We start from the raw sequence: 71,767 nt of genomic DNA, 5'->3' as shown, positions 1-71,767 counted from the left end.
GTCATTTCAGAATAGGTCCTGCAGGAATCCTCTGGCATATGAGCGAGCTCTACAGTGTGCTGCTCAACTTTGTGTTGCACCATATTCTTATGTCCTTCCCCTGGTTAAGGATACCATTCTTTTGCCTTAGAGGCACAGTCATGCCAAGTAGTGGAATGCTGCTTCCCCAGTGGAATTACAGATCTTTCTGGAAAACCATTCTGCAGACTCACCCCTGGATATGACTCATTACCTTTATGAAGATATTGCTCCCTCCTCAGAAAGTTGACATGTTTATTTGCATTTATTTCATCACAGGTTTTATGTGTGTGTGTGTGTGTGTGTTTTCAGGTTGCTGCTGTGGAGGAGAGGATTCAGAGGCACCCTTTAAACATAACATTTCTATAGGCATGTCAAAGGCCAGGACTCCTAAGGCACTTTCGTTTTCCCAGAAGAATCACATCTGTGAGAAGTGTAGTCTGGTCTTGAGACGTATTTTTCACTTGGCAGAGCATGAAGAAACACAACACAGCCAGAAAGTGATTGGGTATAAAATACACATGAAACAATTTCATTTTGGTGCAGACCTCCAAAACACCAGAAGCAGTTCATGGAAAAGAAATCCTTTGGAAATGATGTAGACAGGGTTTTGTTTGTGAAGCACTGCAAACTCTGTATGTCAGAAAAGCCCTCTTCCTGTGAGAAAGTTAAGAGACTTTCTGGCCACTTCAGGACATCTCCAGCAACAGTCCACTCACACCAGGGAGAAGCCAGACAATGTTGTCTAGTGTGAACCAACTTTACAAAGCAGAGAAAGTCATTTCAACCTGGGAGAACACAAGAAAGCCCTGAACTCCAAACACACACTTGTTCAAGACAAGAGTGTCCACATTGGAAGACATTGTTTTGTGTGCAGTGAATGTAGGAAAACATTCAAATACAAATCCTTATTTGTGTGCACCAGAGAGTCCACACTAGAAAAAGACTCCATGTGTGTGGTGAATGTGGAAAATCATTCAGGCGACCCTCAACCCTCAATCTGCATCAAAGAATTCATACTGGGGCAAGGCAGTACAAGTGCAGCAAATGTGGAAATTTCTTTAGCCAAAACTTTGTCCTCATTTATCCCTGGAGAAGTCATACTGGAGAAATTACTTGTGTTGTGAATGTGCACAGTCTTTTAGCTGTAAATGCATCTTAGTTTGACAGTCAATAGTTCTCAATGGAAAAAGGCATTATGAGTGTACTCAGTGTTGGATATCTTTTAAATGAAAATGTTATCTCATTGTACACTGGAGAGTTCACATAAGAGAAAGGCCTTAATTTTGCAGTGAATGGGGGAAATCATTTACCAATAGCTCGGTTCTCATCCTACACCAGCGACTACATAAGGGGGAAAGAAGGCCTTTTGCATGTGGTGAACGTGGGAAATCTTTTACCAATAACTTGATACTCATTCTCCACCAGAGAATTCACACAGGAAAAGGGCCTTATGAGTGTAGTGAGTGTTGGAAATCATTTAGTATCAATCTTACCTAATTCAACACTGCAAGGTTCATAGTGGAAAAAGGCCTTAGGAATGTAGTGAATGTGGGAAATCTTGTTCTGGCCCCCATTATCATCAGAGAGTTCACAATGGATCAAGGCCTTATGAATGCAGTGAATGTGGGAAATCTTTTACCTCTGGTTTTACCCTCTGTTATCATCAGAGAGTTCACACAGGAAAAAGGCCTTATGAGTGCAGGGAGTGCAGAAAATGTTTTATGTTCAATTCTGCCGTGTGTTATCATCATAAGATTCATGCTTGAGCTAGGCCTTATATGTGTGCTATATGTGGGAAATGTTTTTCTTCTGGTTCCACCCTCTGCTGTCATCAGAGACTTCACACAGGAGAAAGGCCTTATGTGTGCAGTGAATGTGGGAAATTCTTTATCCAAAGATATTACCTTGTTATACACTAGAGAGTTCACACAGGAGAAAAGCCTTATCAGTGTACTGAATGCGAGAAATCTTTTACCACTAAGAGGAGCCTTATTTATAATCAGGGAAATCACACTGGAGAAAGGCCTTATGAGTGCCATGAATGCGGGGAATCCTTTAAGCAACAGTCTTCTCTCATTAAACACTGTAGACCTCACTCTGGGCAAAAGCCTTATAAATGTAGTGAATGTAGGAAATCTTTTGCATCTAGGTGGGGTTTCTGTTATCATCTGAGAGTTCATATGGGATTGAGGCTGTATAAGTGCAGTGAATGTGGGAATCTTTTACCTCTAGTTCTACTCTTCATGAGTATCAGAGAATTCACACAAACAAAAGACCTTACGAATGCACTGAATGTGAGAAATTGTTTAAGAAAGAGTCTCCTCTCATTGAACACTGTAGACTTCACACTGGAGAAAACCCTTATAAATGCAGTGAACGTGGGAAATCTTTTGCATCTAGGTGGGGTTTCTGTTATCATCCACAAGTTCACACTGGATAAAGGAAGTATGAGTGCAGTGAAATCTTTTCCCAAAAGCTTTGCAGTCCTTCAACATCAATGTTCACAGATGTGAAAGGTCTTTGTGTGTGTTGCGAATGTGGGAAAACCTTTACCTCTAGTTCCACCATTTGTTCTCAACAGAGAGTTCACAAGAGAAGTTTTATTCATGACAGGAGTTTGGGAAGTTTTTTCCTAAAGAATTTGCCTCATTATATGTGATAGAGTTGACAGTGGAGAAAGGTCTTGAATGTGCAAGAGAATGTGCAATTTCCTTTTCAGGATAATGACACTGGAAGAAAATGAGGAGCTGTCCATCTGAATTCAATCTCCTACTTCCAGTTGTCTGCAAGGGGATATACCCGTTAAGTTGCAGTTTTGCAGGAAGCATCTGTGCCTATATTGCACTTTCTGACCTGTCTGCGGCTCTTCCTAGATTTCTGTCGCTGCCACTTTTGCCATTTTACCTCTGTCACCTGGCAGGTCTACACAGTGCATCAGTCACCAGCCCAGTGTGCTCAGAGAAGCTGACCTCTGTTCTTCCACGTGTTAGAGCCCAGTCCTTATGAATTCAGCTGACAAAATGTACAGAGAAGGGCAACCTTCTCTATGGACATGTTCTCACACGATTTATTTTTCTAGCTAGCAAGTCACCAGCCCAGGCTGCGTGCCACACATTGTTTTGGTTTGTGCAATATGGATGCCTTATTGTTTAAGAACTGTTTTATTTTTGAGTATTCTCTGTACTGCAAGAGGTTTTCTACAAGGAGGTTTGGGCTCCGCAGGCATGAAGGGTGAATGGTTTTTAGGGGCCACAGGGAGGATAGTGTGGTGGCAAAATATTGGCTTGCCAGTTTTGGCCAAATTTGCATTGGTGCCAGTGAAGTCATAGGAAAGAGGGCAAGGCATCTGGTCCTTGTTTGAAGCCTCTATGTGTTTTAGGAAACTCAGACATCACTCCGGGGAGGGGTGAGATCTGATAATCTCAAGTTCTTGGAGCAGCATGAATTTCCCCCTGTTCATAAGGGATATCACAGGAGGTGGCAGCACTGTTGAGGGGAATCTCCTGTCGAGGTCTTGCAAAGAGCATGTGCCCTGATGGCCACAATTCTATGAGTGACAGTCACTGGTAAGACTACAGGGGCCAGGGGAAACCGAAACTGCTACAGAAACTGGATTATTAAAGAGTAGAAGAGACAGAAGCCAACTCAGTGGAATGTGGCTCTTCCAAAAGTGCATCCACAGGTGTGTTTGTGACAATGGCTGATGTGCAGGATAAGTGTGTACACAAATCTCAGGACCTCCAGCCGTGTTTTTCTTAATCACTGGACCACCAGGGAAGTCCTGAGGACCTCCAGGCATGTGTTTCTTGTGTAGCTGAGGTCATTGTGAGAGAAGATAACTGGAAAGTTTTGCAGATTTTTGTAACCTCTCTTTAATGTTCACCTCAAGGGCAGTGCTGCATAGGCAGGAAGTGGAAGGTAGAGAAAAGTAGTCCAGGGGTGTGTTTCTTGTGACCCAGTGAGCATTCCTGTTAACTGAAGTGGAAATATCCTTTATTACTCACTAGTATTTGCTGCCACTGAGGAGAGATGACCCCCAGAGGTCATGACTAGAAAGATGGTGGAGTCAGAATATGTAGGGTAAGGGAGTTAGAGAAGGCAAGGTTCAGAAAAAGAGCAAGACCAGTGCTTTACAGGAACAGATCACCTTTAATGAGGCCAGAAGGGGCAGCAGTCAGATTAGTGAGCTGCTGCACTAACCCAAGAAAAGAGTGAGTATATATAGGAATATATATGGAAATCTACTGTCTTAAGGGGGCCTGTTTTTCTCCAGGGTTGTTCGGAGTAGTTATCTCTTAAATGGCTGGGTCAAGGAATTCTGGAGATCAGCCTGAGGCTGGGACCCACTAGGAGCTGGGTGTAATTAACCTTAATGTCCATTTTTTCCTTCAGGTGAGAGAGTTCTTTGTTTTGCATAGAATGGTGGGGAGGAACAGGAGGGGAGTTTTAATTCCAGGCTATTTTGGGCAGTGTAACTTTCCTTCATTCCAGACGCTAAGGAATATATATACATAGAGAAAGAGAGGTGGGTGTCATTAATGTTCAGGGCTTCTTCGTAATGATAAATGAGGGTCAGGGGTTTGTGGTCTGGGACGAAGGAAGTCTCAGGCCCGTAGTATTAATTCTCTATTTTAGCCGTCAGGGTCTTGAGCAAAAGAACAGTCTTGACTTGGTCTTGGGAAATTGCTCAGATTTGGTCTTGGAGGAATCCATGGAAAAGATTAAACAAACAAGGTCCAAAGGTGAGTAAGAGGGTGATAAAAATGAATGGTCCGAGAAGGGGTAAAACCCAAGGCATCCAGTTACAATCTGTTAACCATGACTGCCAGGAGTTGCTTAGTCTCTGGAGGATTCGTGAGGCTCAATCTGGGTAAGGTTTTTTGCAGCTCCTTGGACAATACCCAACTGGTTGGCCTAGAAACAGCAGGATTCTTCTAGAAAAAGGCACAGCCCTCCCTTCTCTGCAGTGAGCAGATCTAATCCCCTTCTATTTTGTAATACTACGGCCGCCAAGGAATTGAGTTGATTTTGGATAGTTATTAGGCCTTGAGCTATTTCCTGGAGGCTGTCTGATAGGTCTTGAGATAATGTCTGGTAGTTTTGGATGGAGGTGGTTAAGCCCGCAGTTCCTGTTCCAATTCCAGCCACTATTTCTAGTCCTACTGAGAGGGGGATGAAATGAATGGCTTGTTTTATTCGCTTGTGGATGAGAGGAAGAGGCAAGGGTTGATCATTGGGGGCTATTAAAATGTTTGGACTGGAGTATACCAGGATGCAGGTCCTGGTGCAGTTAGAAGGTAGACAGAGGTATGTAGATGTCCCACACAGGAAAAATAGGCCAGGTGTCGTAATACAGCAGCTGAAGTCGAGGCAAAGAGGAGTTGAGGGGGGGTTTGATCATTCGTTCAAGGACACTCAGAGATCCCACTAAGGTGGCCCCAACGACAGGAGAGGTGGAGGAGTATGCAGAGAGAAACCGCCCTGTAAAGATGAAAGAGTGTCCTGTAGGACCAGAAACAATATAGCCTTCCCAGTGGCAAAGAGTAAGGTGGAGATATGGTTGCACATGGAGTTAGGGATTGTGCCCACAGGTTGGTCGTATGAACTGCGTCAGTAATTTCTGGATGTGCAAAAAGGAGCTGGTTGTAACAGTGTTACTCTCTGGGCGATAGGGCCTCCTATTGGAGGTTTTCCATTGAAGGAGGGGAGTTCGGTGAGTAAAGATTCTAAGAGTATGTCTGAATTTCGAATTTGGTCACTAGTGTGACGATATTTAAGATATGAGATGACTAAAGGCTCCCCATGGTATGAGTGGTGTAGGGATATGTTACCTGTGGTCCAGTCGAGGATGGATGTGGAGAGGGCTGAATCTCCCAGGGGAGTTACAGATAGACATATCCAGCAGTCAGCTGTGGGTTAGAAGCCTTGAGAAGGATATGGGTTAAATTAAGGGCCTGGAATAGATAGTTGAGGTTAGGATTTTGAAGGAGTTCGTGGGCCAGAGGAAGAAGGGAGGAAAAGAAGATGATGTTGAACAACATTTGGGGAAGTGAGTATAAGACAGATTACTATGGAAAAGAATTGGATTTCAAAGGGGTGGAAGTTGTAAAAGGTCCCCTGCAGCCACAGGGTGAAGATGTAATCTTCAACATGTTCGAACGCGGATCCTTGAGGACTCAAGACCCAGATATCTGCCAGAAGTTGTTCCAGGAATAATTGCAGCTGTGAAACCAACAGGCTCATCCATCACCAGTTGGGGCCGGTGGAAGCCGTGAGAACTTTAGAGTTGTAGGGCCTGTATGAGAAACTTGATAAGTATTAGTCTGGCAAGCATTTTCATCATTGGGCTGCATAACCTTTTTTAACTGAGTGATGTGTACCCAAGGGGTGATTTCTTTTAATTTTGCAGTGGTAGGGGTCAGCAGGATTACGTGTAGGGACCTTGCCATTTTGGGGTTAGATCTGAGTGGGACTAAGTTGTCATATAAACTTTGTCTCCAAATGAAGGTATGGGTATGGACGATTGGGGTGTGGTCAAGGGAGTAAGTCATTCATGTGTTGCCAAAGGGCATCTCGTATCTGGGCAAGTAAAGGAAAAGGAAGGTGGGATGGCAGTCTGGGACTGTCCTGGGAGTGGGAGAGACCCAAAGGTACTATGGGCCTCCCATACATGGCCTCAAATGGACTGATGTTTAAGGGTTTTGTTTTTCTTTTTTTTAGTAAGGCCCAGACCTTTAAGAGGGCCAAAGGGAGGAGTTTAGTCCAGTCTTGATGAAATTCAATTGTTAATTTGGTCAGAGTTTCTTTTAGGGCTCAGTTAGCTCTCTCAACCTTACCGGAAGACCAGGGATGATAAGGAATGTGAAACCTCTAAGAAACTTGAAGGGGGCTCATGCAATATTTTGGGTGATTTGGGATGTGAACTGGGGCCCGTTGTCAGACTGGAGGGAGGAAGGCATTCCAAACCTGGGGAGGATTTCAGGAAGAATAAGGCAAGCCACAGTAGGGACTCGTTTGTTAGTAGTCGGGAAAGCTTCGATACATCCAGAAAATGTATCTACGAAGACTAGGAGAAGTTTAACCCTTTTTATGGGTGGCATGTGGGTGAAATCTACCTGCCAGTCTTGTGCAGGAAGATGTTAGCAAATTTGGTGGGTGGGGAAAGGAGGGGGGTGAATGTTAGAATTAGGATTTGTCCACTGACAGATGGTACAAATTTGGGTCAGATTATTTAAATAAGTTGCATTGTCCTTAGCTCAATAAAGTTCTGAAGGAAAGCCTTAAGTACTTTTGCAGAGGGGTGGAAAAGGGAATGTAAATATGAAAGTAATGTGTGGATGTTAGGCTCATCAGTTTGGGCTGTAGTAAAGACAGGACTAACAGAGGGGGCCTGCCACTTTGCTTTGTGATCTGCTATATTGTTATAAAAGGAGATATGACCATGTCGCTGATGTCCCCAGCAATGTATTACAGCAGCTTGTTTTGGGAGCTGAGCCACATGGAGGAGTTCAGAAATAAAAGAAGCATTGAGAATAGGTATGCCCTTCTGAGTGAGGAATCCCCTGTCCCTCCAGATTATAATGTTAGAATGTAATACGTTATAGACATACTTGGAATCAGTGTAAATGTTTAGCTTTTGGTCTTTGGCTAGGGTCAAGGCTTGTGTAAGAGCTATCAGTTCAGCCTGTTGTGAGGATGTGTGAGCTGGGAGTGTGGCTGACTTGATGAGGCAAGGGGGAATACCTTTGTCGGGCCGCCTCTGGACTATAGTGTATCTAGCCCCAAATGGGGCTTATGTCTGGGCACTACCGTCTGTGAACCAGGATGGGACTTTGGGGTCAGTAAGGGGTTGATCAGTTATATGTTCAAAGGGATTAAGTGTCATATCTAAGGTCTGAACACAATCATGAGATAGGTGTCCTGCTTCTGGATCTGGTGTAGGGAGTAAGCTAGCAGGATTAAGAGGTTTACAAGGCATAAAAGAAAGGGATGGATCAAGGAGGTGTACGTGGAGGATCTGTAGTCGAGCAAGGGGCAGAGAAAGGAAAGCCTGATGAGAGAGCAAATCTTTGAAGGAGTGAGGTGAGCATACATTTAGAGGAGCATTTCGGGTTAGTTTTTGGGCTTCAGGTATTAAGAGGGTGGTTGCAGCTAAGGCCTGGAGACAGGGTGGCCATCCGAGTGTGACAGGATCGAGTTATTTAGATAAGTGAGCTAGAAGGCCCCATATGCCCCTGCTTTTTTGGCACAGAATCCCTGAGGCATGTCCTTGTCGAGAATGTACAAAAAGGAAAAAAGGCTTGGTGTAATCAGGGGAGTAAAGAAAAGGGGCTTGTAATAAATGTTTGATAAGAGTTTGTATGGGGGTGTGGAGAGAGGTGGGGGCCAGTAAGTGTTCATCTAAGTTTCCTCGAGTAGCTTGGTAGAGAGGTTTTGCATGGAGGGCAAAATTTGGGACCCATATTTGGAAGAAGTTTAATAGACCTAATAGAGAAAGAAGTTCCCTCTTAGTTTGAGGCCTGGAGGTCTGTGTCAAAACATGAAATCTCTAAGCTGGGATTATTTTGGACGTGGGAGTGAGAAGCAATCCCATGTAATTGACGGTGGTGGAAGCAGTTTGTGCTTTGGAGAGTGAGACTCTCTAGCCCCAGTTGCCTAGGGCATTTAATACTGTCGCAGTGTGGACTACACAGTTACGGAGAGAGGAACTACATAACGACAAATCATCTACATGTTGGAGTAAGCTAGTAGAGCCTAAGTCTAAAGTTTGTAGGTCTCTTTGGAGGGCTTGACCGAAAAAATGAGGGCTATCTCTAAACCCTTGTGGTAAAACAGTCCAAGTTAACTGTTGAAATTGATATTTGTCTGGGTTCGTCCAGGTGAAGGCAAATAGGGACTGTGAGGAGTGGTGTAGAGGTATAGTAAAGAAAGCATCTTTGAGGTCCAGTACCGTGAAGTAGAGTGTGTCAGGGGGAATATGGGAGAGAAGGGTGTAGGGATTAGTGACCACGGAGTGTACGGTATTATGGCCTCATTAATCTTGCAAAGATCTTGAACTAGACACCAGGAGTGGGGTCCCTCTTTGACTGCCAGTTTAGGAGTATTACGAGGAGAACAGATAGGTTGCAAAAGGCCGGCTTTGAGCAGTTGGGAGATTATTAGCTTAAGTCCTTGTCGGGATTCTGTGGGCAGGGTATACTGAGTTTGGGTTATGACCTGAGAGGGATTTTTAAGAAAAACCTGTACCGGGGAATGGTGTCGGGATACCGATGGGGCTTCAGTGTCCCAGATCTGAGGATCTATTGGGGAAAGGTCAGGGGCCAGGTTTTGGGAGTGAGGGCTGGCCACGAGTTCGGGTGCCATTTGGATGCAAAGAACTGATATGGGATCTAAGAATGGGAGGTTTATAGAAGTTTGTAGCTTAGCCAGAAGATCACGTCCCATCAATGCCATTGGGCATTGAGGAACTACTATAAAAGAATGTGTTAGTGTTGTTTTGCCAAGGGAACAAAGGAGAGGAAGGGTTATTTGGGGATAAAAAGGGATGCCTGAGACCCCTTTTATGGCCACTTCTGAAGGTTGGAGAGGGCCTTAAAGGAGGTTAAAAGTGAAAAGGCCGCTCCAGTGTCTGTTAGGAACAAGACTTTGTGTCTGGCCACCGTGCCAATTAACCGAAGCTCCAAGTCCGTCTGTACGGGGCGACTTGGGGTCTGGAACTTAGGCTTGTCACTGGAATAACTCAGGCACAATTGGATCATCTCTCACCTCATCCGAGGAACCATGGTCTGGGATGCCAGGGCCCCCCTGAGTCTGGTTCCCAGCCCATTGTTGTTGGGCCTGGGGTGGACCCCGAGATTTGGTGGGTATTGTCTGAGGACAATCCATTTTCCAGTGGCCCCGTTGTTTGCAGCTGAGGCAGGGTTTGGTGGGTGGCCGGGGTTGGGGCAGGACTTAGCCCAGTGTCCCGTTTGGTTGCATCTGAAGCAGGGGCCTGGAGGGTTAGGTCCCATACGGGTGGGCTGAGGTTGATAGGCCAAAGGGATTGAATTTTTTTCTTGGCTAGCTGCAGTGAATAAAGCATATTTGACCTTTCTTTCCTTTTCTTTTTCTTTTTTTGCTTCTTCCTCCCCATTGTTGAAAACTTAAAAGGCTGTTTCTAGGAGATTTCACTGAGGCGTTTCAGGGCCCTTCTCTAACTGGCATAGTTTTCGGTGAATATCGGGGGCTGACTAGCTTATGAACTGGACGTGTAGGTACAGAAGTCCAGCGGGGGAGGAAATATCTAGATTAGTGTATTTTTGGACTGCCTCACCTCAGTAAGCTGTGAAAGAAAAAGGGCAGGATTTTCATCTTTTTCTTGAGTCACTTCCCTAATCTTATTGTAGTTAACATGAATGTGAGAGCTTTTTAGCATTAACAGTGTGGGAGACCTGGGTTCAATCCCTGGGTCAGGAAGATCCCCTGGAGAAGGAAGTGGCAACCCACTCCAGTATTCTTGCCTGGAGAATCCCATGGACGGAGGAGCCTGGTGGGCTACAGTACACGGGGTCACAAAGAGTCGGACACGACTGAGTGACTTCACTTCACTTTCTAGTAAACAGGTGATCATGTGAGGCAGGTACGGGATGTCGGTATCGCCCGCTTGATATGTCCACCGTGGCTCAGTTAAAGGGACTGCATCATCAGCCACCGGGTTAGTCCTATCTTGGTTATGGAGCTGATCAGCATGAGTCCAGTCTGCCTGCCATATCCATTCCTTTTCATCGGAGTCAAGGTGGCATTTAGGATGTAATAAGATCCTTCCAGGTTAAATGATATGCTTGCCTAAGGCCAGGGAATTCCTTCCTATATCTAGTAGGATTTTCTGAAAAGGATCCCAATTTTTCTTCAACTTGGCTTATATCAGAAATTGAGAAAGGCACGTGAACCCGTGTAGGGCCCTCTGGTCCCACTACCTCTGAGAGGAAACCTGTTTGCTTTGGGTCCTGGCTGATTGGGGGCGGGGAAGAGGGGAGGGTAGAAATCTCTTTTGGGGTTTTGGAGTCATCGCTTCCTGTTTTGGAGGAGGAAGGGCTAGAGGGTGGGGTCTTGTGTCCGGAAGCCTCATCTCCAGGGTGGTAGGAAGGAGGCTCATCTGCTGGGTCAAAATCGGGGGTTGAGGGTTTAGTGGGCCTTTTAGGGGCTTTAGAGTTGGATTCTTTTTTAGTCATGTGGGATAGAGAGCAGAGGGGGATTTGATAGGTAGAACAGTCATTGCAGAGAGAAGGATGGCTTTTAAGGTCCCAGAAGGCTTGAATATAGGGGACCTCCAACCACTTGCCATTCCGTTTGAGAAAGTTTGTGAGATCTGATAAAATATTGAAATCAAAAGTCCCAAACTCAGGCCTGTGGTTTTGGTTATCCAGTTTGTGTTAAGGCCAAATTTGAGTGCAAAGTGACTCGCGTTTATGAACCTTGAAATCGGTCAAGAGTAGAGGTTTGAGGTTTCGTTTTACGCAGGCCAAGGGAGAGTTCTGCAGGACGGATTGGCTTGACCCCATAGCAAATGGCTAGCAACTGTCTGGTTGAGAGAAAAGGTCGTCACCTAATCTTTTGATCCGGCAAAGAGGGAGAAGGAGGGAGGGGCGTCCCCCAAGAACCTTCCCCAGAGGGCCTTTTGGCCGGAGGGTTCCCTGGGAACCCGGAAAGGACGATAGTCTATGGTGCCCTAGAGTACCGTCCGAGCTTCCCTGGGCTACTGGGTCAGGCAAGGATTTATGGTGGATGGAGGGAGGTTGAATGGCAAAAGGCCTCTGTCCTGGAGTTGGTCAGTCTCGCGGAAAAGAAAGTGTAGAGAAAAGAGGAAGAGAGAGAGAGGCCAATATTCCTTGGGGTATGTGGAAAACCAATAAATCCCTTAGACAGGACTTGTACCGCTCATGAAGGCACAGGGTGTCCTCTCGAGGAGGTCTTGAAAGCCCGGGCGGGAAAGTGAGCTCGGCAGGCTTCCATGCTCTGAAGAGGTGGAAAAAGAGAAGGAACCTCAACCTCCCAATGAAAAAGAACCAGACCAGCACTTTACAGGAACAGACCACGTTTAATGAGGCAAGAAGGGGCAGCAATCAGATTAGTGAGCTGCTGCACTAACCCAAGAAAAGAGTAAATATATATAGGTATATATGTGGCAATCTACTGTCTTAAGGGGGCCTGTTCTTCTCCAAGATTGTTCAGAGTAGTTATCTCTTAAATGGCTGGGTCAAGGTATTCTGGAGATCGGCCAGAGGCTGGGACCGGCTGGGCCTAATCAACCTTAATGTCCACTTTTTTTCTTCGAATGAGAGAGTTCTTTGTTTTGCATAGAATAGTGAGGAGGACCCAGAGGTGAGTTTTAACTCCAGGCTATTTTGAGCCATGTAACTTTGCTTCAGTATAGGGTTGCCAAATCTGTTTTCAAAGAAAGGAGGATGTACCTCTCAGTATTTTTTTTTTAAGCTTTATATAGGTATAATTTACATGTAGTAAAGTGTACATATTTAAAATGAAATATTGAGACTTTCCTGGTGGTACAGTGGCTAAGAACCCACCTGCCAATCAGGGGACACAGATTCAATCCCTGGTTCAGCAAGATTTCACACACATCGAGGCAACTGAGCCTGTACACCACAACTACTATTTGCTTTCCTTTATAATAGATACCTTTACATTTTCTATAATTTATATGATGGAATCCTTAAGTGTTGGTTTTTTTCCTGTAATTATTTTATGTGATGTTATATTTGTAATATAGATGTTATATGAATGGTTCATCCCCCTCCTTTTTCTTGGTTCAATCCTCTTTAGATATACTGCTATTTAACCATTCACTTGTTCATGACAAACCTAGGCAGCATATTAAAAAGCAGAGACATTACTTTGCCAACAAAGGTCCATTTAGTCAAAGCTATGGTTTTTCCAGTAGTCATGTACCGATGTGAGAGTTGGACCATAAAGAAAGCTGAGTGCTGAAGAATTGATGCTTTTGAACTGTGGTGTTGGAGAAGACTCTTGAGAGTCCCTTGGACTGCAAAGACATCAAACCAGTCAATCCTAAAGGAAATCAGTCCTGAATATTCATTGGAAGGACTGATACTGAAACTCCAATACTTCGGTTACCTGATGCGAAGAACTGACTGACTGGAAAAGACTCTGATGCTGGGAAAGATTGAAGGCAGGAGGAAAAGGGGACAATAGGGGATAAGATGGTTGGATGGCATCACCGACTCAATGGACATGAGTTTGAGCAAGCTCTGGGAGTTGGTGATGGACAAGGAAGCTTGGCATGCTGCAGTCCCTGGGGTCACAAAGAGTCAGACACGACTGAGTGACTGAAATGAACAGAAACATTCACTTGTTTATGTGCATTTTGGATATTTCCAGATTTTGACTGTAGAAAATAAGTTGGTGCAAACATTTGTATACAGTTTTTATAAGGATATTTATTTCTTTTATTTTTTGGTCAAAGAATATTGCTCTGTCTGAATCATGAGGCCTGTGACTATTTAGCTTTTGAAGAAACTAACAATTTGTGACCTAATAATTGTGTTTTTTTACATTCTTTCCAGCACTGTATGAGGGTTCCAGTTTCTCCACATCCTAGTGAATACTTTATTTGGTCAGTCGTTATTAATTTTAGCCCTTTTAGTAAGTTTATCATGCTGTCTCGCTGGTTTTTTTTTTTTTTTTTTTCCCCTCTAAGAATTCATGATTAGCATTTTTTTTTTCATACGTTTGGTCTCTTTTTTCATTTGCTCAATCTTATAAAATACCCACTTTTGTCTTCTGCCTACTTTATGAACTTTGGCTATTTTCGTTTTTTTTTTTTTTTTTTTTAAACAAGTAGAACAAAGATGTACATTGAAGAGTCATCCATCTTCACTTGTTGAATAATGTGATTGTTAAGATTTGCTTTCAGTGCTGGAAGAATGTGTCCTGAGCTTTTTCAGTTTTTGTTATCACAGTGTAATGGGACACATGTACCATACATTTTTAAGATTAATATACCCTGGGAATTTCCTAACAGTATAGCAGTTAGGGCTTTGCTCTTTCACTGTCTGAGGCCCAGGTTCAGTCCCTAGTTGGAGAACTAAGATCTCACAAGCCTCATGCCACACGGCCCAAGCGGGGGAAAATAAAGATTAATCCGCCCTAATATGTCGTTTGTCAATTTCTAAAGTCCAGACTGAATAATAAACCCTTGCTTTGTAGTGTTTGCCCATTTTCCTGCTCCAATATGGGTGATGGTGAGTTGGAGCAGGACTGTTAGATGGATTAAGTGCCATCAGGATGGATAGTACATCTCAAAAGCCCAGTGTGGAGGGAAATAGGAGGGCAGGGGTCAGTCTCTCCAAGCCTGGGTCAGGCAGCCTGGGTTTGCAGCCTGGTTGTTGGGTTCACATCCTGGATCCCATTGCCTTGACTCACAGAGAAATGACAGTCACCCACCCTCTACCCTCCCTGACCCCCTGTAAACAGGGATAAGGAGAGATCCTGTCCCCTGGTCTTCAGAGTAAGGGAGAGCCGAGTAGCCCGTTCCCATTAGGAGGGTGTGGCAGTAGTGACGCGCTGAGCCCAGCCACGCTGCGCTCCTCCTGGCGCTCACAGTCCAAGCTGACGCCATGAAGCCACGCTGCGCTCCTCCTGGCGCTCACAGTCCACGCTGATGCCATGAAGCCACGCTGCGCTCCTCCTGGCGCTCACAGTCCAAGCTGACGCCATGAAGCCACGCTGCGCTCCTCCTGGCGCTCACAGTCCAAGCTGACGCCATGAAGCCACGCTTCGGGTGGCCAGTGCCACAGGACACTAGGGTCTCAGAATGGGTTTTTCACCTGAGACTCTTCAGGTGACTTATTGGAGCTCCTTCAGGCTCAGTTCCTGACTGGGATTTGCAGGCAAATGATAGCATTTAACTTGTTCTTCGTGAGAATCAATAAAAAGAGACTGGGACTTGACCGTGCAGGAGCCACGGGTTCCATCCTGGTAGAGGATCTAAGATCTCATGTGCTTCTGGACAAGCCCACGCATTGCAACTGAAGAGCCAACATGCTGCAACCTTAGTTGACACAGTCAAATATTTTAAAAAGCACCTGTAACTCAAAGACCCCGCGGGAGTGGATTTGAGTCTTGTCCCCCACTCCCTTGCTGGGTGCCCTGCAATAAATTTTGTACTTTCTTTCATCGCCACCAGGTGGCACTAGATTGGCTTTGTGGAGCCAGTGGACTAAGTTCCGTTTAGTAACACAAACACTTCGGTGATCCACTGCAGACTGATCCCACAGATTTTAGTGTGGCTCCTTTATGAAGAAGAAAAGCCGCGTCTCTGTCCTTAGAACTGGAGTCATCGTTTCCCAGCGACGCTCACTGGGGAGCTTAGCCTTTTCTCTCTCTCCTGAAAGTCTCGTAGGGAGAGCTTTTGCCCGTGACTTGCTCGTGTATTCGAACTACATTACCCGGGATGTTCAGAGTAAAGGGCAGCATGGATAACGAATGAATTACCAGGAAACAGGCAATTTCCGTTCAAAGCACACCTCGTTGGGGCGGGACTTCCGGCCTCCTCCCTAAGGCGGCCGTTTTAACTGCTCTAGGTCCGTTCAGGTCCGGAGGCCTGTTAGGACTGGGCGATGGGACCGAGAACGTTCGATGGGAGGGCCTGTCGTCGCTGCACAGAGACGGGTCTGAGCTTCGGAGACGCCGCCTGGGGACCGCCTCGCCCGAGTCTCCCCGCCGTTCCTGGGCCCGCTACGCCCAAAGTCGCTGGAGGCGGCGGCGCTGAGGGACCAGCCTCAGGTAAACGTCGTCCTCCGGGCGCGCACTGCCCTCACCCCACCGGACACGAAAGCCCCGAGTGCGAGGCTCCTGTTCACGTGCCCGCAGCCCAGGCCCCGGGCTCCAGGACGGTGAGGCGGCCGTGGGTGGTCCCTGTGTGTGATGGACTGTGTGATGGCGCGTGGGACAGGGTGATGGGCGGAGGGACCCGCAGCTGCAGAGGCTTGGAGGTCGGACTGTGTGGCTGGAGGATTCAGGAAACCTGGGTGCATCTGATGTCTGCAGGACCCAGACAATGAGAAGAGGAGTCATGCCCGGACTGTCAGGCAGACAGTCTTTGTATCTTTATTGTCGGGACCTAAGAAGGTGTGGGGAGAAGGACAGGGCAACCCACTCCAGTATTCTTGCCTAGAGAATCCCATGGACGGAGGAGCCTGGTGGGCTGTTGTCTATGGGGTCACACACAGTCGGACACGACTAAAGCGACTTAGCATGCATGCATGCATTGGAGAAGGAAATGGCAACCCACTCCTGTATTCTTGCCTGGAGAATCCCAGGGACAGAGGAGCCTGGTGGGCTGCCTTCTGTGGGGTCGCACAGAGTCAGACACGACTGAAACGACTTAGCAGCAGCAGCAAGAAGGTGTGGAGAGTTTTGAAGAAAAAGGAACAGGATTTACATTTGCTTTTAAAATGTTTCCCAAGCCTATTCAAAGGAAAAACAGATTTGAGGGGAGTGATGAGAACGCTGAGGCACTAGGAGGTTGACTCTTGTTCAAGGTCACACTGCTGGTAAGGAGTGACAAAGTGCACCGAGGCACCGAGGTCAGACGACCAAATTGAGGTCACCTGGCTTGGGCTAGGCAAGGATGCATATGGGGTGGCATGAGCCTCAGCCTTTCTGTCCCCACTGTTACATTTTTCTAAGGTCTGTCTCTCTCCACAGAGTCCCAAGGCTGCAGAAGTACTTATAGAAACAAAACGGGTATGTAGAGGGTGTCCTAGTTCCTTTCTGGCTTTAACCCTCACTCAGATGTTTTCTGGTTTGTGGAATCCAGGAACTCTTAGGTGCCGTCTTCCTAATCCTTGGCTCTGGGCACCCTTGAGAAACCCCATGCCCAGAGTCTTAAGTCCATATTAGAGGTTATATGGTTATATTTCCATTTCTGGCAACCATCGTGAAGTAGTGTGGAAAGTTAACCCAGGCGCTGGTACCACCATGTGCAAATACTTAGTATTAAAATTAAGGTGGGAAAAAAAAAATAATAAAATTAAGGTGGGGGTGTTGAGGAAGCACAGGTATCCTTATCTGGTATGAACACGAAATATAGGATGAATACCTGAGAAATTGAGCATCTATTCTGGAGTTATTGGGTGGTTTCAATCAGGAGGGAGGTGATATTATCAAGGTCTTAAAAAGCTATCTCTGACTGTATGTAGAGTGGAAAACAGACCGTGGGAGTGAGAGGAGTGAGGCAAATCCTGGTAGAGGCTACTGACATAATCTAGCTGCGAGTTAATGGGCCAGAGTTGTGATTTAGTAGATGAGGTTGAAGTCTGGATGCATGTTCTAAAAAGGGGCAACTAGATTTTCTAGTTTGGACGGTGAGAAGTGAAACAGAGAAACCAGAGATTACCCCAGGGTGTTTGGTCTTAGCAGCTGTAGGGATGGAAGCTCCAACTGAGATGAGGAAGTTGATAGTGTGAGTAATAATCACTGGGTTTATCAGAAGCTTTGTTTTGACCATATTAAGAATCTGAGGTATTTCAGGGACCAGTAAGTGGAGGCATCAAATTGGCAGCTGGACTCACAAATTGGGAAATCGAAAGAGGGATTCAAGTGGAGATATCCAAAATGTGGTAGCTACTATGTGGACCCAAGTGAGTGACCTGTGGTCACATTTAGGAGGTATAATCTTCATGTTACAGTCCTAACGCTGTTCAGGGAATGGGAAGTGGAGGATTTTGGCTGAGCACTGGGGCTCTTGCTTGAGTACCTGAGTGATGGTATTGGGTTTCTTGGTGGCTCAGATGGTAAAGAATCTTCAGTGCAGGAGACCTGGGTTCGACCGCTGGGTCAGGGAGATCCCCTGGAGAAGGGAATGGCAACCCACTCCAGTATGCTTACCTGGAGAATTCCATGGACAGGAGCCTGGCAGGCTACAGTACATAGGGTTGCAGAGTCAGGCACAACTGAGTGACTATCGCTTTCACTTTTCAAATGCAGTTGAGGGAGGTATGTGGCCATAAAGATAGGGTGTATCAGACATGAGAGCCTGGTAAGTGGCCAAGGCTTCCAAGAGAAGAGTAGATATGAGTTGGATGCCAAGGCATAGCAGTGATTGAGGCAGGCTGACATGCAGACCGGAGCTATTGCTTATTAACTTCGCTAGGGACTCACCAATATTTTGTGAGGACTTTAATGGGGCCTAGAATGATCCGTTCAGCCTGGTGGATATGGACAGAGCAAATATGGTCATTTGTGATCATTAGTGGGATTGGGGTGACTTGAATGAGGGTTAGCTGGACAGAGAAGGCTGTCATTGCTGAAGGCCAGCGAGAGCTGCACAGAAACGGAAGAGGGCCATGGGCATCCAAGATTGACTGGTGGGCTCGTGTGGCTTAGTCTTAGGCAAGGAGCAGCCGTACAGGAAGAGAGGCCATAGAAAGCTTAGATGTTTCCACCCTCAATGGGTGCTGTGGGAGGTCTAAGCTAGTATTGAATCCTGTCTGAATTTGCTGAGCAAACCTGTGTGCTTTCTGCAAAGTTTTATGTTAAGACCTTAAATGAAGGACTTCCTGGTGGTCAAGTGGTTAAGAATCCACCTGCCAATGCAGGGGACACAGGTTCGATCCCTGGTCTGGGAGGATCCCACGTGCCACAAGGCAACTAAGCGGGTGTACCACAACTACTGAGCCCATGTTCTAGAGCCATGAGCTGCAACTACTGATCCCTTGTGCAGTTACAGTTCTTCTGAGAGGAGTGGGGTCAAATTGATGAGGTTCAGGGACAGTTGTACCTTGATGCTGGAGAACCTTGAACTTAAAACCTCCCTGGGTGAGGTCCTCACACCCACCTCTGTGCCAGATGTATTCCCTGCTCTCTCTTTTCACCCTAGAGCCTGGTCTGCCCTTCCTACATCAGAACCACAGACAGTGCGTCCTTTCCCAAGTCCCTAAGTAGGTGCTGGGGTTGCTTGGATAAGGTGTGTGCACTGCCCTCTTCTCTCCTTGAAAAGCCCCAACTTCTGCTTTCATGAAGCCTCACAAAGAATGATTCAGGGTCAGCCATCTACTGGTCACTGTAATGGATTCTATTTTGCTTGCCCTCTGCCTGACCTGGTGACTTTGTCCAGATCTAAAGCACTCTAGTACCATAGATCCTATTTCTCTCTTCTAGCTGACATTTCCTCATGCCTGCCTGTGCCAGGATTTGCCATCATTGACATGTTTACTAATTACGTGGACCATGGTCTTTTCTTGCAAGACTCTCTGAAGTTTTCTGTAATAGTTTTCTTTCCTGTGTACTACTGTGTGCTAAGTTATTCTGGCCTAGTACTGGCTACACTTTGTAATGTCTTTCTCTAAGTAATTGCATCACACGGTTGCCATGTGTATTTGCTCCTCTCGGGAGTAGGATGGAGTGCATTCAGTGGTTCACAAATGACTGTTAATCCAGTCACAGCAAAATGCATCAGGAGGCTTCTGGTCTTAAATGGCACCTGGGGGAAGGCATGACGTAAAGCCTGTGTTGATTATAGAAGAAGCTTACTGGGTTTGATTAGTATTTTGTGCCAGTTCTAGCAGCTACACCTCGTTTCTGGCGTTGCTTCCCGATTCTTGACATTTTGATGCCTTGTCTATTCTACTCGTCTGTTCTACTCTCACATACCATACAGGACTAATCCTCACCTCTTGACTCTCACCTGCTTTTCTTACTGCTCCTTCTGCAGTGCTCTCCAATGTTGACTTTTACATATTGTGTCGTGAGGTGTGCACCTCTCTTTGAATAGTCCTTGAACACAGACTATTCTATTGCAATTGGATATTCTTGGTCCTGGACTTACCCTTCTACTCTAGTGGTCATGTGTCACCAGCAAACAGGAGCCCTCTGGAAATGACTTACAGATAAACTGGTTGTAGGCCCTGTTCTTCTCCAAATACCCCATCCCATAGCTGTGTCCTTCACCTTGCAAGGCCTTCCCCATTCTGTGCTCTTTATTTCCTAGTACAGCAAAGCGGCCTGATCCTTAGCCTGCATCACCTCCCTGGTCATACGGACAATCCCATGGAAGGGAAATGAGAGAGATGAATTATGGTAGAAATGACACATAAATATCAGGAAGTAGCAAGTGGCACAATTCTGAAAATGAGGGACTGTTAAGAGTTATATAGTTTTTGAACATGGAAACACTAACGTATAATATTTTAGGTCAATTAATTCTTCAAGGTATAGAGAATGAGAAGCAGTTCATTAAAAAGAATAAGAAGCAAGCTATAAAGAGTCAAACTATGATCTAGACTCATGAAAATCCAGATTCTTAGACAGATGGGAAGGTATGATAAATCTTCAACAATAAAAATCAAAAATTGACATAACTGAAAGTAAGTAACTGAGGGAAAATACATTTTCTAACACATTTGAAGTGAGATAGTTTTCAAAGGAGAGTAATCAAAATAGAACTCTAATAAAGGTTTATTTTGCTAAGTCAACAAACTGCCTTGCTGTCAAGAGAATTGATAGAAGCAGTGTTTGCAAGCAGAGTGGATTCATAAAGAGAGGAAAGTTTCTTCAAAAACAGCAGCAACAGGAACAGCCTGACATTGCTGTGTTGCACGTTGGAATGTTACTCTATGACTCTATGAATCCCAGTCCATGTGGGCTATAAAACTGGCACTCCCCCTCCATCAGGATATCTGAGGTTCTGTTACTCTACAGAAGAGAAGGCAGGGCTATGCCCTGTGGATCTGAATGTGACTAGAACTCTCTCACACCTTCCTTCTAGAATTAAGAGCTTATATCCTAAAACTCTTCTTAGATTCAGTGTACACTTGGATGACAATATTGCACCTTCCTTTCCATGAATATGAGATGTCTCTTCCATTTATTTAGTTTTTCTTTGATATCTTTTATCAGAATTCGGTAGTTTTCTCCATATAGCTCTTGTATATGTTTTGTTAGATTTGTACCTGAGTATTTAATTTTGGGGGATGCTAATGTAAATGGTAATATATTTTAAATTTTAAATTCCATTCATTCACTGATGGCATATAGCAACAACCTTGCTATCATTTCTTACTGGATTGAGAATTTTTGTTGTTGTTGATTCTTTCAGGTATTATACATAGAGACTTTCTTATCACTTGTTTACAGAGACAGTTTTATTTCTCCCTTCCCAATCTATAGCTTTTCATTTTATTTTCTTGTCTTACTGAATTAGCTAGGACTTCCAGGACAATGCTGAAAAGCAGTGGGTAGCAAGACATACTTGCCTTGTTCCTGATTTTCGTGGAAAAGCTTTGAACTTCTCACAAGTAAGATTAAGCAGCAGTTTGCTTCTAAGTATATCTGATCATCTCTGAAAATGTTGGATTTTCTCAAATGTTTTTTCTGCATCTATGATATGATCATGTGGTTTTTCTTCTTTTAGCCTGTATCAACATTAGTGATTGTTGTTTTTCAGTTGCTCAGTTGTGTCCAACTCTTTGCAGCCCCATGGACCACAGCACGCCAGGCTTCCCTGTCCTTCACCATCTCCCAGAGCTTGCTCAAACTCATGTCCATCAAGTTGGTGATACCATCCAATCATCTTGTCCTCTGTCTTCCCCTTTGCCTACCTTCAGTCTTTCCCAGCATCAGGGTCTTTTCTAATGAGTCCGCTCTTTGTATCAGGTGGCCAAAGTTAATTTGTATTTAAATATTAAACTAGCCTTGCATACCTAGGATAATTCCATTTGGTTGTGGTGAATAATTCTTTTTACACATTGTTGGATTTGCTTCTGTGCTCATGAGAGATATTGGTCCATAGTTTCCTTGTAATGTCATTGTCTGGTTTTGGTATTAGAGTGATGTTGGCCTCATAGAATGAGTCAGGGAGTATTTCCTCTGCACTTTTCATCTGGAAGAGATTGTAGATAACTGGTATAATATCTTCCTTAAATATTTGGTAAAATTCACTAGTGAATCTCTTTGGGCCTGGTGCTTTCTTCTTTGGAAGGTTAGTAATTATTGATGCAGTTCTTCACTAGAAAGTAAGAATAGACAATCTGAATAGACCTGTATCATTTAAAGAAATTAATACATGCTGTAAAAACATTTGAGAAAATCGAACACCCATGCTCTCCTGTTTTCCATTTCATTGGTTTCTATTCTAATTTTTATTTCTTTTTCTGTTTTGGATTTAATTTGCATTTCTTTTTAGAGTTTTCTAGGATGGAAGTTCAGATTAATGATTTTGTATATTCTTTTTATGCTGTAAATTTTCCTCTAGGCACTGCTTTCTCTGCAACCCACAAGTTTTGGTAAATTGTTTTCACTTAGTTTCAAGCAGTTTGAAATTTCTCTTGAGATTTCTCCTGACTCATAAGTGTCCTTGAATTATTTAAAACTATGTTTTTTTCAGCTCCGTGTATTTTGGGATTTTCCAGCTATCTTTATCTTTTTGATTTCTACTCTAATTCCATTGTTGTCTGAGATCAGACATTGTGTGATTTCTATTCTTTTAAGTTTGTTAAGGTATATTTTATAGCCCAGAAAATGTGGTAGTGAATATTCCATGTGAGCTTGAGAAGAATATGCAATCTGCTCTTTTTTGATGAAGTAGTCTTGTAGATATCAACTATATTAAATTGATTGAAGGTGCTTTGAGTTTAAATATGTCCTTAACTGATTTTCTGCCTGCTGGAGCTGTCTATTTCTGGTAGAGGGATGTTGAAGTCTCCCAAATATAATAATGGATTCATTTATTTCTGTTCATCTGGAGCTCTAGGTCCACTTTCACTCTCACAAAGCACAGTTAATTCCTTCTCATAGTTTCCCTCTGAATTCCTCTATATTCTAGCCACAGCAGGAGATTGTCAAGTAGAGAATTTCTTCTCCCACTTCAGATCTGCCTGACTTCCAGTTCTGTTTTAGCCAGAACAAGTTCTCTACGTTAAGAACTCATGTGATTACATTAGGCCAACCTGAATAATCTCTGTTTTCAAGTCAAACAATTAGCTACTTTAATTACATCTGCAAAGTTCTTTTATCTTGTAACATAACATACTCAGGGGAGTAACTCCAGGGGTCAGAGCCACAGCCATCAAAACTCTGCTAGTCATAGTCTTTTTTCCTAATTCACTTCTAGTATTTTACAACACATTTCATATTTTTATCTTCTCAACCATAAGTCTGAAATTATTTTTATTTATATAAATCTACTTACAGTTTATCCACACATCTCAGTCATGGGATAAATGCCCATATATAACTGCAACTACCATTGTTTGGCACAAGTTGACTTAAATTCCAGGTTTTCCATGTTCAATACAGTGCTTAGATTAAGCAGTAGTTTGCTTCTAAGTACATCTGATTATCTCTACTTTTGTTTATTTGAGATTAAATGCATCATTTTGAGTAAAGTCTTTATTTCGCTTATTTACTTTGATTTTGTGGACTAATCTTTTGCTCTTCTCATGATATTAACTTGGGGGCTTACTCTCTGAGTCTGTGAAGAATTGATACTGATGCTGCCTTTGTGTATAGGTGTTACTTCTGCCTTCCTGACAGGGACCTCACTTGGACAGACCTATCATATAAGCCTAGACTCTACCCAGTATTCTACATGATGAATACCTAGGCAGTGATGCTTTAGATTTTCACACAAAGGCCTACACATATACACAAGCCAAGTTTATGACTGTACAGCATGATTGTTTTCTGTTCAGTGTTTTGGTGTTCTAAGATAGGAACTGTTGTGGAAACATAATTTTAAATAAAATGTCCTGCTAACCCAGAAGACTTCTTCACATAAAAAGAAGAGAGAGAAAACATTTTTTTTTTTTTTTTTCCTGTTGAAGAAGCATTGAGGCAGAATTGATATGCATTACAGGCAATCTAGTAAGGAGATCGTGAGGTCAGTATGCAGTACAATGTGTTACATACATGTTCTTGAGATAAATGAGAACTAGTTCTCCAGTAAGAGGATTTGACAGTACCATTTTTTGTATCATTCATGCTAAATTTACCTTGTAATTGGAGTGACCATTGGTGTTTGCCAAGTGTCTTTATCTAAAGAAAAATACATTTCTTATACCTTTATGACAGGAGGTAGTTTTATAAATTAGAGCCTGGCACCTGCTGAAGTTAGGCTCCTTCTCTCCTACAGAAACTGGAAGATAAGGGCACGCTTTTATGTAATGATTGAATTTAAAAGAGCAATCTCTCAGGTCCTAGAGCAAAAGGTTTCCAGAATGCAAATCTGGCAAAAGGCTTATATAGCTTTAAAATATATATCGTAATGGGCAAAGGAAGAAAAGACAAGTTTTCTTAAGTAAATGCCTTAGGAAAAAGTGGATGTGGTGATGAAACTCTCCTTTTGCCTCAGAGGATTTATTTTCCTTTTTTTTAAATTTTAACAGTAAATTACAAAATTCACTGTTAATTTGAACTTTAAGGAGATCTCCAAAAAATTTATTTGCATTTTCTAAGCATATTGGCTGGGTGAAGTTGCTTTCAAATGGAGAAGAAAAAGTCCTAAAAATTTACTGACTTCTGGGAGCTTTAGAAGACTGGAAGAACTGAAGGGATGTCAAGAATTCTGTGTGTGGGTGTGTGTAAGTAAGATAAAGCCAGGAAAGTATGTGATAACTTCTGACAGGTTTTGATGGAAACACCAAAGGAGAGAGATTTTCCAGAAGAGACATGATGTGTCACTGTGTATTCATGTAGGAGAAATGATAAGATTCCTTAAAAAGTTCAATTAAAACAAATTGATTTTATTAAAAATTATTTTTAACCCTTTTAGTTTTAAGTATTAAATAAGTATTTTTAATATAAGTAATGTTTAGCAAAATTTGACAGCCATTAGCACCTAAAAGGAGAAGGCAATGTCTTTAGAATAATTATTCTGGTCACATGCTCAGCTTAATTGTATCTCTTATCAGACATCACTGCTAAAACCTCTCTAAGATTTTCACATTTTTAACCATCTACTGATACTTCCGCTGAGACATTTCAGACACAATCTCTGAATCACTACATAGTCATTAATAGCTTTCTGTAATTTGAATTTTATAACTTTTTTCAGGTAATAGTTCCTCATGCAGAGCAGTCTCTGTAATCCAGGGGAAATGATAATGACTTCCCAGTGATGAGATCATAGTTTCAGTTACTCCGTGCAGTTTGGGGTTCAGAACACCTTTTTCATACATGCTCCATCTGTGAATACCACACCTGTTAATCTGTATGAAATCTGCATGTCTTTCATTGTTCTATTTTTGAGAAATAACTGTCAGACTATCCAAAAAGAAACTAAATGATAAAAATATTATATGCTTGCTAAATTGGACACAATAACTTACTATGCTGTTAGAAGTATTTTCTGGTTTTTATTATTATTTTTTTTAATTTTAAGTTTTATTTTATTTTTAAACTTTACAAAATTGTATTAGTTTTGCCAAATATCAAAATGAATCCACCACAGGTATACATGTGTTCCCCATCCTGAACCCTCCTCCCTCCTCCCTCCCCATACCATCCCTCTGGGTCGTCCCAGTGCACCAGCCCCAAGCATCCAGTATCGTGCATCGAACCTGGACTGGCAACTCGTTTCATACATGATATTATACATGTTTCAATGCCATTCTCCCAAATCTTCCCACCCTCTCCCTCTCCAACAGAGTCCATAAGACTGTTCTATACATCAGTGTCTCTTCTGCTGTCTCGTACACAGGGTTATTGTTACCATCTTTCTAAATTCCATATATATGTGTTAGTATACTGTATTGGTGTTTTTCTTTCTGGCTTACTTCACTCTGTATAATAGGCTCCAGTTTCATCCACCTCATTAGAACTGATTCACATGTATTCTTTTTAATGGCTGAGTAATACTCCATTGTGTATTCTGAAGTGACTACAGAGATCCACCTTTGTACTCCTGCTGACCCACCTGGAGTGTTTTTTCTCTTCTTCCTGACCAAACATACAGAGACTGATCAAACTGAGTCTAGCACTTCATAGTGTATAGATTTAATTGCAACATGGTAATGTTTATTTTTCATTATTAGTTTATTTTTATTGAAGTATAGTTGTTTTACACCTGGAACTAATCCAGGTATATAACATAGTTATTCAGTATTTTTATAGATTATACTCCATTTAAATTTATTAAAGACAAGGCTTCCCTGGTGGTCTAGTGATTAAGAATCCTAGAAGGCAATGGCAACCCACTCCAGTACTCTTGCCTGGAAAAATCTCATGGATGGCGGAGCCTGGTAGGCTGCAGTCCATGGGGTCACTGAGGGTCGGACACGACTGAGCGACTTCACTTTCACTTTTTACTTTCATGCATTGGAGAAGGAAATGGCAACCCACTCCAGTGTTCTTGCCTGGAGAATCCCAGGGATGGGGGAGCGTGGTGGGCTGCCGTCTCTGGGGTCGCAGAGAGTCGGACACAACTGAAGCGACTTAGCATCAGCCTGCCAACGCAGGGGACATGAGTTCGATCCCTGCTCTGGGAAGACCCCACGTGCCACAGGGCAGCTAAGCCCTGTGCCATAGAACCTGTGCTCCGCAACAAAAGAAGCCAGAGCAATGAGAAGCTTGAGCACCACAACGAAGAGCAGCCCCTTCTCGCCGCAACTAGAGAAAGCCCACACACAGCAGCAAAGACCCAGCATGACCAAAATTAAATAAATCTTTAAAAAGTTATTAAAAACAAAAGTTATATTTTCCTGTGCTGTACAACATATCCTTGTTCTTTTTATACATAGTGAAACTGAGCATGACCCTGTGGGACCTTCATGGGAGAGACATCCCCAACGCTCATGTCCCCTGACTTCCACCTGCCCCACTGGGTGTGCTGCACAGCTTGTGGGTTCTTAGTTCCCTGACCAGGGATTGAACCTGGGCCCTGAGCAATGAGAGCATGGAGTCCTAACCCTTTGACCGCCAGGGAATTCCTGTTCTGACTCTTGTTTTTGGAAAATTTTATCCTCCTCGGCTTTCCCCGAATTCCAAAAAGCAAAATCAGAGAAGTGAGAAGATGCAGAAACAAAGGAAGGCAGTCAAGTGTGACAACATAATAATAGGTTAGCCATAAAACAAAGTGAAGGACCTTTATAGTTCCTCCTCAAGGGCTATGGATAATGTCCTTGAGCTATTTTGCAGTTACTAAAACCCCCACCAGGTGGAAGAAGTTAACTGTGTGCTGACAACCAGCATGTAGCCTCCCAGACCAGTTGGAGTTAGAAAACTGATAATTAATATTCTGAAAATATCACCATTATCTCATCATCAACCAGAGAATTGTGCTCAGGCTGATCACACATCCTGCCACCCTCTTCCTCATACTGTCTTTTAAATCCCTTCTTTGAAAGTCATTTGGGGACTTCAGGTCTTTTGACCATGAGCTGCCTGTTCTTGGAGTAAACCCAGTACTTACCTTTCACCACAAGGGAATATCAATGGTTTGGCTTTTCTGTGCATCAGGTGACTGGCCCAAGTTTGGTTTGGTAACAGTAGTTTGTGTCTCTTAGGCCCGTAGCCCTATTTTGCCTCTCCCCCATGAAATGTTTGGAGAAGGCAATAGCACCCCACTCCAAGACTTTTGCCTGGAAAATCCCATGGATGGAGGAGCCTGGAAGGCTGCGGTCCATGGGGTCGCTGAGGGTCAGACACGGCTGAGCGACTTCACTTTCATGCATTGGAGAAGGAAATGGCAACCCACTCCAGTGTTCTTGCCTGGAGAATCCCAGGGACGGGGGAGCCTGGTGGGCTGCTGTCTATGGGGTCGCACAGAGTTGGACACGACTGAAGTGACTTAGCAGCAGTAGAAGCGTGAGATGTTTATTAGCTTCTGATACCAGCGGACACATTTTGTATCTGAAGGACTAGGAATGATATGTGTACTTGGTTCTGTGTCCTCTGAGAACTTCAGAAATGGTACAGGTAGCCTCAGGCAGCATGATGAAGTTCACAGAAACTGAACTAACACATCTCCAATCTTGGGTGAATGTCTTCAGACAACACAACATCCCCCAGAAGTCCTGAGATCTGCCCCTTTAAGAACGAACAAGAGGCTGCTAAGTCCTTGGATGGGTGAACTCCATTTCCCAGCGCCCCTCGGGTCTAAACTTGACAGGGTGCAAAGGGGTGGGGTGAATTACCCCCTAGCGTGAGAACTACATTGCCCAGAATACTCTGCTGAGCAGCCTTGCTGAGCCAATGAAGGCTCAGAACAGAGGCGTTTCCGTGCGTGTCTCCTAGCGAAGGGCGGGGCTTCCGGCGTCCTCCTCCGGGCGGTCATTTTGGCTGCTCGGGTGTGTTCGTCCGGATAGAAGTTCCGGAGCCGTGAGCCGGGGCCGACGGGACAGGACCGAGAAAGCGTCAGAGGAGTCCCGCTGCACAGAAGCGAGTCTGAGGTTCGGCCGCAGCACCGCGAGAGATGATTCGCACCAGGGCCGGTTTAAGACCCGCCGGCCCGCTCCCGGACCCACTCCGCCCAAAGGCCTGGATGGCTGCGGCCGCTCGGAGGGACCCGCCGCAGGTAAGCGCTTGTCCTCGGGCCCTCCCCGCCCTCACCCCACCAGACACTAACGCCCGGAGTGCCCTCATCCCTGCAGCCCAGCCCCCGGTGTCCGGGACGGTGAGGCGTTAGTACACGTGCTCTTGTTTCTGACAGTGGTTATGCATAAACTTAACATTTCAGTTTTCCAGTTTAATCTTACTATCTAGGGTGTGATTAGATGAGGGAGAGGGATACAGGCAGAGGAACCGGGATGTACCAAGGTCTGGAGCTGCGACTGAGCTCTGGGAATTCGGGAAATCTGGGCTCCGTTGTGCCCGGCGGGGAACAAAGTTTGAGGCGGAGTTACTCCTAGAATAGCAGGCTGAGGGCTCTGCATGTATTCTCAGGATTCTAAGAGCTGCGGGAAATTTTAAACCAAACTACGTTAGGTTTTCAAAAGTCTTCCAAAAGCTGTTTAACAGCCTTTGGATAACCAGACCGAGGAGGAGGATGAAGACGTTGGGGCACCAGGAGGTTGGATCTTTGTTCAAGCACACAGAGCTAGTAAGGTGAGACACTGAGGCACGTAAGTTAGGCATTCAGCCCAAGGGCCAGGCGTGCGCGCATAGCGGCCTGAACCCCGTGAAACCTGACATTGTAGTCATTCATCTGTAGCCTGTGTCTTAAAACATGACTGCAGAAACGTTTGCACGACCTGTATAGGTATGTGTAGTGTGTCCCAGACTGCTACTGTTCCTTCCCCAACCCACCCATATATTCTCTGCATTGTGGTGACCCGGGATTCTTTTCATACATTGCTTATTTATGGCTGTGCTGGGTCTTCTTGCTGCGCAGGCATTTCTCTAGCTGCCCTGAGTGGGGGCTACTCTTTCCGAGGTGTATGGGCTTTTTCATTGTGGTGATTTCTCTTGTGGAGCATGGGTTCGATAGCTGTGGTGCATTGTCTTAGTTACTCTCGCAGCTTGTGAATATTCCCAGACCGGGGATCGAACCTGTGTCCACTGCTCTTGCAGGCAGATTCTTATCCACTGCACCACCAGGGAAGTTCCTGCCGTGGAATTCTTTAAGGACCTAAACCTAGGGTCCCGAGTCTACCAAAGATTGTATAGAAGTGTTTCCATTTCTGGCACCTAATGTAAATGGATGTGGAAATGTTATCCAAGTACCACGATGTGAAAGTGCTTAGAGATAGAGCTGAGGTGGGATCATGAAAATATTTCCATTAGGTGGGAAGAATGAGCAAGAGAACAGAATTCAGTACTGGAACGGCTGCCTAAGAAGTTGGGTATCTGTCCTGGAGGTGATAGGAAGTTTGAATCAGAAGAGGAGGAATGACCTTGCCTCCATTTATAGGAGAAGGAAATGGAACCCACTTCAATGTTCTTGCCTGGAGAATCCCAGGGACAGGGCAGCCTGGTGGGCTGCGTCTATGGGGTCGCAGAGTTGGACACGACTGAAGCAACTTAGCAGCAGCAGCTCTGTTCATTCATTTATGTTGGGGGTGGGGTGGTGCTTCTCATTGCAGCGGCTTCTTGTGGCAGAGTGTGGGCTCCGGGGCGGGCGGGCTTCAGAGTGTGGGCTCTGGGGCGGGTGGGCTTCAGAGTGTGGGCTCTGGGGCGGGTGGGCTTCAGAGTGTGGGCTCCGGGGCGGGTGGGCTTCAGAGTGTGGGCTCCGGGGCGGGCGGGCTTCAGAGTGTGGGCTCTGGGGCGGGTGGGCTTCAGTAGTTGTGGTACATGGGCTCAATAGCTGTGCCTCTGGGCTTAGTTGTTCTGCAGCATGTGGAATCCTCCTGAATCAGGGATCGCACCCATGACTCCTGCACTGGCAGGTGGACTCTTTGACACAGCCTCCAGGGAAGCCCTTACCGACCTCTTAGCAGTCTCCGTATGGCTGCACAGTGAGAATAGATTGTGAGACTGAGGGAAGAGAAAGGAAAACCAGTGTGGAGGCTCCTACAGTAGTCCACTTGAGGGTTTATGGAACAGAGTGGTAGCTTAGAAGTGGCTGGATTCTGGATATGTTTTTATTATGAGTTAACTGGATTTTCCAATGCGGAAGGAAAGTGTCTTTTTCTGCATGGGTGGTTATAACAAAGTACCGTAAACTAGACAACTTATAAACACCAGGAGTTTTTTTTCTAGAGGCTGGAAGTCCAAGATCAGGGTGCCTGCATGGTCAGGTTCTGTGTCTGGTGAGGGCCTGCTTCCTGGTTCCTAGAAGCCATGTTCCGTGTCCTTATGTGGTGATGAGCAGAGAGGAGCAAGCTCTCCTGACTTTTATAAGGGTGACAGTCTCTCCCTTGTGGGGCCTATCTTCATGGTCTCATCTAATTTCCTCCCAAAGGTTCTCGCTCCTAATACCATAAAATTGGGAGGTTCTGTGTCAAGTATGAATTCTGGGGGGACATAAACCTTCACTCTCTAACAGAGAGTGAAACAGATAAATCTAGGTGGTTTTTTTTTTTTTTTTAACATATTTGTGTGATTGACTTACATTAGTTTCAGTTGTACAATATAATAACTAGATACTTACATACATTACAAAATGACAGGAAACATTCTGTTACTGTGTTATCATACAGAGTTACTACAGTATTATTGACTATATTCCCTACGCTGTACTCAGGGGTCCCCAGCCTGTGGGCTGCGGACTGCTACCTCTTGTCAGATCTGCAGCAGCATCAGATGAGAAATAAAGTGCACAATCAATGTAATGTGCCTCAGTCAGCCCAAAACCAGCCTCCCCTGGTCTGTGAAAAAGTGTCTTCCATGAAACCGGTCCCTGGTGCCAGAAAGGTGGGGGATCACTGCTTACATCCTTGACTTACTTATTTTATAGCTGGAAGTTTGTTTTGCAGTTACCCTGAGGCTTGTTTGTTTGTTTGTTTGCGTGTGATCTTTGTTGTGTCATGAAGGCTCGTTTGATGTGGCGCAAAGAGTCTAGTTGTGGTGCTCGGGCTTCGAAGCATGCAGGCTTCAATAGTTGCTGCTCGCAGGCTTAGTTGCTCTGCAGCGTGTAGCATTCTAGTTTCCCACCAAGGGATCGAACCCGAGTGCCTTGCACTGCCAGGCAGATTCTTAACCACTGGGCTGCCAGGGAAGTCCCTACCGTGAGGTTTTTATATATGTATATATATACATACATATAACATAAAAATATATATTTTATATGTTTTAAATTGCTGGGTTCTTCATGCCACATGTGTTTCCAGTGGCCTACATTTGCAGTCCCCACTTCTCATAATTGCTGGCTTTGATACCGTATTTGTGTGGGTGATTTCCTACTGGACTGTATGTGAGCTTTTACCAGTGAGCTTTCCCATTTGTAATTTTCTTGTTTCTAGTTGTGGCCTTTTCCTTCTAGAGAAGTTCCTTTGGCATATGTGCTAAAGCTGGTTTGGTGGTGCTGCATTCTCTTAGCTTTTGCTTGTCTGTAAAGCTTTTGACTTCTTGGTCGAATCTGAACGAGAGCCTTGCTGGGTAGAGTATTCTTGGTTGGAGGTTTTTAGCTTTTCTGCCTGGAAAATCAGCTGATAACCTTATGGGAATTCCTTTGTATATACTTACTGCTTTTCCTTTGTTGCTTTTTTTTTGTTCTGGGCACACTGAGCAGCTCTCGGGTCTTAGTTCCCTGACTACACATTAAACCCGGGTCACAGCTGAGAAAGCACAGAGTTCTAACCACTGGGCTGCCAGGGAATTCCCAAGTTCTGTATATTTTAGTGATGTATTTATGACTATACGTGGTGTCAAAATATGCAAAATTGTACATTAGACAGAGTACATTTTACAGTATATACTATAGAAAATTAAGACAAATCCCAGAGACTTTTATTATTTTAAATAGAGTTGTCATGAAAGGACTCTAATAAAAAGACATTAGGACTGGTGGTCTAGTGGTTAGGAATCCATCTTCAACGCAGGGGATGCAGCTTTGATCCCTGGTAAGGGAACTAAGATTCCGCATGCCCCAGGACACGAATGCCCACGCGCCGCAACCGGAGAGGCCTGCGTGCCGCAGTGAGCAGCCCACATACCTCAACTAAGGCCTGATGCAGCCACGTAAGTAAACCTGAAAGCCGAAAAAGATGTTAGACCCTTGGTCTAGTCAAGTGGCGAAGCTTCCGAGCTCCCAATGCCAGGGGCCTAGTCAGGGAACGTCAGGCAGATCACCTCACTAGTGCTGCCCAGGAAGTACCAGGCTGGCTGATCTAAGATTTGGTTTCTGGGGAGGCTGAAACTGAACTTAGGTAGTGTTGGTTTGTTGAGTAAAGCTCAGGTCAAGTGACTCCATTTTGGGCTAGTTGTCTCCTTTTTTTTTTTTTTTTTTTTAAACAATTCTTTAAATTTTTATTTTAGATTGAGGTATAATTGATTAAAAATGTTGTATTACTGTCAGGTGTACAGCAGAGTGGCTCAGTTATACATATATATGTATCCATTCTTCTTCAGATTCTTATCCCTTATATGTTGTTGCAATATTGAGTAGAGCTCTTGTGCTATACAGTAGGTCCTTGTTGGTTATCTGTTTTATTTATTGTGTGTGTGTGTGTGCTCAGTTGTGTCTGACTCTTTGTGACCCTATGGACTGTAGCCCACCAGGCTGCTCTGTCCATGGAATTTTCCAAGCAAGAATACTGGAGTGGGTTGCCATTCCCTTCTCTTTATTTATAGTAGTGGATATGTTAATCCCAAACTCCCAATTTATCTACCCACCACCTTTCCCCTTTGATAACCACGATCCTTTTCAAAGTCTAATCTGTTTCTATTTTGTAAATAAGTTTCTTTGTAAAGATTTGTATCATCTTTTTAAGATTCTGCATATTAGTGATATCATATGATATTTGTCTTGCTTCACGTAGTATGCTAATCTCTATTACTTCATTCTCCTTTATGGTTGAGTGATATTCTGTTATATACATGTATATGTCTGTGCGTCTGTGTGTGTGCGGCGTGTATGTGTGTGTATGTGGCACATCTTTATCCCTTCCTCTGTCGATGGACATTTAAGTTGCTTCTATGCTTGGCTGTTGTAAATAGTGCTGCAGTAAACATTGGGGCGTGTGGGTGCATGTATTTTTCTTGCTTGCTTTCTCTTCCTTCCTCCCTGCCGTCCTCCCTTCCTCTCTCCCCGGCTTGCAGGATTTCAGTTCCCTCCAGGAATTGAACCGGGCCCAGAGCAGTTAAGCCCAGACTCCTAACCACTAGGCCACTTAAGGAACTTTCTTAAGTGGCATGTATCTTTTCAAATTACAGTTTTCTCCTGTTAATATGTCCAGGAGTGGGTTTTTAAAACAACTTTAAGGAGAATACGTTTCGTGAAACAGAAGTAGTTTTCCCAAATTTACAATCTTTAGATTTGACAGCCACAATGTTAGGGCTGTTGGAGATATTTCATTTTTCTTGAACACAAGCCACAGTTCAATTTTAGATGGATGCAATATCATCTCCATGGTGTATCATAGCAGTTTGCAGCAGATGTTGTAATCTTATTTGTAACTGAAACTCTCCTTACACCACAACCACCAATTAGGGGAGTGGAATTGGATCCTACCCCAGTGACTGTAGGCACAGTTTCATGCGCTCGGCACTCACTGCCTGTGGCATATGCTGGCTTAGAGAGAAGCTTTTCAAAATCACTGGCTAGGGTCTCAGATAGGTTCTCTGCTCTTTAGAGATGTGAAGTCTTGGGTTGATCATCACTGCTCTAAGATGTCACTGTTCCCATTGGCTAAAAAGATTCCACATGGAGATTTCCTTTTTGGCCTTACCACCTTCACTTAGCTGAGGAACATTCAGAAAATCTAGGACATCTTCCCCTGAACTGTCTTAGTAATTATAAATATTTCAGTACTTGGAGGTAAGAGAGCTCACATCTGTCATTTAAAACTTCCAAAACCCCGTTCACCTGAACTCCTGTGCACATGTTGTCCCTGGACCAGCAGCTTTTCCATTTCCTGTTGTTTTCCTCTCCAGATTGCAGTTCTTGGCTCAGTCTCTTTATTAAACTTTCAGCAGGGCCAGCAAATCTTAACTGTTACTTGATTAAGTTCCCCAGTATGACTCCCTTTTCTGTTGATATTCAGCTCCTGCCACCCACAGAAAGAGCAGAGCTCACCATGTGAAAACAGTTTCTGCTTCCTAACCTAAAACAAATCAGTTTAACTCAAATGCCAGCTAAGAGCCATGCCCTCATGTCTCAATTTGTCTGCAGAATGGTTCTTGATCAAATCTCATGACTGGTGATCTGTTACTGCTCTCTCTTTCAGTCTCTTTTTGAACTAACTTTATAGACACTTATTCCTTCTAAAAATAGTTTTTCCTCTCTTAGTGATCCAGTGCATTTCTTGTTCTACTGTTTCTGTCATCTTTTACAGCTGAACTTTTGTTTTATTTATTTTTAATATTTAATTTATTTTTCTGTGTCTGGTCTTAGTTTTGGCATGAAAACTCTCAGTTCCAACACGTGGTATCCAGTTTCCAGATCAGGATTGAACCCGGACTGCCTACATTGGAAGCGTGTAGTCTTAGCCACTGGGCCACCCAGAAAGCCCTAGAACTGAACTCTAAAAGAGCATTGTTTTTTTCTCTCTCCTGATTACATCGACAATATAGCTCTACTTTTTCAAGTTTCGTGTATTAGCCTCACAGCTCCATTGTCACTGACAAAGTCCTAAATCCAATGGTAACTTTAGGATTTTGTTTAAATTTCCTCTCAGAAGCTTTTGCCACAGTTGACATTTTTATTCTTGTTTACCATGCTAGATCTTCATTGCTGCGGGCTTTCTCTAGTTGCAGTTCACGGACTTCTTGTTGCAGTGGCTTCTCTCTCTCTTTTTTTTTTTTTTTTTTTTTTTGCAGTCAATAAGAAATTTACTTGTTTTAAAAAAATCCAAATGCTGGCATTGTCTAGAAAAATTTAACAGGTTTATTTATAATTGTTGAACTGCTGAAACTTGTTCACTGAAACATTTTGACTTTCATTAATGGCTTTATGTCCCCGCATTTATATTAAAAATTCACACACAAAAGACAATGGAAAAACTGCCAATACCTGATTTCTGTCCCCTATTTTCCACTTGCAATCATATATTGAGGTACCTTTTGACCCCATGGGGGGAAAAATATCTAACATTCAGAACTACTAATAACAGGAAGAAGAGAATTTTTTTTTTTTTTAAAGAATGAAATGTTTCCCATCATAGTGGATTCTTAAGCACGTTCTCCACGTATGCAGCGTGCTAGCTGGATGTCTTTTGGCATAATTGTTACACGTTGGATAGCACACAGGTTGGTGTCTTCAAAAAGCCCAACCAGATGGGCCTCACTTGCCTCCCGCAAAGCACCAATAGCTGTACTCTGGAAGCGCAGATCTGTTTTGAGTCCTGAGCAATTTCCCGCAGCAGACGCTGGAAGGGACGTTTGCGAATCAGAAGTTCAGTGGACTCCTGATAACGTCTAATTTCACGGAGTGCCACAGCACCAGGCCTGTACGATGAGGTTTCTTCACCCCTCCAGTAGAGGCCGCACTCTTCCAAGCGGCTTTTGTAGCGAGTTGCTTCCTCGGTGCTTTACCACCTGTCAATTTGCGGTCAGTCTGCTTTGTACGAGCCATGGTATAGAGACCTCCTTACTTACCCTCCTTCTCCTTCGGCTGGAGCTCGGCGAGCTAGAGGCGGCACTGGCGTTGGGGAGGGATGGCGGGCGCGGCGGCGGCTGCGAACACCAGTGGCTTCTCTTGTTGTGGTGCACAGGCTTAGTTGTTCCATGGCATGTGCGATCTTCCCAGACCAGGGGTCGAACCAGTGTCCCCTCCATTGCAAGATGGATTCTTAACCACTGGACCACCAGGGAAGTCCCATGCCTGCATGCATGCATATATTTAAGTAATAATGCTTTACTGAGGTGCTATTCACATGACCTGGAAATACCATGACAGGTATTTGGGGTACATGTATCCTTTAGAACAATGATTTTCTCCAGGTACATGCCCAGGAGTGGGATTGCTGGAGCATATTGTAAGGAACCTCCATACTGTTTCCCAAAGTGGCTGTACCAATCTTATCAGGTTGGCAAAAAGTTCATTGGGGTTTTGCTGTAATATCTTACAGAAAACCCAGACAGACTTTTTGGCTAATATATACATTCCCACCAACAGTGTAGGAGGCTTCAGTAAGTCAGACCTGATGGTAATACAAGTGAAAACTTGGTGAGAACTATGAAATAATCCACATAGTTGGGTCTTCTCTTCCCTACTTTGCACCTCTACTGGCACGACTGACTATTTCTCTGTCTTACCTCTCCTGAGGTTGAAGGGATTTAGTATTTTTAACTTTGCTAAGGAAAACTGATGAACTGTAAAATAATATTGGGGCTTCCCAGGTAGCTCAGTGGGTTAAGAATCTGCCTGCAGTGCAGGAGACACAGGAGGTGCAGGTTCGATCCATGGGTCCGGAAGATCCCCCGGAGGAGAGCATGGCAACCCACTCCAGTATTCTTGCCTGGAGAATCTCGTGGACAGAGGAGCCTGCCCAGCTACAGTCCATAGGGTCCCAAAGAGTCGCACACGACTGAAGTAGTTAACTGAGCACAGTATGGTATATTAGGAGAATCCAATGTACTGGTATCAGAACATGACAGGTTTTGAGCTATGATACACTTCAGAATAAAAGGGTAGTATATAGCAAATGGAAAACAAGCTCAAAATGTTTGATTATTAATATAAAAATTTTGTAAGTAAGATTCAGTTCAGTTGCTCAGTCGTGTCCAACTCTTTGCGACCCCATGAATTGCAGCACGGCAGGCCTCCCTGTCCATCACCAACTCCCGGAGTTCACTCAAACTCACGTCCATCGAGTCAGTGATGCCATCCAACCATCTCATCCTCTGTCGTCCCCTTCTCCTCCTGCCCCCAATCCCTCCCAGCATCAGAGTCTTTTCCAATGAGTCAACTCTTCGAATGAGGTGGCCAAGGTATTGGAGTTTCAGCTTCAGCATCAGTCCTTCCAAAGAACACCCAGGACTCATCTCCTTTAGAATGTACTGGTTGGATCTCCTTGCAGTCCAAGGACTCTCAAGAGTCTTCTCCAACACCACAGTTCAAAAGCATCCATTCTTCGGCGCTCAGCTTTCTTCACAGTCCAACTCTCACATCCATACATGACCACTGGAAGAGTCATATCCTTGACTAGACGGACCTTTGTTGGCAAAGTAATGTCTCTGCTTTTCAATATGCTATCTAGGTTGGTCATAACTTTTCTTCCAAGGAGTAAGCGTCTTTTAATTTCACGGCTGCAATCACCATCTGCAGTGATTTTGGAGCCCCCAAAAATAAAGTCTGACACTGTTTCCACTGTTTCCCCATCTATTTCCCATGAAGTGATGGGACCAGATGCCATGATCTTTGTTTTCTGAATGTTGAGCTTTAAGCCAATTTTTTCACTCTCCACTTTCTCTTTCATCAAGAGGCTTTTGAGTTCCTCTTCACTTTCTGCCATAAAGGTGGTGTCATCTGCATATCTGAGGTTATTGATATTTTTCCCGGCAATCTTGATTCCAGCTTGTGCTTCTTCCAGCCCAGTGTTTCTCATGATGTACTCTGCATATAAGTGAAATAAGCAGGGTGACAATATACAGCCTTGATGTATTCCTTTTCCTATTTGGAACCAGTCTGTTGGTTCCATGTCCAGTTCTAACAGTTGCTCCCTGACCTGCATACAGGTTTCTCAAGAGGCAGGTCAGGTGGTCTGGTATTCCCATCTCTTTCAGAATTTTCCACAGTTTATTGTGATCTACACAGTCAAAGGCTTTGGCATAGTCAATAAAGCAGAAATACATGTTTTTCTGGAACTCTCTTGCTTTTTCCATGATCCAGCGGATGTTGGCAATTTGATTTCTGGTTCCTCTGCCTTTTCTAAAACCAGCTTGAACATTTCGGTTCAGAGTTCACATATTGCTGAAGCCTGGCTTGGAGAATTTTGAGCATTACTTTACTAGCGTGTGAGATGAGTGCAATACAGAATCTTAAAAAATCCTGGAAAAGTGGACACGGTAATAGGAAAAAAGAAAAAAACACACAAGAAGTCATCATTTAGCAACAAATGAACTAACTCACAGCCAAAATCATTTCATTTATAATCCTGCTCTATTTCCCTCAGCAATTGCTTATCTTAAGGCAAACTCCAAAACCCATATCACTATATCTATAAAAGTTCAAATAAGGGAATTCCCTGGTGGGCCGGGAGTTAGGACTCCGTGATTTCACTGCTGAGGGTGTGGGTTCAGTTCCTAGTCAGGGAGCTAAGATCCTACAAGCCATGAGATATGGCCAAAAAGAAAAAAACATGTAAGTGTCTGTAATAGGCTAGGACTTTTTTTTTGTTTGTTTAATTGTAGTATCTTTATCATGCTGCTGCTGCTGCTAAGTCACTTCAGTCGTGTCCGACTCTGTGCGACCCCAGAGACGGCAGCCTACCAGGCTTCTCTGTCCCTGGGATTCTCCAGGCAAGAACACTGTAGTGGGTTGCCATTTCCTTCTCCAATGCAGCAGAGTGAAAAGTGAAAGTGAAGTCGCTCAGTCATGTCCGACTCTTCGCGATCCCTCCTCTGTCTGTGGGATTTTCCAGGCAAGAGTACTGGAGTGGGGTGCCGCTGCCTTCTCTAATCTTTATTATATGTAACTATAAACAGTTTCTCCATATTATGCAATACCAAACAGTATTCAAATTTTCATGGGTATTTTATTTTTAATATTTATGTTATTTCTCTATTTAATTTTGGCTGTGACAGGCCTTAGTTGCAGCGTGCAGGCTGTTCACAGACTTTTCTTTAGTTGTGGTGCAAGGGCTCAGTAGATGCAGCGCTTGGGCTTACTTCCCCTGTGGCATGTGGGTTCTTAGTTTCCTCAAACCTAGGTTCCCTGTTTGGGAAGGTAGTCTTTTTCTTTTCTTTTTTTTTTTTTTGAAAGAAGGCATATTTTAACTACTGGACTGCCAGGGAAGTCTCTAGTTTTTTTTTTTTTTTTTTTTTAAATATTTATTTATTTGGCTTCACTGGGTCTTGTGGCATGTAGGATCTAGTTCCTTGACTAGGGATTGAACCTGAGGCTCAAGCAGGGAAGTCCTGCCAATGATGATTCTTGCCTGTACCATCAATATAGGTGATGGTTCTACCCTCCCATTTCCTTTATTAAGTGGAATGTGTTTTTTACAAATAAGAAAGTTATGGGAGTAGAAGTTCAGATAGAAAAAGATACAAAAATATCTTGTTTTATTTCTCCTTTCACAGTGTGATGATTCAGTTCTTTGCCTTTTTCCAAAATGAGGTTTTGGGTTTTTTTTTTTTCATAGTAGTAGTAGTAATAAATGTAAAGGAGTTTTACAGGTTTTTACTTTGTAGATACAGTTGACCCTTAAACTGCAGGAGATATGCATGTCAATCCCCTACACAATCACAAATTTGCGTATAACTCTTGATTCTCCCAAACGTAATTACTAATAGTCTACTGTTGACCAGCATATATATTCTATTTTATAGGTATTTTATACTTACAGGTAGAGAAAGGAAAATGCTCCTGAGAAAATCATAAGGAAAAGAAAATACATTTATAGTATTGTACCATATTTATGCATAGCCACCAGGCACATGAAGAGATGCTCAACATTGTTAATTAGAGAAACGCAAGTCAAAGCCGCAGTGACATCACTTCACAGCTGTCAGACGGCTGCCATCAAAAATACCACAAGTAACAAGGGTGTGAAAGCAGAGAGAGCCCTCCTACACTGTTAGCGGGGATGTAAATTGGTACAGCCACTGTGAATAGGAATATGGAGGTTCCTTAAAACTAAAACTAGAACTACCATCAGATCAGATCAGATCAGTCACTCAGTCGTGTCCGACTCTTTGTGACCCCATGAATCGCAGCACGCCAGGCCTCCCTGTCCATCACCAACTCCCGGAGTTCACTGAGACTCACGTCCATCGAGACAGTGATGCCATCCAGACATCTCATCCTCTGTCGTCCCCTTCTCCTGCCCTCAATCCCTCCCAGCATCAGGGTCTTTTCCAATGAGTCAACTCTTCGCATGAGGTGGCCAAAGTACTGGAGTTTCAGCTTTAGCATCATTCCTTCCAAAGAAATCCCAGGGCTGATCTCCTTCAAAATGGGCTGGTTGGATCTCCTTGCAGTCCAAGGGACTCTCAAGAGTCTTCTTCAACACCACAGTTCAAAAGCATCAATTCTTCGGCGCTCAGCCTTCTTCACAGTCCAACTCTCACATCCATACATGACCAAAGGAAAAACCATAGCCTTGACTAGACGAACCTTTGTTGGCAAAGTAATGTCTCTGCTTTTGAATATGCTATCTAGGTTGGTCATCATCCTTCCAAGGAGTAAGTGTCTTTTAATTTCATGGCTGCAATCACCATCTGCAGTGATTATATGCAGTGATATATATGCATATATATATATATGAAAAATAAAGTCTGACACTGTTTCCACTGTTTCCCATTTATTTCCCATGAAGGGATGGGACCAGATGCCATGATCTTCATTTTCTGAATGTTGAACTTTAAGCCAGCTTTTTCACTCTCCATTTTCACTGTCATCAAGAGGCTTTTGAGTTCCTTTTCACTTTCTGCCATAAGGGTGGTGTCATCTGCATATCTGAGGTTATTGATATTTCTCCTGGCAATCTTGATTCCAGCTTATGCTTCTTCCAGCCCAGCGTTTCTCATGATGTACTCTGCATATAAGTTAAATAAGCAGGGTGACAATATACAGCCTTGACGAACTCCTTTTCTTATTTGGAACCAGTCTGTTGTTCCATACCCAGTTCTAACTGTTGCTTCCTGACCTGCATACAGATTTCTGAAGAGGCAGGTCAGGTGGTCTGGTACTCCCATCTCTTTCAGAATTTTCCACAGTTGATTGTTATCCACACAGTCAAAGGCTTAGGATTCAGCATTTCCACCGCTGGGTATTTATTTAAAAAAAAAAAAAAAAAAAACCCATTGATTTGAAAAGATACATGCACCCCAATGTTCATAGCAGCATTATTTACAATAGCCAAGAAATATATGGGAGGAACCTATGATGATCAACAGATGAATGAATAAAGATGTGGGATATCTATCTATAAATGCATATATCTTTTATATATTTATTATATATACTGTGTGCATATATTTAATGGAATAAAATACTACGCAGCCATCAAAGGAATGAAATTTTTCCATATGCAACGTGGGTGGACTTGGAGGGTATTATGTTAGTGAAATAATTCAAAGAGAAAGACAAATACTGTATGATGTCACTTTTATGTGGAATCTAAACAAAACAAACTGGTGACAATAACAAAAAGAAACAGATTCACAATATCGAGAACAAACTAGTGGCTACTAGCGAGGAAAAGGGGTTTGATAGAAGTAGCATATTAGAGGTACAAACTACTAGGTGTAAAATAAGCTACAAGCATATACTGTACACAAAGAGTATAGCTGATATGTTGTAACTTTAAATCAAGTGTGAACTTTAAAAAGTGGCGATCTCTGTTGTACACCTGAAACTTATATAATGTTGTAAATCAACTCTACCTTAATTAAAAATAAGATAATGTGAAAAAATTCATATTTACACATATTCATGTGTTAATAATGAAGCAGCAATATGATTGGTCCATGGTAGCCTAGCTTATACGCTAATGAATGGTTGGTTATAAGAGTTTTTACTGATTTTCATGTTTTATTCATGGTTATCCTTAAATAAAGGGTGAGCATGTACAAATTAAAACATAGGATTTAAAAATGGTAATAGATTTCTGGTTTAATTAATAAGATTTGCTGCAATGGATTTGAGATTTTTTGTCAAAATATGTTAAAATGAATTAAGCTTAATTAGAACTTTTTAGTTTGATATTGTTTTATTGTCATCATGACCAGTTTTACCTCATTAACATTTTAATTTATGGCTGCATTGGCTAACAGAGATGTATTCCTTCATGTGATCATTTATTCAGAAAACATTTTATCATGATATCCTATTTAAATAGTTACTTTGCTTATGTTGTGGTTGCTAGTTTTTGTTGCGGACCATTCCAGTTCAAGAATGGGAACTATTTATAAAGACATGGCAACTCCTAACATTGAAAATGTCTGAATTGCCCTTTTTTGTAGCAGGTATTATGACCAAAGGGCTTATTCTGTTTTCTTCATTTCATTTTCTTTTTTAAATTTATTTGTAATTAGAGGATAATTGCTTTACAATATTGTGTTCATTTCTGCCATACATGAACGTGGATCAGCCAGCTTCTGACTTTTTAAATTTTTTCATTTCTCAAAAAATGTTTCTGTATGGTACCAATTCTTCTTCCACTGTTTGTGTTTGCTCTAGTTTCAGTGCCCATATCATATAAGTCTCCATCTTATAAAAGAAGTCAAAAGCAGTCTTGAATAATCAGAACCCTTCGCTGGATTGTCTAAGGTCAATTTGTTTTCTGGCACTGGAGCATCGACGTCACCTTCCTCTAGCACGGGGTCAGAAGCACGCATCTCCATCAAGTTGTCTTCTGTTCATTCCTCTGGTATGGGGTCAGTTAGCTCTTGAATTTCTCCAAGATCCATATCGTGAAACCCTGCACCTTCCCACCTGCTCCCCTCCCCCGGCCACCATACATACAGTTTCTTTCATGATTTTCTTGACTGCCTTTGTTTTAAATCCTATGAAGTCATCTGGACATATTTTTCTCCAGTAGGAATTTATTGTTTCAGACTTTATAGCTTTCACAGCTTTTTCTATAACAAGAGCATCTTAAGTAGTATAATCCTTCCTGACTTCTGTGGTGATTTCTTGATCAGAATTCTCATCCATCGTAGCACTGATAATTTTTCCATAGAGTGCTGTATGTAATGGGCCTTACAAGAACTGTAAAAGGCAGTGCCTTACTTGCAAGATACTGATTTCAGAGACAAAGCAGCAATGGAACCAATTCAGAAAAATGGTTCTTTTTGTCTAGGTCTTCTTGTATAACCAAAGACTGGTGTTTATCTTTTCCCAGGGGTTAGCAGCTTTGTAATCAGGGGAGTCGTGATTATCAACCAGACTGCATTTGTACAACATGGTCAGAGGGTTTGGCGTAGTCGATAAAGCAGAGGTGGATGTTTTTCTGGAACTCTTTTGTTTTTTCTGTGATCCAACAGATGTTGGCAATTTGATCTTTGGTTCCTCTACCTTTTCTAAATCCAGCTTGAACATCAGGAAGTTCTCATTTCATGTACCGTTGAAGCCTGGCTTGGAGAATTTTGAGCATTACTTTGCTAGCGTGTGAGCTAAGTGCAATTGTGCAGTAGTTTGAACATTCTATGGCATTAACTTTCTTTGGGATTGGCATGAAAACTGACCTTTTCCAGTCCTGTGGCCGCTGCTGAATTTTCTAAATTTGCTGGCATATTGAATACGGCACTTTCACAGTATCATCTTTTAGGATTTGAAATAGCTCAACTGGAATTCTATCAGCTCTACTAGCTTTGTTCATACTGATGCTGCCTCAGGCCCACTTGACTTTGCATTCCAGGATGTCTGGCTCTAGGTGAGTGATCACACCATCATGATTATCTGGGTCATGAAGATCTTTTCTGTCCAATTCTTCTGTGTTTTCTTGCCACCTCTTAATATCTTCTGCTTCTGTTAGGTCCATACCATTTCTGTCCTTTATTGTGCCCATCTTTGCTGAAATGTTCCCTTGGTATCTCTAATTTTCTTGAGAGATCTCTAGTCTCTCCCATTCTGTTGTTTTCCTCTGTTGCTTTGCATTGATCGCTGAGGAAGGCTTTCTTATCTTCCCTTGCTATTCTTTGGAACTCTGCATTCAGTTGCATATATCTTTCCTCTCCTCCTTTGCCTTTTGCTTCTCTTCTTTTCTCAGCTATTTGTAAGGCCTCGTCAGACAACCATTTTGCCTTTTTGCATTTCTTTTTCTTGGAGATGGTCTTGATCACTGCCTCCTATACAGTGTCACGAACCTCCGTCCATAGTTCTTCAGGTACTCCATCTATCAGATCTAATCCCTTGAATCTATTTGTCACTTCCACTGTATAATCGTAAGGGATTTTATTTAGGTCATACGTGAATGGTCTAGTGGTTTTCCCTACTGTCTTCGATTTAAGTCTGAATTTGGCAATAAGGAGTTCATGATCTGAGCCACAGTCAGCTCCCGGTCTTGTTTTTGCCGACTGTATAGAGTTTCTCCATCTTCTCCTGCAAAGAATATAATCAATCTGATTTTGGTATTGACCATCTGGTGATGTCCCTGTGTAGAATCTTATCTTGTGTTGTTGGAAGAGGGTGTTCGCGATGACCAGTGCGTTCTCTTGGCAAAACTCTGTTAGCCTTTGCCCTGCTTCATTTTATACTCCAAGGCCAAACTTGTCTGTTACTCCATGTATCCCTTGACTTCCTACTTTTGTATTCCAGTCCCCTATGATGAAAAGGACATATTTTTTTGGTGGGTGGTAGAATTAGCCTATCCTTTTCTGCCTTAAATCCTGGTGCTCACTTCTCCTCTTTACTAATAAATGGTCTTTGTAGTATTGCTATATGATATTCTTAAATATATAGTAAGAATGTACATATTTTTACTGTTGATATTCTGAATATGATATTCTTACTTGTAAGAGTAAGTAAGAATATGTATTAGATATTCTTATTAAGATATCTATCTTAAGATATTCTGAATATGGCATTCTTTTTCTGGAATGTAAATTATGATCTGAAGGCTCAGCAGTAGAGAAAATTTATTGATCTTGTCCACAACTACCTAATGCTTATTATGAGGATGCAGCATGATTTATTTAGTCTCTCAGTGATAGATACCAGGTTGATTATTCTTTGTTACTATGAAACAGTCTATACCAAATAGCTTTGTTATTACAAAAGATTGCTCTTATTATTAAATTAAAGTGATTTGTTATGTGACCAAGTTAATTTTCTGGTATTAGAATTACCCACTATCTTTGTCACCGGATTCCTCTGATTCAAATAAAAGCAGTCTCTAACATACTTTCTAAATTGATGGAGTAGTTTGTACTAACATTAATTTGGCTATTATCTTCACTCAGACTGGGTTGGGATCCTTGGAAATTCCTCACTCTTTATAACTTTGTAATTCCAATTTGGGCATGAGATGAGACGTCTTTGGATCACTTGGTCTTTGCTAACAAGTTGGTCCTTTCTCTAAAGGGATCATGTGATGGCAGCTTTTGGATTGAAGGAAGCTGGATGTAAACACATTTTCTATTTACATAGAAAGAATATGGGACTTTCTCCCAGCATGACTTGCCTCCTGAGTAGTTTCTAGGCCATTAAGCTTTGTATGCACACCTCTTTGGGATCAAAGTCTTAGCTCCATCCACTGAGTACTCTGACTTCTCCTGTTTCCTAGACTGGATCCTGAAACTCCTGGTATAGATTGACATTCCTGTTAGCGTGGTGAGGAGCAAAAACAGAAATATGGGGTGTGGGTATGTATGTATATCTTCCTGGGACTTTCCAGATAGACTGAGAGGAAGTATTGTCAGTGTCTGTGATATTGATGTAGTGTGTTTGGACCTTGTCGTCTGGGCTAATGCCTCCATTGTCTTTGTTCTTTACAGGTACAAGCAGTAAGTCCAATACATTCTCAGCAGTAGACTTCCTTCTGGACCTGCCTATGAAGTCAGAGCCACATGTACCATCCTGATCCTGGTAAGTATGTTTGGCTTTTTTTTACTTATTCACTTCTATCTTTGTCCTTTGGATGACTGGTTGTAAATCCAGGCCACTGGCAGATGAAAACCTTTCTTGTGTCTTTATGTTTCTGAACATTTTGTCACTTTGTGCTGATTAGCAGTGCCGTTGTGTCTATGTTCTGCTTTGTCTTCTGGGTAGGGAGAACATCTTTTTCCAAAGATGTGGGCTCAGAAAGTTCCCCCTACGATATTCAGTCATGTATTTAATAAACTTTCCTTTTATGTTTATAATCTCGTGAACTATTCCAGTTAATCTGTTGGGAATTTTACATTCGCTATTGAATAACAGTTGAAGCCATTCAGTAGTTGTAGGCTACACAAGAATCTGTTGCAGGAAGGGAGACCCTTTCCATGGCCTAAGAGTGGGCTCTTGTCTGACACTCAGAAATGAATTGTCTGAGGAGACACATGAGCAGGAGACTTTATTGGGAAGGGGCGTCCTGACTGAGAGCAGGAGGGCAAGGAAACCCAGGGGGACTGCTCTGCCACGTGGCTCACAGTCTCAGGTGTTCTGGTGATGGGGTTACCTTCTGGTGTGGCTCCTGCCAGTCACCTCACCTGGCCCATAGCCTGACTCGGGGGCCTTCCTGGTGACGCGAGCATCTCTCAGCTGAGATGGGTTCCAGTGAGAAGGTCTTTGGAGGGTTGGTCATCTCCTCCCTCTTTTGCCCTTCCCTTAGTCTCCCAGTTAGTTTTCGGGTTAGTTTTGTCCTGCAGTACATGTTCTTTTTTGAGACTTTCTCTTGTGAGACAACTCAGGCAAGCGCGCCTGGCCAAGGCGGGTGGATTTGGTCAACAGTTCCCTAGCAAAAACTGTTTTGTAAATAATTATTCAGAGATGTTGCTCTGAAGTTAAATAACGTACGACTTTTTCAGATTTGGGGAGTTTGATGGTTGAAATCCAATGCCGCTTTGAATTTTTTTTAATAACCCCAGTTTTCTAATCATTAAGGAAAGAGCCCTGAATCTACTGCACCATCTTTTTTTGGTAATTGGAGGGTGATTGCTTTACAGTGTCATGATAGTTTCTGCTGTACAACAAAGTGAATCCGCCATACGAATACATACATCCCCCCACCCCCCGGTCATCATGGAGCACCGAGCTGAGCTCTCTGTGGTGTGTCACAGGTTTCCAGTAGCTCTCTGTTTTATACATGTAGTGTATTTATGTCAAATGTAATCTCCCAATTCATCCGCTCTCTCCCCTTCCCCTCCCCTCATGTCCATTTGTCCATTCTCTGTGTCTGCATCTCTTATTTGTGCCCTGGCAGTAGGAGAAGGCAATGCCACCCCACTCCAGTACACTTGCCTGGAAAATCCCATGGATGGAGGAGCCTGGTGGGCTGCAGTCCATGGGGTCGCTAAGAATCGGACACGACTGAGTGACTTCACTTTCACTTTTCACTTTCATGCATTGGAGAAGGAAATGGCAACCCACTCCAGTGTTCTTGCCTGGAGAATCCCAGGGACGGGGGAGCCTGGTGGGCTGCTGTCTATGGGGTCGCACAGAGTTGGATATGACTGAAGCGACTTAGCAGCAGCAGCAGTAGGTTCACCTGTACCATTTTTCTAGATTCCACATGCTTATGATGATTGTCTTTCCTTTTCTGACTTCACTCAGCAGACTGTAGGTCCACCTACATCTCTACAGGTGACCCAGTTTTGTTCCTTTTTATGGCTGAGTACTCTATTGTGTGCGTATTTTCCTTCTCCAATACACATAACACCTTTATCCATTCATCTGTTGATGGACATCTATAGGTTGTTTCCATGTCCTGAATATTGTAAATAGTGCTTCAATGAACGTTATCTTACACACACACACATATATATGTATATATCTTTATATATATATATACACACACACACACATATATATGTATATATCTTTATATATATATATACACACACACACACACACACATATATATCTTTTTGAATTAAGGTTTTTTTCAGAGCATATGCCCAGGATTGCTTGGTCATAATGGTAGTTCTATTTTTAGTTTTTCAAGGAACCTCCATACTGTTCTCCATTGTGACTGTATCAATTTGCACTCCCACTAACAGTGCAGGAGGGCTCCCTTTTCTTCACATTCTCTCCAGCACTTACTGTTTGAGGATTTCTTGATGGAGGCCTTTGTGATTGATGTGAGGTGATACCTCATTGTAGTTTTGATTTTCATTTCACTAATAATTAGTGATGTGGAGGATTTTTCCATGTGCCTCTTGGCCATCTGTATGTCTTCTTTCAAGAAATGTCTATTTAGTTCTGCCCATTTGTTTGACTTTTGATATTGAGCTGCATGAGCTGCATATATATTTCGGTTTGTTTTAACTTTTTATTTCTTCATGTGGGGTCCTAGTTGCAGCACATGGACTCTTCATTGCATCATGCTGATCTTTTGTTGTGGCACGTGGGCTTAGTGGTTGTGGCACTGGGCTTAGTTGCTCTGCAGCATGTGGGGTCTTAGTTCCCCGACTGAGGATTGAACCCACGTCCCCTCCATTGCAAGGCAGATTCTTAACCACTGGCCCATCAGGGAAGTCCCTATTTGTGTATTTTGGAGACTAGTCCTTTGCTGCTTTGTTTGCAAGTATTTTATCCCGTTCTGAGGGATATCTTGTTTGTGGTTTCCTTTACTGTGGAAAAGCTTGTAAATTTAATTAGGTCCCATTTATTTATTTTTATTTTTATTTTCATTACTGTGTGAGGTGCTTCAAAAAAGGTCTTGCTGTGATTTATGTCAAAGAGTGTTTTCCCTAAGTTTTCCTCTAAGAGTCTTTTAGAAGCTAGTATTACATTTTAGGTCTTTAATCCATTTTAAATTTATTTTTGAGTATCGTGTTAGGTAGTGTTTTTCTTGTTTTTTTTTTTAAAAGGTAGTGGTTTAATTTCATTCTGTCCAGTTTTCCCGGCCCTACTTATAGAAGAGACTTCTTTTCTCCGGTATATGTTCTTGCCCCATAGACTAGATGACCCACAGATGTGTGGGTTTATCACTGGGCTTTCTGTCATGTACCATTGATCTGTATTTCTTTTTGTTCCAGTGCCATAGTGTCTTGGTTACTATAGCTTCGTAATACAGTCTGAGGGCGGGGAGCCTGATTCTTACAGCTCCATTTTTCTTTGTAGTTTGCTGTAGCTCTTGGGAGTCTTTTTGCTTTCCATACAAATGGTAAATTTTTTGGTACTAATTTTGTGAAAAATGCTGGAGGTCATGTGATAGGGATTGCATTGAATCTGTGGATTGCTTTGTGTACTTTAGTAATTTTCACAATATTGACTCTTCTCATTCCAAGAACTTGATGTATCTCTCCATCTCTTTGTGTCATCTTTGATTTCTTTCATCAGTATTTTATAGATTTCTGAGTATAGGTCTTTTATCTCCTTAGGTATGTTTATTTCTAGGTATTTTATTCTTTTTCTTCCTATGGTAAATGAGGTTATTTCCTTAATTTTTCTTTCTGCTCTTTTGTTGTTAGTGCATAGGAATGCAAGAGCTTTCTGCGCATTAATTTTGTATCCTGCAACTTTAAGATTTGTTGATTAGCTCTAGTAGTTTTCTGGTTTCATCTGTAGGATTTTCTGTGTCTAGTACATCGTTTGTAAACAATGACACTTTTACTTCCTCTTTTCCAATTAGTATTTCTTTTATTTTTCTTTTTTTGAGTGTGTGTCTAGGACTTCCAAGTCTATGCTGAGTAGTAGTGGTGAGAGTGGACATCATTATCTTGTTCCTACTCTTAGCAGAAGTGCTTTCAGCTTTTCACCATTGAAAATGATGTTTGCTGTGGGTTTGCTTTATACAGCCTTTATTATGTTGAGGTAGATTCCTTTTGTGCCTATTTTCTGGAAAGGGTTTCTTTTAAACCATGACTGGGTGTTGAATTTTGTTAGAATCTTTTTCTGCATCTACTGAGATGATCATCTGATTTTTAATTTATTAATATAGTGTATACATTGATTGATGTGTGTATATTTTTCAATTGCATCCCAGTTTTTCCTTGCATCCCTGGGATAAATCCCACTCAGTCAAGCTGTATGATCCTTTTAATGTGTTGTTGGGTTCTGTTTGCTCATATTTTGTTGAAGATTTTTGCATTTATGTTCATCAATGACATTGGTCTATAATTTTTTATATGTGGCATTCTTTTCTGGTTTTGGTATCAGAGTGATGACTTTCATAGGCCAAGTTTGGGCATATTCCCCTCTCTGCAGTTTTTGTTAAGAGTTTGATAGAATTTACCTGTGAAGCCACCCGATCCTGGACTTTGTTTGTTGGAAGATTTTTAATTTTACCTTATATTGAATTACATGTGGTTTGATCTGTTCATACTCTCTAATTCTTTCTGGTTCAATCTTGGAAAGTTATACCTTTCCAAGAATTCATCCATTTCTTCATGCTGTCCATTTTATCCTCATAGAGTTGCTTGCAGTAGTTTTTATGATCCTTTGTATTCCTACAGTGTCAGTTTTAATTTCTCTTTTTTCATGTCAAATTTTATTGATTTGAGTCCGCTCCCCCCACCACCTCTTTTATTTTTTTGGTAAATCTGGCTAAAGGTTTATCAATTTTGTTTATCTTCTCAGACAATCAACTTTTAGTTTTATTGATCTTTGCTGTTGTTTTCTTCGTTGCTATTTCACACATTTCTGCCTTGGTCTTTATGATTTCTTTTTTTAATTTTAAAAAATCTTTGGCTGTACTGGGTCTTTGTTGCTGCATGAACTTTTTCTATAGTTGTGGCAAGCAGGGGCTACTCTCTAGTTGCAGTGTGTGGGCTTCTCATTGCTGTGGTTTCTTCTGTTGTGCAGCGTGAGCTCTAGGCATGCAGGCTTCAGTAGTTGCAGCACGTGGGCTCAGTAGTTGTGGCTTGCAGGCTCCTGAGCATACAGGCTCAGGAGTTGTGGAACACAGGCTTTGTTGCTCTGTAGCATGTGGGGTCTTCCCGTGTCTTTTGAATTGGCAGGCAGATTCTTTACCACTGAGCCACCTGGGAAGCCCCTAAAATTTTTTTTTGTACTAACTTGAGGGGGACTGTTCTTTCTCTAGTCACTTTAGGTGTAAGGTTTGGCAGTTTTGAGATATTTCTTCTTGTTTTTTGAAGCGAGGTTGAATCACTGAGACAGCATTACCACTTATTAAAAAGGCAGACAGAACTTCCCTGGTGGCACAGTGGGTAAGAATCCACCTGCCAGTGCATGGGATGTAAGTTCAGTCTGTGCTTCAGGAGGATCCCACACGCTGTTAGAGCCCTAAGCCCATGCACAGCAACACGAGAAGCCACTGCAATGAGAAACCCGTGCAGAGCAACTAGAGAGTAGTCCCCACTCTCTGCAACTAGGGAAAGCCCATACACAACAACAAAGACCTACACGAGCAAAACTAAAAAGTAATTAAAAAAATAAATTCAGTTAGTAGCTAAAATACTGTTGTTGTTTAGTCACTAAGTCATGTCTGACTCATTTGTGACCTCATGGACTGTAGCCCACCAAGCTTCTCTGTCTGTGGGATTTCCCAGGCAAGAAAGCCATTTCGTTCTCCAGGAGATCTTCCCAACCTAGGGATCGAGCTCACATCTTCTGTATCTCTTGCACTACGGGCAGAGTCTATACATGCAGGCAGAGGAGTTTTAATTCACTGCTTAAATCACTGTTTTATTTATTTAATTCAGTGTTTTATTCACTGCTGTGAGAACCACAGTGCCCAGAGGACCCCGAGCCAACAAAGGCACATCAGCGTGGAACCAATGAAGGTCCAGGAGAGGGGCATTTCTGTGTGTACCATCGTGTTGGGACAGGACTTCCAGCATCCTCCTAGTGGCGATCTGTTTCCTACTCAGTGGTTCCAGAGCACTGGGTCTGTTCCAAGGTGACCCAGACTGAGAAGGAGACGTGAGCAAGAAAAATCATTGCGCCTGCTTCACAGAGACAGATCTGAAGCACTAGGCTGCTCCACCTCGGAGTCCGATGGCGGCAGCGAAATTGAGGGACCCGCATCAGGTAACCCTCGTCCTCTGGGCCCTCACTCCAGCAGACACTAAAGCCCAGAGTGGGGGGCACCTGCTCACATACCTGCAGCCCTGGGATCCAGGATGTTGAGGTGGTCATAGGTCAGGCCCTGTGTCTGACAGACAGTGATGGCGTGTGGGAGAGGGTGCCGCAAGTATAGCGGCTTGGAGGTTGGACTGAGCTGGGAGCATTCAGGAAACCTGTTTCTTTAGGGAACAGTGAATTAAAATTAAATGGCACCTGGATTGGCAGGCTCAGGGGTTATTTCTTCATTCTGAAATCCCTGGGGACTATTGGAGAATTTCAACAAAGGAGAAACATGAAGTTTCCCAGCAGGTTCTTTAGATGAAAAACAAGCTTAAGAGGGTTGATAACAGTGAAGTACAGGGAGACTGAGTCCTGTGGCTGAGGACTGAAACTCCCAGGGTTTAGGCAGCTGGAGGGCTCTCTGCTCCAGAGTGAGTAGAGCAGAGCCCATGAAGCTCCACCCTGTTGCCTGCCTCCACTTCGTCTACCTTGTTGTTCCCACAACAGCTGAAGCACTTTTGGAATCTTCACAGTAAGGGGAGGGTTCCCAGGGCTCACTGACTGCAGCCCTATCCATGTGGTGTCAGGGCCCTGGAGAAACATCAGGACAAGGCTGGAGGTTACTATATAGAAGTGTTCCTAATTCCAGAGATCAGTAAACTGAAGTGGTCACGGGCATACCTACCAGTATGTCCAAGATGCTTGAAGGTGAAGCCAGCCTGGCAGTATTCAGGGAAATGTCAGTCTTCTGATGAGAACAGAGCAGGGAGGTAGGACTCAGACCTGGAATATGGGTGTTGATTTTGGAGGTGGTAGGAATAAGGGGAGATTTTGACCATAAAATCTTTGGAGGTGACCTTTCCTTACCCTGCCCAGCATGTTCCATTTTAGGTGGGAGGGTGAGAGGAGGCTGCCACACTAGTTCAGGTGGGATGTGTGTAAGACACAATTGTGGAGGTGAAGTTGTTGGATCTTTCTTCACTTGCTGAATCATGTCTGACTCTTTGCAACCCCATGACTGCAGCACACGGTGTCTCCCTGTCCTTCACTGTCTCCTGGAGCTTGCTCAAACTCATGTCCATGGAGTCGGTGATGCTGTCCAACCATCTCTTCTCTGTCACCCTCTTCTGTTGCCTTTCCCAGCCTCGGGGTCTTTTCTAATGAGTTGACTCTTCACAGAAGAGGCCAAAGTGTTGGAGCTTCAGCTTCAGCATCAGTCCTTCCATTGAATATTCAGGGCTGATTTCCTGGTTTCTTCAAACCAGGGATGGACTGGTTTGATCTCCTTGCAGTCCAAGGGACTCTTGAGTCTTCTCCAACACCAAAGTTTGAAAGCATCAATTCTTTGGCACTCGGCCTTCTTTATGGTCCAGTTCTCAAATGACTACTGGAAAAACCATAGCTTTAGCTCTGTCTGTTGGCAAACTGATGTCTCTCCTTTTACATATACTGCCTAGGTTTTTCATAGTTTTTCATAGCTCTTCTTCCAAGGAGGAAGCAAGCATCTTTTGATTTCATGCCTGCAGTCACTGTCTGCATTGATTTGAAGCCTAAGAAAACAAAATCTCTCTTTCCATTGTTTTCTGATCTATTTGCCATAAAGTGATGGGACCAGATGCTATGATCTTTGTTTCTTGAATGTTGAGTTTTAAGCCAGCTTTTTCACTCTCCTCTTTCACTTTCATCAAGAGGCTCTTCAGTTCCTCTTTGCTTTTTGCCATCAGGGTGGTATCATCTGCATATCTGAGGTTATTGATATTTCTCCTGGCAAGCTTGATTCCAGGTTGTGCTTAATCCAGCCCAGCACTTCACATGATGTATTCTGTATATAAGTTAAATAAGCAGGGTGACAATATACAGCCTTGACTCCTTCCCCAGTTTTGTTGTTGTTTTTTAATTACATTTGGCTGCATCTGGTCTTTGCTGTTGTAGTGAATCGGCTCAGGCTTAGTTACTCCAAGGCATGTCAGCATATGGGATCTTAGTTCCCTGACCAGGGGTCAAACCTGCATCCTTTGCATTGCAAGGCAGATTCTTAACCTCTGGACTACCAGGGAAGTCCCCCTTTCCCAGTTTTGAATCAGTCTGTTGTTCCATGTCTGGTTCAAGCTGTTGCTTCTTGACCTGAATACAGATTTCTCAGGAGGCAGGTAAGGTGGTCTGGTATTCCCATCTCTTGAAGAATTTTCCAGTTTGTTGTGATCCACACAAAGGCATTAGCATAGTCCATGAAGCAGAAGTAGATTTTTTTTTTTTTTAATTCCCTTGCTATTTTTATGATCCAACAGATGTTGGCAATTTGATCTCTGGTTCCCCTGCCTTTTCTAAATCCAACTTGTACATCTGGAAGCTCTCAGTTCACATACTGCAGTGAGTGCAAATTGTACAGTATTCAAATGTTCTTTGGCAGTACCTTTCTTTGGTATTGGAATGAAAACTGACCTTTTCCAGTCCTGTGGCCACTGCTGAGTTTTCCAAACAAATTTGCTGGGATATTGAGTGCAGCACTCTCACAGCATCATTTTTAGGATTTGAAACAGCCCAGCTGGAATGCCATCACCCCCACTAGCTTTGTTTGTAGTGATGCTTCTCTCAAAGGTCCACTTGACTTTGTATTCCAGGATGTCTGGCTCTAGGTGAATGATCACACCATCGTGGTTATCTGGGTCATTAAGATCTTTCTTATATAGTTCTTCTGTGTATTCTTGCCATGTCTTAGTCTCTTCTGCTTCTGTTTGATCCATAGCGTTTTCTGTCCTTTATTGTGCCCATCTTTGCAGGAATTGTTCCCTTGGTATATCTAATTTTGTTGAAGAGTTCTCTCTAGTCTTCCCCATTCTGTTGTTTTCCTCTGTTTCATTGAAGGTTTTCTTATCTCTCCTTGCTGTTTCTCTGGAGTTCTGCATTCAGTAGGGTAAATATTTCTTTTCTCCTTTGTCTTTTGCTTCTTTTCTCAGCTATTTATTTGTAAGGTCTCTTCACAGATGACTCCTAAGGTTTTTGTCTTTACGGCTGAACATGGGGGTCTCCATTCACAGGGCTGGAGCAGTCAGTGGAGGGAGAGGGAACAATGTCCAGCGAGGATAGTGGGAGTTTTGTTTGGGGCCGTGTTTAGGAGCCTGATGGTTTTCAGGAAATATAGAATGGCGGCATCCAGTGAGTTGGAGGCTCTAACATGTAGAAATCTGAGACAGTTCAGCATTAGAGCCACATAGGTGGTGACCACTGGGTGGGAGGAGCTCAGCGTCACATGTAGGAAAGCGAATTCTCATCCTTGGTAATGTTACTCTCAGGTCAGAAAGAACAGGTTGAGTGTTAATTCTGCATCTCTTTCTGGGGCACCTGGTTGGAGGAGATGGCATTTGTGGGAGGAAGGGGCAGTCTAACAAGTGGCCAAGACTCCCAAGAGAAGAGTGGACTGTGGTGAATGCAGAGGCCCAGGAATAATTGGGGCAAAGGGACCCTGAGACTGGAGCTGCTCTTGTTCAACATTTTCTTGACTCACAAGAACTTTGTGGTGACCTTTCACGGAGCCTGATGTATTTCACTCACACTGCTAGATGAGTTTAGAGGTGAATGGGAACATTTGTGTCCATGTAATGAGCAGAATTACATCCCCAGAAGTTTTTAAGTTGAAGTGTTAACCCCCAGGACCTCAGAATGGGACTGTATCTGGAGGTAGGATTTTTAAAGAGGTAATTAAGTTAAAGTGAGGTTATTAGCACACACTACTAGTGTCTTTGTAATAAGAGGAAGTTAGGACTCCGGTATGGGAAGACTATGGGAACTCACATGGAAAGTACCAGTGAATTTTAATCCTTAATAAGCCAAAGATTGAGACTGCAAATGTTTCAATAATGGTAGTAGAAAAGAGAAGGGCTCTGATAGTAGGGTACATCAATGCATGCATGCTTGGTTGTGTCTGACTCATTGCAACCCCATCCACTGTAGACCACAAGGTTCCTTTATCCTTGGGATTTCCCAGGCAATATTTATAGTTGGTAGCCATTCCCTTCTCCAGGGGATCTTACCAGACCAGGGATCAAACCCATGTCTCCTGCATTGGCAGGCAGGTTCTTTACCATTGAGCCACCAGGGAACCCCAAAGGGGCAAGTGCAAACAAATTGGGAAGAGGGCTATGGTATATTTTAAGATCCACACATGGTTCTGGGTGCCTGAGACTGAAGCACAGATCAGAGGCAGACAAGGGGGGCCTGGATTTTAGGCTGCCTCAGATGGTTGGACTTCCCTGGCTCAGACGGTAAAAGCATCTGCCTACAATGAGGGAGACCTGGGTTCGATCCCTGAGTCGGGGAGATCCCCTGGAGAAGGAAATGGCAACCCACTCCAGTATTCTTGTCTGGAAAATCCCATGGACGGAGAAGCCTGGTAGGCTACAGTCTGTGGGGTCACAAAGAGTCAGACACGACTGAGTGACTTCACTTTGAGGTGGTTGGGTCTTGCACAGGGCTGTAGCAGTAGGGGGTTCTCTTTATCAGGGCCTCTTAAGCTGTGTGATGAGTCAGAGAGACAATTGGGACACCTGTGCCTGCAGATGAGCGATGTGCACGTGGAGAAGTAGTGGGAGCTGATGATTCCACATCCTCAGCACTGGACTGACGAGTACAGGTTGAGCCCATGTGATTGTTCCTGGGAGGTACCCTCTGGTTCCCCAGGGATGGGGCCTGGCTGGCAGGGGTTAGGCACCCCCAGCGAGGCCTTGCACCTAGATGATATCTATTGGCCCACTTGCCTTTTACAGCTGAGGACTGGATGCAGTGACTCATGGGACCTGAAGAGAGTGATATCGGTGGCACCAGGTCCTGGGCAAACATGGTCCTTTGTAAGAGTCACAAGGCCTGGCGTGGTCCACTGCATGGGGCTGAGCTTTGCGTGTGGCTTGGGTGAACAGAAGAAAGTTGTGATGGCTGAGAGTGCAGCCCAGAAGTGGAGAGGGCCACGTGTGTCTGAGAGCAGACAGGTTCTGAATGCAGTGTCTGAGGCAAGGACCTGCCCCTAAGTAATGAGGTCTCCAGAGAAAGGTCTGGGGCTGCTGCAGCTCAGGAAGTCATGAGAAGTCCCTGGGAGTATTTGAATCCTGTTTGAATTGGCAAAGTATACTCTGGATGTTTTTTGCCAGGTTGTGGTGTAAGCCTAAAATTAAAGATTAAAGCCAGTGTTGTTTAAGTGTTATGTTGTGAAACCATGAGGACTTCAAATGGCCTGAGTGCTGGTTCTTCTCACTCTGCTCCTACACATAAGGTCTCCTAACCCAGCAGTCTTCTTTCTCACAGGGATTAAATGGACTTTCTGCTCATCCCTTCTCAGGTGGTTTCAGTTCCCTGCATGCCCCTGGAGGATCATTGTTCACTCTTTCCATTCATGTAGCTCCACTCTGGCTCTGTGAGTGTGTGGTTTCCTCATCTCCCAGACTGAGTAGATGATTAATAAATTGCTGTTGATCTTATCTGACCAACATTAGGTCTCCTGTGTTTGGTCATCTCTATAACCATAGGACATGATCCCATCCTCCCCCCTGGGGTAAAGTAGGAGATGATTGAACTACCATAATTTATAGGGATGCCAAAGAGGCACTTAAGCTGTGGGGTGGTCAGATGGTGGCCTGGGACATGTGGCTGTGGTGTCTAGAGATGTGAGGGATGTACCATATTAAGAAGGATGTACATTTGCAGAAGGAGTAAGTCTCAGGGCCCCAGTGTGAGACATACGTGATTTGTCCACAAGTTAGGGACATTGCCTGACAGCTGTAGCGTGTCTTTTTCTCTGTGTGCCTCCTCTTGATGACTTCTGGCCCCAGTGATCAGTGGGGCCATTTGCAGACAGTGGTCTGGTTTCATCTCCCGAGTTGGAGAGAGGGTGGGCATGGGTAGATGTGTCAGTGATGGGTTGTGGTCTTTGGGAGAGTTTGTGATTTCATCTTTCCCCCATCATGGCAGGAAAGTGTGACCTTTGAAGATGTGGTTGTGTACTTCTCCTGGGAGGAGTGGGGTCTCTTGGATGAGAATCAGAGATGCCTGTACCACGATGTGATGCTGGAGAACTTTGCGCTTGTGACCTCACTGGGTAAGACCCTCACACCTATCCCAGTACCTTGTACTCAACTCTGCTCACTTCAGACACAGGTTCTGCCTCCTTTCCCCAATTGCCTGGCTAGTAGGCATTAGGGTCAACAGGGCTGGGCTAAGCTACCTCTTCATGAGCCTGCCACCTCTAATTGTGCTGCTAAAAAATCCAACCACTGCCCAGGCCACTGTTCATAAAGCTCACATAGCACTGAAATGCCACTCAGCCAAGGCTCTCATGAAGGGTGTTGGCAGAGAACTTGAACTGGATGTTTCTTTCTTTTCTGCACCTCTCCCCTTTACATTCTTTATCTTATGAGGCCTTTCCAATTCTTAAGACTTTCAGAGCCTCAATACTGTACATCAACCTCATATTGAGAACAATCCAATGGGCTGTGCTGAGTCTCACACAGAATTGTGCAGAGGCTGCCGCCTCCACCACAGATGACAGGCTCTCACCCGCACATCTGTGCTTTCAGGTTGTTGGTATGGAATGGAGGAGGCAGTGGCATTTTCTGTGGAGAGTGTTCCTGTAGAACAAACATCACAGGGCAAGACTGTAGTTCCATACCCATCCGTTGAGAAGACTCAGCCCTGTGAGGGGTGTGTCAGGGCCAGGAGAGACGGTCTCCAGCTGCCTGAGCACCAAGGCCTGCATCCTGAGCAAAACTCACAGCCCGGTGAGGAGTGTGAGAAGCAACCAAGGTTCGGCCCTGGCCTCCACCCAGAGCCCAGCAATGAGAAGCCATCCAGAAGGGACACAGACAAGGCATGCGTGAGAAGTTACAGATTTCACATATCAGCAAAGCCCGTCACCTGTGAGGAAGTGGGCAGGGATTTCCTGGCTATGCTGAACCTCCTGCAGCATCAGGCCACACTCAAAGGGACGAAGCCGCAGAGCAGCCTTCAGTGCGCAGAGCCCGTTCCCGGGGGAGAAGGTCAGCACAAGTGCAGTGAGTATGAGAAGCTGTTTAGCTGTGAATACACGCTTTTCCAGAATCAGCAGATTCTCACTAGAAAAAACTACCAGGACTGTGATGACTGTGAGAAACCTTTTAACCAAAGTTCCCTCCTCATCAATTGCCAGAGACCTGATAACACAGGAGCAAGGCCTTACGAGTGCAGCGAATGTGGGAAGTCCTTTAGCCAAAGCTACAGACTCATTCAACACCACAGAAGTCACACTGCAGCACGGCCTTATAAGTGCAATGAATGTGGGAAAGCCTTTAGCTACAAATTAAGACTTGTGCAGCACCTCCAGATTCACAGTAAAGTGAGGCCTTACGAGTGTGGTGAGTGTGGGAAATCCTTCAGCTACAGCTCTACTCTCATTAAACACCAGAGAGTTCACACTGGAGCCAGGCCTTATAAGTGTGGTGAGTGCGGGAATTCCTTTAGCCAAAGCTCCAATCTCATTCAACACCAGAAGATCCACAGTGGGGCAAGGCCTTATAAATGCACTGAATGTGGAAAATCTTTCAGTTACAAATGCAAACTTGTGCAGCACCTGCGCATTCACACTGGAGAGAGGCCTTATGAGTGTGGGGAATGTGGGAAATCCTTTAGCCACAGCTCCACCCTCAATCAACACCAGAGAATTCACACTGGAGCCAGACCGTACAAGTGTGATGAATGTGAGAAGTCCTTCAGCCAAAAGTCCAATCTCATTCAGCACCGGAGAGTTCACACAGGAGAAAAGCCTTATGAATGTGGGGAATGTGGGAAATCTTTTAGTCAAAGCTCCCACATCATTCAACACAGAAAACTGCACACCAGATAACCTCACGAATCCAGTGATTGTGAGAACACCAGTCACAGCCAGTGTCTATATTCAACTAGAAAATTATGCAGCAGATTTGGGGAAACCATCTTAAAGGTCTAAGCCCAACAGGGAACATGGGTTTCTTTGTGAAGGGGCCATCTCCTAGAAGTTGAGCATTATACAGCTGAACATACACAGCAGCAACATTGCCTTTGAGTTTGTAGGTTGGTGGGAAGCTTTAGGAGCCTTTCTTCGTATTTCACTGCTGGCTCTGTTTCCTCAGTTACATCCCTTTTGGTTTCTATAGCAGAAGTCTCACCCCTACCAGCCAGTAGTTTCCAGGTTCCAACACTTTGTATCAGTCCTGGCAGTTTGATCAGGGAAGGGAGACGTCTCACCTCTGTCCCATTCTCTACAGAACAGTATGAATAACTTTCAGGGGTACTTCATATTTCTTCCCCTCTGACAAATTAGGGCTTAATCCAGTTTTAGCAACGTGTGGGTAACACACAGCAGTAGGCTTGCCATCTCCCCAGAGGGCCAGCTTGCGTAGCTGCCAAACGTCTCCTGGGAAAGAGAGAAGGCTTTTAGTAAAGGGCCCTAATTTATGGCTTGGATCCAAGGAATTTGGTGGACCCAGCGGTCACCTATAAGAAGCACCTCTGGTGCTTCTGTGAGAAGCATAGAAATCAGTTCCCTTTCCCCCAGTATTACACATAATGCTGAGCACTGTTGTGAAGAAGCTCCAGGTACTGCAAAAGTCATGTGCCTTCAGGTCTCGCGTTGGGTTTTCTGGTGTTACTGAACGATTTCAAGGGTGAAGCCAGAAGCTTCACAGGAATGCTGGGTGTGGTTGTATGCCCTGGAGGGGCTGTGGCAGTGGAGGGTGTGCCTGTTGTGAAGCCTCCTCCACACACGTCCCAGCGGCCGGCGCTGGAGGGTGTGCACACTCCCGTCACGCAAGCTTCCTCTAGTTGGGGTCATTGTCAGAGCGAGTCAAGCTTTGCTTATTCTCATAACCTCTGGACGTTTCACCCTAAGCATCACGCTGCACAGACCATGGCAGACGGGGATGAAGCTGGAGCCCAGGGATATAGCTTTTGCGACCAGTTTCCTGCTGACTCAAAAACAGTCTTTACCAGTATATTTTTTTCCCTGATGGAGGGCCTGCCAGGGAAAGGCAGGTTTCTAAAGCTCTGGTTATGGAGGAAAAAAAAAAAAAAAAAAACTAGGAAAATTTCTACATAAAACAAATTTCTACAAAGTTTTATTGAAATATAATTGATTAAAATTGTACAATATGATACTGTTTACTTGTATACCCATAAAACTATTAAAAAACATATCTATAGTTTACTTGTTCCCTTTCATTTTTTTTTTAGCCACACTGCATAGCTTCTGGGATATCTCAACTCAGCCAGAGGCTGATCTGGGGCCGTGGCAGTGAAGCCCAGGCTTCTAGCCTCTAGGCTACCAGGAAACTCACTTGTACCCTTTTAAAAACTCTCCCTTCTGTCCTTTATAGTCGCTGTTGATTTTACTCTTTCACAGTAAATTAGCTTGTTTTATAAAATTTTCTATGGTTGGAATCATTAAACTGTTTACTTTTTAATTGGTATTGTGCTTTCTTCCCTGTGCAGTTCACAGTGTTGCTTATGTAAGTCACTTCATTTCACAGCTGAGTATTCCTCTATAGATGTACCCCAGTTTGTTTACCCACCTAATTGCACATTGGCTTGTTCCCAGTTTTGGCTGTTACAAATAAAGCCTTATGGTATAACCGCTGGAAAGGAATGGGTGACGGGAGCTTCAGCTTTCTGAAGCTTTCACTCTGCCTTCCTCTAGCTCCACTAGGCCCACTATAATAGTGGATTGTAACACCTAACATTTCAGGACCACTCTAAGATCAAGAATCTTCATTGCTCCAAGTAACTTATACACAAAATACAGTACTGAGGTATCCCAAGCTGCTTGCAAAATACGTCTTTAAAAGCTTCTGTGTTGCATAAGTTTCATCCATCATTCCAGTAGAATTGACCACATTCTAGATGTGGTTCATTTGGTCTCTCTGAAGCTGTTTAAACATACCGACTGCACCCAGGCCCCATGCTTGTAAGCTAGGTGTTCTGGAAGTTGCTGATGATTTATCCATTTTACTATCCCCCACTCAGCATAGCCTGGAAAACATTCAAGTACTTGTATGTGCCCCAGTGTAAGAAACCCTTCCTTCCTTCCTTCCTCCTGCACCCTAATACACCCTTGAGCTCTGTAAACCTACTCAGGACAAGTGAAAACCATGAAACGCTAGAGACCACCACTCTTGGAAACTAATAAAGGCAGAGCTTCGAGTCTGTGTTCCCTTCCTTTCCCTTCACCACCTCACTGTGGCATGCCCCCAGGACACCCTCCACAGTCTCAGTAATGTCTTGTTCCTCAAGTTTCTGATCAGATTTTGTTGAAGTTCTTCCTACGGTTATAGTAAGAACCACAAGGACTGCGGTGCAGGGGGAAGGGCAGTAGGACTCAGTGAAGTTACAGGGTCTTTCAGTGAGTGCCCGGGGCGTCCCAGCCGAGAGCATCCATCACTGCTACCCGTGGCCGGGACCTACAGCACATAGTGAGTTGGCCAAAGAGTTCAGTCAGTTTTCTGCATAACATCTTCATAGCAAAACCTAAACAAATTTTTGTGCCAATTCAATATTACTAGCTCTTTAAAGGAGTAGGCAGAGAAAAAACCTGGTATCATTTTTGTGTGGTATTAAAAAGTACCTACAAGTTACTTCGCTATAAATAATCACTGTAATTACAATGTGAATTAAGACTTGGATGATGTCCCTGCACAACATTATCACAGTAAAAAGTCAAAACTTGTAAATTTTTGCCAGACATACTAAGTGAAACACCAAGGGAAAGAGAGTTGAGTGCTGATTTTGGCAAGACTTTGAAGGTCACCGTAGTAATAAGGTGGACTTCTTTATAATGAGAATCCCACCTAAGAATGAAACTGCTTATGGACTCTATTGAAGTAAGTCACTTGTTTGGGAAAGTTGGAATTTTGACAACGAAATTAAGAAATAATCCCATGTACATCACAACAATTTGGGAAGGATACAGAAATAAGACAGAGCTTAACTCCAGCAAAGTACTTAAATGGGGAGGAAGGGGATTCGGGAAGAAAACACTTATGCTTTTAAGTGGCCTGGGGACTTAACTTTCTTGAGCTGCACCAGGTGTCAATTGCAGCACAGGGGGAATCTTCAATCTTCGCTGTGGCGTGCAGGATCTTTAGTTGCAGTATATGGGATCTCAGTTCCCTGACCAGGTATCAAACCCTGACCCTCTGCATTGGGAGCATGAAGTCTTAGCCAATGGACGACTGGGAAGTCCCCCCTTAAAACTTACTAACTTCCACAACAGGAAAAAAAAAAAGCCAACTTAAAACCAGCTAAAATGGCAGTTTGAACATTAGAGAATGCATTTGTTGCATTTGAACACATCTATTAGAATCACCTGGCTTCCCAGGTGGCACTAGAGGTAAAGCACCCACCTGACAACAAAGGAGACGTAAGAGACATAGGTTCGATCCCTGGGTCATGTCATGAAGATCCCCTGTAGGAGGGCAGGGCAACCCACTGCAGTATTCTTGTCTGGAGAATCCCATGGACAGAGGAGACTGGTGTGCTACACAATCCACGAATTTTCAAAGAATCAGACACGACTGAAGTGACTTAGCACACACGCACACTACGGTCACCACTGTGTGCCACACATTAGTCCAAGCGTGTGGTGCACAGGAGACAAAAAAACAAGGAGGCCTTTGTGGTTAATAGGTGAGGGGGATTCTGACCTCACAACCTTGGGCTCCAGCTGCCTGCATCCTGCAGTCCCCTCCGTGCGCCTGTGTCCCTGCTGCTGCTGAGAGGCTTGGGAGGCCAGGCCGGCAGCTCCCAGCGCCGTGTGCCCAGGTCCACTCCACGCTTCCAGGGAGCAGCTCCAGCCCATGGGGTGTCCTCACTGGGCTCACTTGGCTTCCTGTGCCTCCTCCTCCCACGAGGCTGGGCCCCTGCACACCTGGAGAGCTACAAGAAGCAGAAGGGATGGGCACTGGCCTCTCTCGCCCCATGACCTGGCCACTGTGTGCCCTGGCCACCTTGGCCTTTGCTCACCGTGCCTGCTGTGTTCCTGGCTGGCTGGCCTCCCCTGGATTGTGTCCTTCAGTGACCTCTTCTGCCATCACGATCTTGGTTTTTCTCCACAGTGACATCTTTAGATCACATGCATTGGCCCTGCTCTGTAGGGCCTCCTTTGTGACAATAAAGTGTGCAAACCCTGAGGTCGCGGGGTGGGGGTGGGGGCGGTGCGGGGAGTCAGGAAGACAGAATGAAGAAAAGAAATTACTAGGATGAAAATTTCCAAGGAGAAAGGGTAGCTTAGTGTAATAAATAGTGCAGGGGGTTGGGTTATAAGTTATATAAACTAAAAACGGGTAAGAGCATACTCCAGTCTAGATGTGATGAAAGGGCAGGCATGAGATTTAGGGGATGAAAGGAGAGGAAACACCACTGTGACATGTCTGAGGCCAGAGTACACTTTCAATACTTGGGGGGAAAGTCTCAGGGCAGTGCAGAGGTGTCCAGGCCACAGAAAAGACTCGGCCCCTTCAAGGACTCAGGCAGGTGGGACACGCCGCCAGGGGAGGGGGGCACGCCCTAGTGCCCACGCAGTGGGTTGCGTTCCTCATCAATGCACCAGCAGTCCCCTCACCAAATATCAAGACAAATTTTGTGGGCGGAGGACCCCCTCATCGGTACATCCCCAGCGGATGCCAAAACAGATGCAAAGAGGCCCAGCTCTGAGCGCTCACAGGGTTTGAAACCCGCGTACGCAGCACCGTCTCAGGAGCGAACCAAACAGCCCACTGGGCTCCGGGGCGGGGGGTGGGGGGTCACTGCCTCCCCGGAGACACGGGGCCCAGGAGGCCCAGCGCCCGGAGTCGTGGCTGCGGGGGACGGAGTCCACAGGCCGGGACCAGGTGAATCTGCAGCCCGGCTCCCCCCTGGCCTCGCAGCCAGGCCTGGCCTGATTCCCACTTCTCTTCCCGGGAGACCCGCTCCCGCTCCCCGCGCCGGCCGGAGGGGCTCCGGTGGAGGCTGGTCGATCGGCCGGGCCGCCCACACCCAGGCCTGGGCTGAGGGGCCGGTCTCGGCCTCCGCCCCGAGAACCTGCCGGCACAGCCTCCGGACAGAGGAGGAGGCCCACCGCCCAGCAACAACCAGCCAGTTCCGCCTGCCCCGACGGCCTCCCAGGCTTCGGTTCCGAGACACGGCGGCCGCCACGGTGAAAGCACCAGATACTACCTAGACCAGCGGTCGGTGACAAGTGTCCCAACCCTTCCGCGTGGATAAACACTCCAGCCGACTGAGGGAAAGGGAGTCACTGAGTCGAAGCCTCCTGGCAGTTTGACTTACTAAGTTGGGGCATTTCTTCCGGGTTTCCTTCGGCGGGTCATTTTGATTTGCCTGGTTGACAGGCCGTATTTGGTGCATCTCAGGATTCTCCTGGATGTGCGCACTCGTCTTAGCCGAGATGGGTTCCAGCGAAGAGGCCCGTGGGTGGCCTGGCATTAGTTATCATCACTCCCCTTTGACCTCCAAGGAGACTTTCTGTGCACATGTGGCCAAACAGGTCTCCTGAAAAATGTGTGGTCTGGGCAGGGCCCAGCCTCCTCCCTAAATTGTCCTGCTATTCTCAACTTGGAGTTTCAGTCCACAGGGAGTGAATCTCCAATGCTTACCTGGGACCCACCTACCTCCTGCCTCATTACCGCCTGAACCACCCCCATCCCCACCTTGTCCATGGGAAAATTCTCTTCCACAGAACCAGTCCCTGGTGCCACGAAGGTTGGGGACCGCGGCTGTAGAGGGAAAGGACGATATAAAAGAGGCTGTCAGGTGGCGCCCGACAACCGGCAGGAACGTCAATGGGACAGACCCAGATCCCGGGGCAGCGGGGGCGCACCGTGGGCAACAGGGATCCCTGGCCTCCTCCAGGCCCACCTCTGAGCCCTGGACCCTCAGGCGGGCTGCCCAGAGTGGGACCAGAGAGTTCCCAGGCTCCCCGAAGGGCTTAAACAAACTCTGCAGCAGGCAATGTACAGCTAAAAGCTTCCCAGGGGGCTTCCCTGGTGGTCTAGTGGTAGTCTGCCTGCCAATGCAGAGGACACGGCTTGGACTCCTGGTCCAGGAAGATTCCACAGGACAACTAAGCACACTCCAGTGGTAGAGTCTGCCTGCCAGGGCAGAGGACACGTTGGACTCCTGGTCCAGGAAGACACCACAGGGCAACTAAGCACAATGAGGCACCAACTACTGACCAGATGTGCTGCAGCTACTGAAGCCCCCTTGGCTGGAGCTCATGCTCTACAACAAGAGAAGCCACGGCATTGAGAAGCCCGCACTCTAGCATGAGGGTAACAAAGATCCATCACAGCCAAAAAGTAAAATAAAAACAAATAAATAGATCCTTATTAAAAAAAAAAAAAGCATATAAGGATGCATAGAAAACAATGGATTAATGGTTTCATTTTTGGGAAGGTGAGGTTTGTTTACTTTGGCAGAGCCACGTGGCTTGCAGGATCTTAGTTTCCCAACCAGGAATTGAATCTGGGTCTTCAGCAGTAAAAGCACTGCATCCTAACCACGGAGCCACCGGGGATTTCCTGGATGAATGTTTGAATTCTATCCTTTTGAGCAGAGGTCTTTTTTTTGGTTGTGCCGGTTTTCCTTGCTGCACACAAGGTTTCTCTGGCTGTAGCTCTGGCTGTAGTTTTCCACTTTAGAGGAAAAAAAATCCCAAGAGAAAAACTGGGGATCCAGAGTCAGTTGTGCATGCGTGCTGGGTCACTTCAGGCATGTCCAACTCTTGGCAATCCTATAGGATGTAACCCACCAGGCTTCCCTGTCCATAGGATTCTCCAGGCGAAAATACTGGAGTGGGTTGCCATTTCCTCCTTCAGGGGATCTTCCTGACCCAGGGATAGAACCTGTGTCTCCTGTGACTCCTGCATCACAGGCAGATCCTTTGCCACTGAGCCACCGGAGAAGCCCAGGGTCAGGTAGAGTGATTTTAAAATTTGACACCAGAAGTGTGATCCATAAAAAGAAATGGAGACACTGAAAGTTGTCAAAATTAAAAACCTACGCTCTGAAGCACCTTGTGAAGAGGATGAAAGGACCAAGGACAGAGGCCAGGAGAGAAAACATGTGCAAACCACATGTCAGATACGAATATGAAAAATTCTCAAAACATCATGGTATTATCTTAAAAAAAAAAAAATCCAAATACAGAATAGACAAAATACACATAATATATTTTACCCAAGAGAAGGAGATACCATTAAATGGCAAATAAGCATATGGAAAGCTATGAGGCATTTCCTGGGAATGCAAATGGAAATCATAGGGATATACCTAGGCAGATCCCTCAGAACGCCTCAAAGAAAATACAGAACAGTAGCAAAATGGTGAGGAGGTCAAGGGAAAATCCAATCATTCATCCTAGTGGTGATGTAAAGTGGTACAGCCACTGTGGAAACAGTGGTGGTTTACAAACACAAACAACAAAAAACTTTCCAAGGACCATACAATCCAGAAACTCAACCCCAGTCAAATTAAAATAGACCATGTAGTAAATGATTGACTCAGCAGGTCCACAGTGTTCAAAACCTGCACATTCCAAAGAAAAGTCTGGCCTTGCCTGGCTCCCAGGAAGCCCTTGGAATACCTGATGAGGGTTCTTGTATAGTTGAGGCTGATAACTTGCAGGGCCTTGGGCCACGGGCCATGGGGTAGCAGTTTCACCTGCAGGAAGGAAGTCAGCTTTGTGGGATCATGTAAGTTCTTCTAGGGAGTGACGCATCAAAGAAGAGGGTGGTCTGGAGGAGCCCCCCCAATCCCTCCCCAACGAATAACATTTATCGTCCCCAAAAATCTTGAACTTGCATGGCCTTAGCATCTCTTGTTCATCAGAGTGCCAAACTAGAAACAACATGGATTCCTTCAAGGAATGAGTGGTTAAATAAATTAGTTGGCGGCAGGGGTAGCTGTGAAGTCCAGTGGGCCTTAGGAAGAATTACTAGGAACAAATCTAGTGGAGGTGATGGAATTCCAGGTGAGCTATTGAAAATCCTAAAAGATGCTGCTATATTAAGTGCTACACTCAATATTGTCAGCCAAGAGCCGGACACAACTTAGTGACTGAACAACACCAGGGGGTAGTTGAGGAACTAGAAGTGTTTGGAGATACAAATGGAAGGAAGAAGGGACAGGACTGGGCAATGGGTTGTCCATGTCATGTGGAAATACAGGATGAGGGAACGCTTCCAGGGTCTAGAACAGTCACTAGGTGAAGAGTGGTGGGATCCATTCAGACATGGCACAGTCTGTGGCCCATCCAGGGTAAGAAAGAACAGGATTTTTGTGCTGGACCACTTTTAATATGTCGTTTCTATGAGGCATCCAAGTCAGAAAACCAAGCAGATGGTTGTATAGCTAATTCTGGAAGGAAAATCTGGGGGTTATAATGCCTTAAAACAAACTAGATCACTAAGGCTATTTTTTAAATCATTTTGGTTATGGACTTTAGGATCCAGGGTGGAACACTTCAAGTTTTAACATTGAGGTGGAGGAGATTATGCTGGCAAGCAGTGCTATAGAGGAGCATCAAGAAAGGCAGCAATGAAAGAAGCCTCTAGCATCAGGAACCCAAGAAACTAAGGCTAGCAAACCCCTTACCCCTACTGCTCTGAAGGAAACCAGGACATTTCACCCCAAAGTGTCCCCCACACTTTGGTACATCAAATTTTTTTTGGTTGTTAGTTTTTAAAGATTAATTTATTTATATTTAAGGCTGTGCTGGATCTTCGTTGCTGTGCATGGGCTTTCTCCCATTACGGTGAGCATGGGCTGCTCTTCATTGGGGTCACAGTCTTCTCACTGCGGTGGTTTATCTTGTTTCAGAGCATGGGCTCTGGGCTCACTGGTTCTAGAGCACAGGCTCAGTAGCTGCAGCTCATGGGCTCCGCTGCTCCACAGCAAGCGGGATCTTCCCAGACCAGGGACCCACCCCACATCTCCTGCATTGGCAGGTGGACTCTCTTCCCTGGACCACCAGGAAAGCCCTGGCACAGCAATTATTTTGAATTCCAGGCAGTTATGATGCAGCAGGTGTGAGGAAGATGCTCTGACTCTCCTTTGTCTCCCTGAGAGCAGGAGATAAAGCTCCCATGTGAAATGCGCCCTCCCTTTCCCCAGAGGAAGACATTTTAAACACCAGAGCTAGGAAACAGGGTTGTCAAAGGGAGAACTGGGGACTGAGCAGTCTGCACTCAGTTTAACAAACCTTGTTAATCTCATCCTTATCTTCTATTTCTTCACCATGAAATACCCACAGCCCAAATCCCTTTTCCTTCTCAATTTTTCACAAATTGATCCTTTGACTAAAAGGTGTAGAAGCTTACTGTTCTTGGCATACTTGGGTCTTCATTCTTTCATGAATGCTCCCATGGACACATAAACATTTAATAAAATGTGTATGCCCTATTCCTGTTAATCTGCATTTTGTCAGTTTCAACTTTGGGCCCAGCCATAGACACTAAGAGGGGAGAGAATTTTTCCTTCCCTACGGCTGTTAGGAAGTCCAGTACAATGGTAGACGGCAAGTGAGCCCCGTAATGTTCACCAAATAAGTCACTGGTGTCAATGGCAAGAGAGAGCAGTGTTGGGAGCGATATGAGGATGTTAGGTGAACATACTGAAAGCATGTATGTTGAAAGAAGTGTTCACAAAAGGTCGATTCTGTATTGCATTTTTTAAAGAGGAGTTTAGGTTCACAGTAAAATTTAGAATAGAGAGTCCAGAATGCCACCCCGCCCCACCCCACCACTGCGGGTCCTTGCCTAACTCCACTCCCCACAAACAAGAGCCAGAGAGAGAGAAACTCAGAGCCTACTCCTTTGCCACTCTTCTACCAATAATTCCACACCAGTGAGTTGTCTGTAAGCATCAGAATTCACTTTTTTAAAATAGAAGATTCTCTCTTTTTTTTTTTTTTTACGTATTTCTTATTTATTTACTTGGCCGTGTCGGGTCTTACTTGTGGCACGTGGGATCTAGTTCCCCGACGAGGGACTGAACCTGGAACCTGGGGCTCCTGCATTGGGAGCATGGAATTTTAGTCACTGGACCATCAAGCAAAAAGAGGGAAAGTGAAGGTTATGCTACGCTACGCTACGCTAAGTCACTTCAGTTGTGTCCGACTCTGTGTGACCCCATAGACGGCAGCCCACCAGGCTCCCCCGTCCCTGGGATGCTCCAGGCAAGAACACTGGAGTGGGTTGCCATTTCCTTCTCCAATGCATGAAAGTGAAAAGTGAAAGTGAGGTCGCTCAGTCGTGTCCGACTCTTAGCAACCCCATGGACTGCAGCCCACCAGGCTCCCCCGTCCATGGGATTTTCTAGGCAAGAGTACTGGAGTGGGGTGCCATTGCCTTCTCCGAAGTGAAGGTTAGAAAAACATGAAGATTAGTTATAGATACTGGGACTCCAGCACACGGGACTGACTAACTCTAAGGTCAGACTCTAAGGGACTGACTTTGAAAGATTTCTGAATGTGTATGGTCGATTTGACATGCAGGTCATTTTGAATTTACACTACCATCTAGCCACTTCTGAGGGTCACACACTCCCTCCTCCCCACTGAAAAGGAAGATGGATAAACGTGAGTGACCCCCACAAGTGGCACCGCTGAATGAAGACGGGCGCTCTCCTTGTGCCAGCTGCGACTCTGAGTCGTGACACCGGGGCGTTTATCTTGTATTTTTATGCTGGGCCACACAGCTTGTGTGATCTTAGCTCCCCGACCAGGGATTGAACCTGGCCCCTGGTGGGGGAAATGTTGAAACCTAACCACTGAACCACCAGGGAATTCCCACTAGGGCTGTTTTAAAGATTGATTTAATAGTTTGAACACAAGGAGCATGTAAACGTACTTCATGCCACTTATAAATAGCAAAATAATGTTATGTGATACATATTTTTAACTACAGTTCAAAACAAAACACCATCTCCCTGACTCGGACTAAGGGAGTTTCTGGGTCTGCTGGAGAGGGTCACAGGCAGTGTGGAAAACCAGGGTCAGCAATTCAAAATATTTTCTTCATAAGGTGAATAAAAATTATAAATGATAGTAGTTGCAGGTGCTGTAATCTGAGAAGGAAAAGGCAGGGACTCATCTGAGCATTTGAAAGCATAACCTGGCCCAGGCGCTGCTGTAAAGAACTCTCCTGCCAGTGCAGGAGCCACAGGAGACTCGGGTCTGCTCCCTGGGCGGGGAAGATCCCCTGGAGAAGGAAATGGCAACCCACTGCAGTATTCTTGCCCGGGAGACTCCATGGACAGAGCAGTCTGTGGGGTCACAAAGAGTCCGACTCGACTGAGCATGCACACCCTGTAAAAGAATGGTCTGTTTTATAATTGGTGGCATCTTGGCTTTGATTTAAAAACAAAAAGACA

The 71,767-nt window shown here is 44.3% G+C and overlaps 1 protein-coding gene across 1 annotated transcript; it reads left to right on the top strand.

Annotated features, from left to right (window-relative positions):
* Nucleotides 1-28,296: 28,296 nt before the first annotated feature.
* Nucleotides 28,297-61,548, top strand: LOC102413305 (zinc finger protein 501). Its single transcript, XM_025270390.3, has 5 exons — nucleotides 28,297-28,549; nucleotides 46,177-46,267; nucleotides 51,988-52,315; nucleotides 58,310-58,436; nucleotides 58,915-61,548. The coding sequence occupies exons 3-5, from the start codon at nucleotides 52,283-52,285 to the stop codon at nucleotides 60,213-60,215; spliced, it is 1,461 nt and encodes a 486-aa protein (XP_025126175.2). The 5' UTR covers nucleotides 28,297-28,549; nucleotides 46,177-46,267; nucleotides 51,988-52,282; the 3' UTR covers nucleotides 60,216-61,548.
* The last annotated feature ends 10,219 nt before the right edge of the window (nucleotides 61,549-71,767 follow it).

The sequence above is a fragment of the Bubalus bubalis genome, chromosome 18 (assembly GCF_019923935.1).
Source record: "Bubalus bubalis isolate 160015118507 breed Murrah chromosome 18, NDDB_SH_1, whole genome shotgun sequence".
Classification (NCBI taxonomy): domain Eukaryota; kingdom Metazoa; phylum Chordata; class Mammalia; order Artiodactyla; family Bovidae; genus Bubalus; species Bubalus bubalis.
The sequence above is the reverse complement of the archived record's forward strand: the minus strand, read 5'-3'. Positions and strand labels throughout refer to the sequence as shown.

Bases quoted from the DNA above. Each gene is read 5' to 3' on its own strand.
- LOC102413305 (XM_025270390.3), top strand. From the start codon at position 52,283: ATGGCGGCAGCGAAATTGAGGGACCCGCATCAG. The intron at 52,316-58,309 runs GTAACCCTCGTC...CCATCATGGCAG, and splicing joins AATTGAGGGACCCGCATCAG to GAAAGTGTGACCTTTGAAGA. The intron at 58,437-58,914 runs GTAAGACCCTCA...CTGTGCTTTCAG, and splicing joins TGCGCTTGTGACCTCACTGG to GTTGTTGGTATGGAATGGAG.